Source organism: Mercenaria mercenaria, chromosome 7 (assembly GCF_021730395.1).
Source record: "Mercenaria mercenaria strain notata chromosome 7, MADL_Memer_1, whole genome shotgun sequence".
Taxonomy (NCBI): Eukaryota; Metazoa; Mollusca; class Bivalvia; order Venerida; family Veneridae; genus Mercenaria; species Mercenaria mercenaria.
The window spans coordinates 7,058,183-7,118,543 of record NC_069367.1 but is presented as its reverse complement, the minus strand read 5'-3'; the positions used below and the strand labels follow the sequence as shown (position 1 = coordinate 7,118,543).

Sequence of the window (60,361 nt, the reverse complement as noted above, 5' to 3'; positions counted from 1 at the left end):
TTAAATGATGTCAACTTGTGTTCAACTACATGAACTACGCGAAACAAAAAGAGCGAAAAAATATATATACCTACCTTGGGACTGCATGTGTTGTCTTACTCCTTAATTTTCTAATCAGTGACACATTTTCCTATTTTTCCCTTTTCAAGGCTTATAAAAATAAAGGAATTATAGGGTCACAGGATATTTTTAAAAGTCTTTTTTTTTTAAATAAGGCTTTGTGATTATAAATCATTGGAGTTCTTTGAGAAATTAAGCCGGCTAATTCGGTAATTTTGGGTCTTACGGAGTTCAAAAACACGTGACATAACCACGCAGTTGTAGAGGTAATAAAATGATTTTGCACAAGCCTATCCGGCATTATCTTCTGTACATAAACTCATATTTTTAGATTCAAGTTAAAAGAGGCAGTGACCCCGATTACTGTTCAAACTTCAAAAAGAAATTTCCATAATAATATCTAAGTCATTTATATTTTGACTCATTTTACGACAATTGCCCTTTCTAAGCAGTCACGGAAACATAAATGTTTGAATTATAAAAAAAGCAAATAATGTTCATTAACACAAAAAAAAATTATAAAGGGTAAAATAACACCATTGTTTACTGGATGAAATAAACGTTTTGAGAAAATTATGCACACTGTGGCACCGTATGAAAATGCGTACCGCCGCTAAATGTCACAGCTACCGTTTCATGTCGCAATGTTGGCGTTAAATGCCGCAACACCCCCAATCTGATTAATTAGAATAATCTCCTATTAATGCTACGCATTAAATCATCTCATGCTATATGTCGCAAGAATTTGCACCACCGCTATATGTCGCAACACCAACGCTAAATGTCGCAACACCAACGCTAAATATCGTAACGCCAACGCTAAATGTCGCAACACCAACGTTAATTCTAGCATAAAACTGCTGTTCTTGTCTCTTTTCGGGTGTGTTTTAACAGAGAGATTCCCGCGCTCACGTGCTGTTATAACACCTTTTTATATATATTCGTTCCGTGGCAAAGCGTAAACGTCATTCGTCCCCAAAACGGATAATTCAAAACAAAATGACGTCAACGTAAAAAACAACTCAGACATTCCCGCGCATTTCGTGGAAATTTAATGACGTTGAGTGACATTGTATTCATTTATCAGTTTTTGCGCGTTTTATGCTAGAATAGCGTTAGCGCATGTTCATTTCATGTTATAACATCTGCATAATCCCTCGGGATACGTTGGTACCCTCGCCCTGACGGGCTTGGGCACCAACCAAACCCTCGGGATTCTGCAGATGTTATAACATGAAGAAACATGCGTTATCCCTACAATATCGTAACACCAACGCTAAATGTCGCAACACCAATGCAAAATATTGCAACGCCAACGCCAAATCCGCAACACCAACGCTAAATGTCGCAACACAAACGCTAAAGGTCGCAACACCAACGCTAAATGTCGTGAAACAAAAAAACTAATGAAGGTTACTGCAACAGCTTTAAAACTTAGATATTACTCACAGTATTTTTACCCAAGATAATATTTAAGAATGAGCACGCGCAAGAACGTGTCTGTGTCAGTATGTGGCAGTTTCTCTTTCGTATTATGACTGGCCAATATTTGGGGGGAAAAACACTTGCTTATAGGCCTACGTTGTACATTTGTAATTTAACTTAAAGAAAAGTATGTGCCAACGTGGTTTATTACTAACAATGAAAAACACAGAGCAGGATGTTCTTAGTTATTTATTAAAAAATTTGGCGAGTTTCGAGGTTAAAAACCTCAGTCGGCGGGGTGACATTCTGGGGAGAAAATATTGTTTGGAAAGAATTCGGCGCAAAGGATAAGGCGGGGCGAAGTGGGGCGAGGCGAGGCGAGGCGAGGCGAGGCGAGGCGGGATTGGTCTTATAAGCCTATAATGTTCAACCGGTCCAATCCCAAACTTACAGGGGTGTGATAGGAACGACCGAAGAATAAAGAAGTTGACCAATTGCTGTGCTAACCTGATATTATACATTTGACTTATCAGATACAGCAACCGAGTTCAGTGTGCAACTACTGACCAAGGTCTATCAGTATTCGAGATGAATCGGGATTTGTATGAATTTTCTCCACAATGATGTAACATGAAAAAAATTTACTTGATCTTTTAGGAAGGTATAAATTGCTTAACAGGCCAGTGATGCGGTGCAGTGACACGCTAACCCTATCGAACTCGTATAAAACATGTTTAACACAATCTCACCCTTTGTGAATTAATCAACACGTTATTCCCGGGGCAATGTTTATGCTCAGGTAACTTAGCACGTGATTTTCATGACTACATATTGTTGTTGTTAGCGATAGTGTGGGTTTTCAGAGGGGCGCTTCTAAAATGGTATGTAGTTTTTTCTTCTTTGCTATCTTTTTTATATTTTGTTTCAATTTCTGTCGTTCTTTCTTTTCTCATTTCTTCAGTTAAAGTTATCGAATGATTCAATTTTTGTTTTCCACCCATCTTATTTGCGAATGCCAATTTGCTGTAAACAGGTAAACGCAATAAACTGTTGCTAGTAAAATATAGCTAAAGCCGCTGTTTTCTTTGTACTGATAATAAAGAAAGATACCAAAGAATATTCATAGCTGTAATGTATTTTTCTGGGAGTGAAAAAGTCAGTCTGTTCTAGAGGCCTTTTTTATAAACAGATTAATTCCGTATAGGGACCGATATTATAATCATGGCTGCCCACATGAAATTGTTGCTATTGCCTGAAATGAACGGTTGCTATGGTAACTATGGGAGCAATTAAATTTTGTATAGTGTTAGGTTTTTTTATACTTGATACATGTTTAAGTCCCATTTGTTTGACCGTGTCAACAACCTGGCATCCACGAAAAATTGTGCAAAAGGGGGCGCATGGTATGACTTTCAGACGTCAGGTCTACTATAACAATACAGAATAAATTTGAGAATATTGACTTCAAAAAAAGTTTGATACCTTTCTGTTACTCCTATCTCTTTACACCAAATGCTGTCAAGCCACGATAGCCAAGTAACCCCAAATTAATCTATTGAGGTTACATTTATCCTGGAATGTAGGCTTGAAAATCTTTATTGTAACTTTTACATAGGTCATAGGTCGTTGATTGTAGAAGTATCATAAAAATGATGTTTCCACGAAAAATCAGATAAAATAAGAATTGAGCCGCGCCATGGGAAAACCAACATAGTGCGTTTGCGACCAGCATGGATCTAGACCAGCCTGCGCATCCGCGCAGTCTGGTAAGGATTCATGCTGTTCGCTAACGGTTTCTCTTACTACACTATGTTGTTTTTCGCTTGGTGCGGCTCAGATTATTTAAAGTCGGTAAGATAGCAAACAAGTTCAACATAAGCTCATGTGAGCTTTTGTACCGGCTACAGAATAACTTATAGTATATATTAAAACAAATGTTTGAAAAAATTACTTTGATAGCTGAAATTGCAAGTGAGACATTTACATGGAACAAAATCTTTTTTTATTTTTGCAGTTTTCCAGGTTACATGGTGACATTTAGCGAATACCGATGACGGATGTGTTTTCATATTTGGAACATTTCTAAAGGCATATAACATAGAATATCATACATACAGAACGCTAACTGGCGTGCTTTCAGATTTGGAGCATATTGGGCGTGTATGTTTTCTTTTTCCTTTTTATCTGAAATGTCTAAAGGCAACACAATGTTGTATGTTTGTTTGTGTTTCTATATACATGTCTTTCTGTATTTTACACGCTTAACATGATAGGCATGAAAATGAACTTCTATGTTAACATTATGATAGAAATGGATGATCGACGGTCAGTAACTTCTCTGTAATAATGTTCATGGATCGCCTCTATTGATTTTGAGTCATTTGTCTCATACAAGTGATGTTGCCGTGGATTTTTCTATTTCTTGTATTTAAGTTTGTGTCATAGCGGCAACGATCAGAACCATACAATGATACTTACAGATCGTAGATAGACGTGTTTTCAGATTTGGAGCATATCAGGTGTGTATGATTTTCATTCCCCTTTTTGTCATGTTTATATAAAGACAAAATTAGTATTAATAATTGCTTGTGCTCTTACACAAGCCTGTATGCATTTTAGCTAGACTTTCGAATGATAGTGAGAGATATTCTACTCGCCCGGGCGTCGGCGTCACACCTTGGTTAAAATGTTATGTGCAAGATCATATCTCAGTAACCATTGCATGTTTTGAATTTAAACTTTACACAACGCTTTCCAGTCATCAAACCTATTGAAATGAGCGACCAAGTTAGATAACTCTTGGTTGAAGTTTATACCTGTTATGACCATTTGTATGAACCTTCACACAATTCTTAGAAATTCCCTGTCATCAAAACTGCTGCAATAACTAAGTTGGATAACTTTTGGCTGAATTAGATACAAAGTATGGCCGTTTTTTATTTAGAAATTTGGGTTGCATGCAAGTGACCCAAGCTGTATCTCAGTATTTATATTCATTTGATTGAAACTTCACACCATGCTTCTCAGTCATCAAGCCTACTGCAGTAACCAAGTTAGATTACTCTTGCTTGAAAACAATTCAAAATATCACTCTTTTTTCTACTTAGAAAATTCGGTTACGTTTTGCATGCAATTATCAAGCCGTATTTCAGTAAAAACTACATGTATTGTACTGAAACTTTACATAATGCTAGAGATATATAACTCTTGGTTGAATTGGATTTTTTGACTTAGAAAGTTTCGCGTGTCAAGCTGTATCTCAGTAACGATTCAAACTGCACGCAGACGACATCCATCTCATCATTTTTTTTCCAGAAAAAAGTGACAGAACGCTTGGTTGAAATTGATTCAAATTATGTCCCTTATTTCATTATAAATTTTGCATGAATAAAATTTTAATTTTTAATAAATTATAATGAAATGACTCAGTTATTAAAGCCTTGCAAAGTTATAACCATTGTTCGACTTCACTTGCTGAATAGTCGAGCATGCTGTCTTCTGGACAGCTCTTGTATATAGTCAATTTGATCACCATGGAAACGTAAATCTTCATCTGCTAGACGGATAACCGACGTTCAGTAGCTTGGCTGGATCGCTTGCACTGATTTTTAGTCATTAGTCTCATGCAAGTGATGTTGTCATGGAAACATGTTTTGTAAATTATTGGCAAGTGAGACATTTACGTTTAACAAAATCATGTTTTCTTCTCTCTTTTTTTCATGCATTTCAGGTTGTGTTTTAGTGGCAAAGATCAAGAACATACACACAGATCACGGACGAAAGTGTATCAGGTCTGGATCGTGTATGCAGAGTATGTGTTCATATTTTCTTTGTCTGGAATTGTTTACTTGTTCTTTCTTGTGGCAACATTTTTTGGTACATTTGTTTTTCTTTTTACACATGCCTTTCTGTGTCTGGACACTCAACAGGGTCACCATGGAAACGTACTTCTACATCTAGGCAATGGTATAAACGGATGACCGGCGTTCAGATGTACAAAGTTATAGAGCAGATTTTGGATCATATAGGGTGTGTATGTTTACTTGTTCTTTCTTGTGAAAACACTTTCTGATATATTTGTTTTTCTTTTTACACATGTTTTTATGTATCTATACACTAAACAGGGTTACCATGGAAACTTACATCTACATCTAGGCAATGGTATAATTGGATGACCGGCGTTCAGATGTACAAAGTTATAGAGCAGATTTTGGATCATATAGGGTGTGTATGTTTACTTGTTCTTTCTTGTGAAAACACTTTCTGATATATTTGTTTTTCTTTTTACACATGTTTTTATGTATCTATACACTAAACAGGGTTACCATGGAAACTTACATCTACATCTAGGCAATGGTATAATTGGATGACCGGCGTTCAGATGTACAAAGTTATAGAGCAGATTTTGGATCATATAGGGTGTGTATGTTTACTAGTTCTTTCTTGTGGCAACAATTTTTGATACATTTGTTTTTCTTTTTACACATGTTTTTATGTATCTATACACTAAACAGGGTTACCATGGAAACTTACATCTACATCTAGGCAATGGTATAAACGGATGACCGGCGTTCAGATGTACAAAGTTATAGAGCAGATTTTGGATCATATAGGGTGTGTATGTTTACTTGTTCTTTCTTGTGAAAACACTTTCTGATATATTTGTTTTTCTTTTTACACATGTTTTTATGTATCTATACACTAAACAGGGTTACCATGGAAACTTACATCTACATCTAGGCAATGGTATAATTGGATGACCGGCGTTCAGATGTACAAAGTTATAGAGCAGATTTTGGATCATATAGGGTGTGTATGTTTACTTGTTCTTTCTTGTGAAAACACTTTCTGATATATTTGTTTTTCTTTTTACACATGTTTTTATGTATCTATACACTAAACAGGGTTACCATGGAAACTTACATCTACATCTAGGCAATGGTATAATTGGATGACCGGCGTTCAGATGTACAAAGTTATAGAGCAGATTTTGGATCATATAGGGTGTGTATGTTTACTTGTTCTTTCTTGTGAAAACACTTTCTGATATATTTGTTTTTCTTTTTACACATGTTTTTATGTATCTATACACTAAACAGGGTTACCATGGAAACTTACATCTACATCTAGGCAATGGTATAATTGGATGACCGGCGTTCAGATGTACAAAGTTATAGAGCAGATTTTGGATCATATATGGTGTGTATGTTTACTAGTTCTTTCTTGTGGCAACAATTTTTGATACATTTGTTTTTCTTTTTACACATGCCTTTCTGTGTCTAGACACTCAACAGGGTTACCATGGAAACACACCTCTACATCTAGGTAATCTTTCTGTGTCTAAACACTCAACAGGGTTACCATGGAAACACACCTCTACATCCAGGCAATAACCGGCGTTTAGATGTACAAAGTTATAGAGCAGATTTTGGACCATGTAGGGTGTGTATATTTACTAGTTCTTGTGGCAACACTTTTTGATACATTTGTTTTTCTTTTTACACATGCCTTTCTGTTTCTATACACCCAACAGGCTTACAATGGAGACGTACCTCTACATCAAGGCAATGGTATAAATGGATGACAGGCGTTTAGATGTACAAAGCTATAGAGCAGATTTTGGACCATGTAGGGTGTGTATATTTACAAGTTCTTGTGGCAACACTTTTTGATACATTTGTTTTTCTTTTTACACATGCCTTTCTGTGTCTATACACCCAACAGGCTTACAATGGAGACGTACCTCTACATCAAGGCAATGGTATAAATGGATGACAGGCGTTCAGATGTACAAAGTTATAGAGCAGATTTTGGATCATGTAGGGTGTGTATATTTACTAGTTCTTGTGGCAACACTTTTTGATACATTTGTTTTTCTTTTTACATATGCCTTTCTGTGTCTATACACCCAACAGGGTTACCATGGAAACATACATCTGCATCTTGGCAGTGGTATTAATGAGCGACAGAATCGCATGCCTACAAACAGCAGTGAGAGAAATCCTGCAACCGATCGCGTTGTAAACGCTTAGCTTTAAACAGTCTAAGCCTTGCTAAGACCTGTAAATTAATTCAGGCAAAAAGTCTTGATAATATGTGCGCTTATTCAGAATCGAATCTACCTTGAATGATTTTCTTTTGTAATACTTTTTGTTCGATGTTTGATGTTTTGTTAGGGATTTGTTTTTATTGACTGGCTCTTTGGTGGAGTTTGTGGTGGTGTTTGTTGTGTCGTGTGTCTGTTGTGGTGTTTGTGGCGGTGTTTTGGTGTTTGTGATGGTGTGGTCTTTTCGGTTGTATACGACATGGTTTGTGTTGTTTTCTCAAAAAGGGTTTTTTGTTGGTGCAAATTGTTTGTCGCATTGGCTTCTTTGTCTTTCGTTCCGTTACAATGTGTTTTTCATTCTGCTATGAGCAGTATATTACTATTAGATTATTAGAATAAGTTAAATATTGCGGTGTATTTTAATAATTTTACTTGGCCCTCCAATTTTAGATAGCTGAAAAGACATAACATGAAATATGCAGACGACAGACATGAGGTACAGACGACATCTGGGTAAGCGCGCGCTATGTTCCATTTTATTTCTGCTTTTTATTCTTTTTGTTTTGTACTGCTGTATTTTTCTACGAGAATGCTAGAGTACTTTGAGTATAAAGACGCGGACGGATATGGAGATGCAGACCGTACAAAATGTGCGTTTCTCTCAATAATGAACAGGTATGTATATTGCTAATTACGTTATCCTATTTTGTATGCATTTCTCTGCAGATTTTTCCAAACTGGTGACTGATGTTGACAAAAAGAACGTGTGAGGATATCATGTTGTATGTATCACAATGGTTTAGTGGATGGTACAGCTAAGGTGCTTTGTATTGACTACAAACACACGCACGGATGTCATGTATATTTCACCATGGATTAGTGGACGGTGCAGCTGTGGCGGCAGATGTCGACTATACAAGCACGTGCAAAGATGTCATGTTGTAGATTTCAAAATGGTTTAGTCAGGTACTTTTTCTAAGGCGCAGTAAGTTATTTTTCTGTACAAATAGGTTATTCCTTTGGTTAGCTTTATATTAGGCGTGCAATTTTAAACAAGTTATGCACATTCATTTTCATTTTAATAAATTTTCTGGTTATAATGTCTTAATTCTTTTTTTATTTTAATCCCATTATTGTTAATTGTTAAATAATGACAATCAATATTCAGTCAGCAGTGCATACTTTTAAAAGGTCGATTTTTCTTCTGGGGTCATTCAATAGCTTAGAAATGCGCATACAGTTTCTGGCTTTGGTGAAAGTAAAACTTGGAAGTATCAGACGAGGAACTGAAACTATCCGACGAGGAACCCGAACTATCCGACGAGAAGCAGTTTCTTTGACCATACAAGTCCTTTCTTGTATATAATTTATAACGCACTTTGAATACAAGTCGGCAATTCAGTTTAGTTACACTATGAAGTGTCAAAGGTTTTCTCGATTGGTCTAGTTTACGTCAAGAAAACTTTATCGGGCTCACTTCAGTGGCGTGGTATAAATAAGACAGGTGTTTGCTACCATATCAGCCTGAGACATGGTTCGAATCCGCTATCATTGGTGTGTGAATTTGAGACGCGTTTTTTCAGACTGTAAAATTTTAATACGAAATTTTATTTTCTGTCAGTAAAATGTAAATAGGAATAAACGAAAGTTGAAAAACTCAGTTTTCCATACGTGACTTTGGTGTAAGTATTGGTGAGAAACCCAGGAAAAAAACAATGTGACTATTTATAATTGTATATCAACAGGAGGAAATTTTTAGTTGATGGAACTACAGTTGTCGTAGGACTGCCTTGCTGGTACCATGAAGATGCCGATAACCCGAGGTGCACTGATACCCTATCAATGCCGGTCACCAGAGACACGCTGGTACCCTGTCAGTGCCGGTCACCAGAGACGCGCTGGTACCCTATCGATGCCGGTCATCAGAAGGACCCCTTATGTCGACATTATAGTAATCAACTGTTTTCAACAAGGTAGGCTACTAAATTACTTTAGAATTTACGCGGCGCGAGTTCGAGAAAGAATTTGTATTACACTTATGGTTTCTGACTTAACCGTGTGCTTGTTGGAGAGCTAAATTCTACTGTTAGGTAATCTTGTGTCGAAATATTACAACTACATCAGAACATTGTGCACTCAAGTCCTACAATTCAAATGAAACTTGGTAAACATTATCAGCTTAAAACATGTGTATTTATTTGAAGTCGGAGTCCAATATTTTTGGTGTTTTGCCACTTTTTTTTTATTGAACATTTTCAAGAGTCATGTGTCATACAATGTTGACAACATTCTCGTCTTTCTTTCGACAATTACTGACGACTGTAATTTTACCTTTACATATTTAGACGCTTCTACTGTTTGGTTTGTTTACTTAGTTTTAAAGACATTGATACAAGTAGTCTAGAGAAATCATGCATTTGTAATTATACATCTTTTCCCCATGTCTAGAGATAAAACGCACTTTTTAGCTATTCTACTCACCCTGGCGTCGGCGTCGGCGTCACACCTTGGTTAAGTTTTTGCATACAAGTACATACAGCTATCATTTAAAGGCATATAGCTTTGAGACTTATTTTTTTCTTTTTCTAGGTCAATTACCAACCTCACTAGGTCAAGTTCCATAACTCTGACATGCATTTTGAGCAAATTATGCCCCCCTTTTGGACTTAGAAAATTCTGGTTAAATTTTAACATGTAAGTTAACTAATGCAGATATTGAATTGAAACTTCACATGTGTCTTCGGGGTTATAAAACTAGTTGATAGCAGCAAGTCCTGTAACTCTGACCTGCATTTTTGCCAAATTATGCCCCCTTTTGGACTTAGAAAATTCTGGTTAAAGTTTTGCGTGCAAGTACATACAGCTATTACTAAAAGGCATATAGATTTGAAACTTATTTTTTCTTTTTCTAGGTCAATTACCAACCTCACTGGTCAAGTTCCATAACTCTGACATGTATTTTGGGCAAATTATGCCCCCTTTTGGACTTAGAAACTTCTGGTTAAGGTTTTACATGCAAGTTACTGTCTCCAAAACTAATGCAGATATTGAATTGAAACTTCACATGTGTCTTCGGGGTTATAAAACTAGTTGATAGCAGCAAGTCCCATAACACTGATATGCATTTAGGTCAAATTATGTCCCCTTTTGAACTTAAAACTCTTTTGATATTTAACATTTTGGGTACATATTTTCCTGCTTCTGGGACAATATTTCGAATAGTCGAGCTTGGCTGTCATACGGACACCTCTTGTTTGCACAAGGCATGGGTTGGGGCCAATAATTTTATAATTCATACTTTTAAATGACCGAAACATTGCGAAAATGATATTAATTTCATGCTACACTTTACTCGGACTTTATCGCAGACACCATAAAACCTCAAACTCAAAGTATTATCAAAATAGTATTCAAATTAAACTTAAAAGTGTTTTAGTTTTTGCATCCTCTAGGACATTTGAGGTTAAAAGCTTGATTTCTAAATTACTGCAAATCACTACATGTTCATTGTAAAAACGCTTCGTTTACTTCATGTGGAAAATGACAATACTTGAAAATGCAGCTGTCTGATTCGTCAGCCTATGATTACTAGTAAGCATTTCAATTTGTATAAGCAATGTTATAACCATTAAATTTCCTGATTATTGCTAAAGTCATTAAGTTGAAATATTGGCAAAACCTTAAGTGAAAGAATTCAACGAGCTCGAGAGAGGCTTGAATCCACAGCAGGGATGTGTAAATGATTCGAAGTCTGGAGAATTACTGGAAAAAGACATGTCTGACAATCGATTGCCAATCATAAAGCAAGACCTAGCATATTTTCATTGAATTTCATGGATTTCGCTGGAATTATTGTAGCATCAGGGCTATACAGTATGATTTATTTCAGGTTTTAAAAGTCAGAAGACAGCGTTTGACATTATTGAAAAACATAGAAAAAGAATCGATTGCAGAAAACAAATACCATCATGCCGTCCTGTGTTTGTTGTTTCCGACAGCTGACAGTCCGATGCACGCCAGGTAATTCCTTACAACATTTTTGTTTGATATTTTCTCTATCTCTAAGTAATTTATGATTAATTTTGTTCCATTTTTTAGCTCGACTTTTCGAAGAAAAAGTAGAGCTTTTGTACTCGCAACGGCGTCGGCATCGCCGTTGGTTAAAGATTTTAATAAAGTCAAATACCTCTGTTACTATCAAAGCTATTGATTTGCTCAAAGCTACTGGATTGAAACTCTATAGATATTTTAACATTTAGGGTAATATTCCTTCTTCTGAGACAACAATTCGAATAGTCGAGCAATAATACAGCAACATGCATACCTTGTGCTTTCAACTCCTCCTACGCTTTCCATCTAGTTCAAATAAAACTTGGTAACCGCCATTAACATAAAATGGGCATGTGCGTTTATTATCTGGATTTTAATGTCCGATTAAAAGTTTTTGAGTCATGTCACTTTTTAGCTCGATTATTGGAAGAATAGGTAGAGCTATTGGACTCACCCGTGCGTGGGCCTCGTCGTCCGGATATGGTTAAGCTTGTATCTTAGTAACCACTTGTGGGAATAGATTGAAACTTCAAACAATCATTCACTGTGATAAACTGACTTTAATGCGCTGGTTTCAGAACTCTGTTTTGCTTTTTAACAAAATTTTGCCCCCTTTTAACTTAGCAATTTTTTGTTAAGTTTTTGCAAGTAAGTCGGTATCTCAGTACCCTCTAATGGAAATGGTTTGAAACTTCACACACTTGTTTACTGTCATGATCTGACATGGACTGCACTCGTTCCGTAACTCTACTTTGTTTTGTTTTTTACAACATTATGCCCCTTTTTTCGACTTAGAAGTTTTTGGTTAAGTTTTAAGTTTTAATACTATACGAAGTATGGAGAGCTGTGCTACTCGACCGGCGTCGTCGTCTTTCCGCCTCCGCACCTTGGTTAAAGTTTTGATGTACTTTCTCTTTAGCTCTATTATTACTTGATGGATTTGTTTCAAACTTACAATAGTTATTCCTTATCATCACCCACACCATATGGCACAAGGGACATAACTCTCGTACCAATATTTAATGAATTATCCCCTTTTTACCTAAAATTTCAGGTTAAAGTTTTGGTGCCATTTCACTCTGTTTCAATTATTACTAAATGGATTTGCTTCAAGCTTAAAATGGTTGCTCTAAATCATCACCTACATCATATGACACAAGGGAAATAAGTCTTGCACCAATACTTCATGAATTATCACCCTTTTTACTTAGAATGTTCAGGTTAAAGTTTTGGTGCACTTTCACTCTATCTTAGTTATTACAAAAACTTAAAACAGTTGTTCCACATCATCATCCGCATCATTTGACACAAGAGCCATAACTATGGCACAAATATTTTATGAATTATATCCCTTTTTAGCTCACCTGAGACAAAGGCTCAAGGTGCGCTTCTGTGACCGCTCGATGACCGTCGTGCGTCATCCGTCGTGTGTCAACAATTTGTAAAAAAATCTTCTTCAAAACCACTAGGCAGATTTACACCAAATGTCACAGGAATGATTCTTGGGTGGCTCCTTTTCAAAATTGCCCAAAGAATTGAAATCCATGCAGAACTATGGTTGCCATGGCAACCGAAATGAAAAATTTAAAAATCATCTTGTCCAAAACCTCAGGTCTTAGGGCTTTTGTATGTGGTATGTAGCATCATCTAGTGGTCCTCTACCAAGATTGTTCAAATTATCCCCCTAGGGTCAAATATGGCCTCGCCCTGGGGGGTCACATGGTTTACATAGACTTATATAGGGAAAGATTAAAAATCTTCTTGTCCAAAACCACAGGTCCTAGGACTTTGATATTTGGTATGTAGCATCATCTAGAGGTCCTCTACCAAGATTGTTCAAATTATCCCCCTTGGGTCAAGTATGGCCCCGCCCTGGGGGTCACGTGGTTTATAAAGACTTGTATAGGGGAAAATTTAAAAATCTTCTTATCTTTAACCACAAAGACCTAGGCCTTTGATATTTGGTATGTAGCATTGCCTTGTGGTCCTCTACCAAGATTGTTCAAACTTTTACTCTGGGATGAAAAGAGGCATTGCCCCAGGGGGTCCCTAGTTTTACTTAGACTTATATAGGAAAAAAACTTTAAAAATCTTCTGTTCTTAAACTGCAAGACCTAGGCTTTTGATATTTGGTATGTTGCAATGCCTAGTGGTCCTCTAACAAAATCATTCAAATTATGCCCCCCGAGTTGAAAAGAGGCCCCATCTAGGGGTTCCCTAGCTTTACATAGACTTATATAGGAAAAAACTTTAAAAATCTTCTAGCCTGACGCTGCAAGGCCTAGGCTTTTGATATTTGGTATGTTGCATCGCCAAGTGGTCTACTACAAAAATTGTTCAAATTATGCCCCTGGGGTGAAAAGAGGCCCTTCCACGGGGGTCCCAAGTTTTACATAGACTTATATAGGAAAAAACTTTAAAAATATTCATGTCTGAAAGTTCAAGGTCTAGGCCTTTGATATTTTGTATGTATCATTGCCTAGTTGATCTCTAAAAAGAATGTTCGAATTATGCCCCTTGGGTGAAAAGAGGTTCCGCCCCGGGGGTCTCTTGTTATATGAGTTATACAGGAAAAATACTTCAAACATTATCAGATCATATTTCCTAGATTGTTTAATTATAATTACCTGATGACCCCAAGTGATTAGGGGTCTCCCGACTGTGACATTGACCTACTGACCTACGTTTTTTAAGATACAGCCTTGAAATTTGGATGTCATGTACAGTTTTGCACACCGATCTTAAAACTGACTTTCCGTGACCATGAATGTGTCCTACTGACTTACTTTCTTGTTTTTTAAGACACAGCCTTGAAATTTGGATGCCATGTACAGTTTTGCACTCCGATCCTAAAACTGACTTTCAGTGACCATGAATGTGACCTACTGACCTACTTCCTTGTTTTTTAAGATACAGCCTTGAAATTTGGATGACATGTACAGTTTTGCACACAGATCTTAAAACTGACTTTCAGTGACCATAAATGTGACCTACTGACCTACTTTCTTGTTTTTTAAGATACAGCATTGAAATTTGGATGACATGTACAGTTTTGCACACCGATCTTAAAACTGACTTTCAGTGACCATAAATGTGACCTACTTTCTTAATATTTTAGCATCAGTTTGACATTTGAAACATGTAGCTCATATTACTCAGGTGAGCGATCCAGGGTCATCATGACCCTCTTGTTTTCTAAATATTTCTAGTTAAAGTTTGATGCACTTTCACTCTATCTCTATTATTACCAAATAGATTTGATTCAAACTTAAAATTATTGTTCGACATCATCATGCACATCTTATGACAAAAGAGCCATGACTTTTTACTTAGAATTCCAGTTTTATGTTGATGTTTTTTTTCACCATATCTCTGTTGTTACTAAATGTATTTGATATTCAAGCTCAAAGTGGTCGTTCCACATCATCACCCACACCATATGACACAAGGTCTAACATGCTGGCACCAATATAATATGAGTTATACCCTCTTTTTACTTAGAATTTCAGGTTCTTTTGCTCTATCTCTGTTATTATTAAATAAATTTGATTCAAACTCAAAATAGTCATTCCTCATTATCAGTCACATGATATGACACATGGTGCATTTGTAACTGTATAATTTTTATTCAAAAACATATTCCAACAAATGCAACTTAATATACATCATCAACCTGAAGTGCGCATGCGCATGATTTATAGTCTGGACTGTTATGTTCACTATTATGTTCTAGTTATTCTCCACATTGGTTTACAATATATGTATAACAACTGCATCTGTACCTTGTATATCAATTCAAATGAAACTTGGTACACGTCATCAACATGAAGCAATTATATGCATTTTGTTGGGATTTTAATGCACGCTTTTTCTTGAGTTATGTCCCGTTTTTGGACTTAATAATTTTATTCTTTCAAGCATTTTCCAGGGGCAAGTACATAATTCCTATTTCTATCAACAGCATGTGAGATAATTCCCATAACTCTGGCACCGATCTTTCATGATTTATTTCCCCGGTGAGCTATTCTCATACGCTAGACACATTATTCATGATTCTCAGTAAGCTGACATCTCTATTTTTGCTCGTCGAAACTGAATGAAACTTTACACATTCTTTTCCCATAATAGCAAGAAGTCAACGACCTAGGTTTCATAAGTCTCTTTTTGTACTTAGACATTTTTCAAGAAAATTCTGATCGCGATTGTCGGCGGATTAGTTTTCTGAGAATCTAAACATCGCAATTAAATGAAACTTCACACACTTCTTTACCACCTGAATGACATAGAGTCCATAAGTTTGACTATCATTTTGATTAGATAATTATGGCCTTTTTAGCTCGGCTATTCGGAGAATAGGTGGGGCTATTTCAGTCGCCCATTCGTCGTCGGCGTCCCTATTTGGTTATAATAAGTTTTTGTATGTAAGCTGGTATCTCAGTACCTACTAAGGGGAATGGATTAAAACTTTACACACTTGTTCGGTTCAGTAACTCTTCTTTGCATTTTTACAAAATTATGCCACAATTTAAGTTCGATTTTATATGTAAGCTGGTATCCCTGTACCCTCTAATGGAAATGGAGTGACATTTTATACACTTGTCCACTGTGACCCGGTATTCATTGAACAGGTTTCTTAACTCTTACTCCATATTTACAGAATTATGACCCTTTTTGACCTGGCAATTTTTGGTTAAGTTTTCGTATGTAAGCTGGTATCCCAGTGTCCCTAATGGGAATGGATTGAAAGTTCACACACTTGTTCACTGTGATGAGCTGACAATAACTGTACAGGTTCCATAACTCAGTTTTGCATGTGTGCAAATTCGTGGCCCTTGTTTGACTTTTCTGTTCACTCAATTAATTTTATTTAGGGACAAGGCTGTTGCTGCCCTCTATTTTTATTTTAAGATATGAGAAGGTAGTTCATAAACCATAACTCTTTGCTTGAATATTGATTAATGACAAGCACCTACAGACAGGCGTTTGGACATGTAAGTGTGTGTGTGGAGGGGGTGGGGGGCGGGGTGGTTATTCAGTGTTGAACTGGAAAATTAAACCACTGATAATGCCATGGTAGATAAAACTGTATTTGTTATATTTATTAAGCACCCCTTTCTTTATGCATTCTAAACGTCTTTTTATATTTCTTAATTCGTTGTTCCCAACCTTGTGTTGTATTTTGTAACAGACTATTTTAATATAATATCGTCCACATTTTGTAAGAAGGTCAGCAAAGACGCATGCAGTAATTACATACGTACAGGGGCTATTGAAACGTACGTAAAGGGTATTTGAAAAGTACGTAAAACGCTATTGAAACGTACGTACAGGACTATTGAAACGTACGTAAAGGGTATTTGAAAAGTACGTAAAGCGCTAATGAAGCGTACGTACAGGGCTATTGAAACACACCTGTAGTGTAGTTGTTTCGCTTACTTTTTGTCAAATTATTTCTTGTTGTTAACATGCTGCCTTTTGTCAAATATTTCCATTCCTAATTTTTACGTTTTCGCCAGCGAAGAAAGAGGAGATATATATTTTTACTGACTATTTTGAAATACTGGAAGATTTTGTTAAATCTTATTTGACCTTACATCTTGAAGTATTTCGTGCCTTAATTATTTATCCTAATTTTCAGAGTGATTTCAAATGAACAAGTGAGAAATATCTGCAGAAGGAAGAACCAAGTATTGATGGAGCCGCAACAGACCTGGTGCAAGCATATTAGCTTGACACCACTTCCGCCCTGACACTAGCATAGTTAAACAAATTAGACAGAAGCTGACTTGTATATGATTATACCCCATGTACAATGTTAAATGGGGCTCTTTTGAAGTCACGCATGTCCGCCGGTCTTTCCGTCCGTCCCACCATTGTGTCCGCCGGGAAGATTTTCATACAACTGGCATGAATTATTAACCTCATTAAGACGATATGCAGAGCAAACAAGCCAGGTCATTAGGCCCAAAGTCAAGGCTACTTTTGGAGGTCAAAGGTCAAATAGCTTAACTTCATACCCGCTTAGATATTTTAAAAGGCTTGGAAGATATTAAGCTTGACTATTCGAAGAAAAAGGAGGTTTTTTTTTACTTGCCCTGGCGTCAGCGTCGCTGTCACCGTTGCATTAAAGTTAAAATTTTATGGCAAGCTTCTCAGTGTGATTATATCTTCTTAATTATTTACCCTATTAAGATCACATAAGGGTTGTTCTTGGTAAGGGGCTGACATCTCGCCCCCAGGATTTAGGATAAATATATAAGTTAAAATGAGGAATGTTTTTGCCGGAACACTGATACAGACGGACTTCTTTTAGACGCAACAAATATTTCTAGCTTTGTTATTGGTTGTGAAATTATGTATTTTTATTTCTATCGGGTTATATTTTTTTTTAATTAAAATATTTTTATGAACACAAAATGCACATTTGACTTTGATAAATAAAAAAATCAGGGACAGTCAATATTTGAACGAAGCAACATAGAATACTGATTTGGTATCATTATTTCAAAAGCTTCTCAAAATTGTACTCCAGTATTGTAATAATTTTTGTGTATAAACTGGACAGGGATGGTTTTCAAAAACAAATATGGGTTGATTAGTTTATATACAAAAAGTCACTTTAAAAAAGGTACGGGAGATAAATATTTGTTTGCTTCATTGTAAGATCGAAATATCGAATCATTCTAGATGCAACTTGCGAAAATGTAAACACCATTTTTTGCATTTAATTTTTTTTTACTGAATAGTACACATTTTACCAGTGTAACGTCACACACAATACGCAACGTTACGCTTACTCTTATGGCAATATATTATGCTGGAAAAAGTTATATAGTTCTACGAGATTAATTTCTTTTACATTTTAATAAAAAAAATTCTAATGTGTTTTCTTTAAAAAACGATTCGATTATATGTTATTTATATTCTTTCGCGTTTAACTGATGTTGCGTGCAAGTGAACATTTTATCTGGATTTCCCACTGTCTGAAACAATGAGTTTATCAGGGTATAATGTATCGGGGTATAATGTATCGGTATATTTCAGTAAGACTTGAAACTCCATAGACTAGTAACGACAAAATGTACAAATAAAATCATAGCTCTTTTATTCAAACACACATTCTGCCGTCCTTTGTCTAGGTCGACTACGTATAGCTTTTTTAAAAGTCATTTTGGCCTCATTTTTTGTACACTGAATTTTACACTGTTTGGCATAACTATTAACACCGACACCTGACTCAGAGCATAAACATTAACCCTTGGGGCTGAAATGACTTTTAAAGCAATTTTGTCTTTCATAAATACAATGTGTTTAACTTTAAGACTGGTATATCTTTAAGAATGATTGGTAAAAAGATGCGCTGATCAAATGTTTAGTAGAATTGTGGACAAACTTTAAGATCTTTACTCCGAGTTTTTAAAGGATTACTGGAATAAAACGTTAGATTATAACATGATAAACTCATTTCAAACGGAGAGAAATCCAAATATGATTTTCACTAGTACGGAACTACACTTGAACGCGAAAGGATATGAACTGTAAGGACTGGAAAAAGACAAAGATGTATTGTAAAGGTTACAAGAACACTAAAATACATGCAAAACCATTAAAATGTAAAACAAACATAAACATTTCGTAGACATATTGGACTTTTATTTCCAACATAAACATTATGACGTCATGAAATATAGAGAGACATTACGCATGGCGCATGTCTCTGCGTGTTTAATGAATAAGATAAGAGGAGATTTTATTTTAACTCGAGTACAAGACCAAACTACAAGATAACCTCGGAATGAACGTTAAAACCTACAGATGTATGTGTAAAATTTGGTTAAAATTGTTAGAAAGATAAGAATTAAAATGTAATACTGAATTATACACTAGATTTAAGATTACTCTATGAAAGATATTTCGATCTTATACTGAAACAAACAAATTGTCTTTTTTTCTACATCGTTTTACTACCGTAGTAGGTAACTAGCATCAATATCTTGAGGAAAAACGGCTAAAAAATAAGGTGACACAACTTAGAACCTAAATGACTGAAAGAATCCTTTGAAATGACTGTAAAAAATTTATTGTCAGTATAACTGTTGCTAGATGATTTTTTTGTTGATAATCTTAGGTAGAGTGCATTTTCACGTTTAAAAATTCACTGTTTCCCTCATAAGTATCTTACCTATCAGTCATGTCTGTCTTACAGATATATTTCATACTTTGTATTATAGTGTATATATTTTTATCTGTTAGCTGATTGTTTCTAAATGACAGTCAGAACATAAAATATATTTGTAAGCATACCTTTTTTTCTCAAGAAATTTTGCTGTTTGAGGTGAGAGCATAGTCCTTTTCAATAAAGTTTTCTACATATGTTAAATTTTGATTTTTTTCTTCAGAACTATATAAATAATATAATTATACTTTACATGTTACTTGTGACTATCTGTGCTTGAAAAATGAATAAAACGCCATACAGTTGTGTTTGCTATTTCTTTTAAAATAAATGGTCATACAATAGCATTTGACTATTCAATTCGGATGTTTCGGAAATCTAACTGAACTTCCCTAAAGTAAGCAAACTTCTTTGACACCAACTGCAAAATTAAGGGGATGTTACTCTAACCGTCTTTCCATCCAAAGTTACTTCCCCTACCACCTTGACGCCATTTGAAAAATAAAGGGGAGGTTACTTAACCGACCTTCTTTCAATCTAAATTTACTTCTCCTACTCCCCTTGACGCTGTTGGGGTTACTCTAACCGACCTTCTTTTCATCCAGAGTTACTTCCCTGATACCCCTTGACGTCATTTGCAATATAAAGGGGAGGTTACTCTAACCGACCTTCCTTTCCCCCATCCAGAATTACTTCCCCTACTCCCCTTGACGCCATTTGCAATATGAAGGGGAGGTTACTCTTACCGACTTTCCCTTCCCAATCCAGAGTTACATCCACTATTCCCCTTGACGCCATTTGCAAAATAAATGGAGGTTACTCTAACCGACCTTCCCTTCCCCCATCCAGATTTATTTCCCCTACTCTCCTTGACGCCATTTGCAGTAAGAAGGGGAGGTTACTCTAACCGACCTTCCCTCCCCAATCCAGAGTTACATCCACTACTCCCCTTGACGCCATTTGCAATATAAAGGTAGGTTGCTCTAACCGACGTTCCCTCCCCATCCAGAGTTACTTCCCCTACTCCCCTTGACGTCATTTGCAATATAAAGGGGAGGTTTCTCTAACCGACCTTCCCCCATTCAGAGTTACTTCCCCTACGCCCCTTGACGCCATTTGCAATATAAAGGGGAGGTTACTCTAACCGACATTACCTCGCCTATTCAGAGTTACTTCCCCTACTGCCCTTGACGCCATTTGCAATATAAAGGGGAGATTACTCTAACCGACCTTCCCTCTCCTATACAGAGTTACTTCCCCTACTCCCCTTGACGCCATTTACAATATGAAGGGGAGGTCACTTACCAAACTTCCCCCATCCAAAGTTACTTCCCCTACTGCCCTTGACGCCATTTGCAATATAACGGGGAGGTTACTCTAACCGACCTTACCTCCCCATCCAGAGTTATATTTCCCTACTCCCCTTGACGCCATTTGCAATATGAAGGGGAGGTTACTCTTAATCGACATTCCCTCCTCCATCCAGAGTTATTTCCCCTACTCTCCTTGACGCCATTTGCAATATAAAGGGGAGGTTACACTAACCGACCTTTCCCCATCCAGAGTTACTTCCCCTACTCCCCTTGACGCCCTTTGCAATGTAAAGGGGAGATTACTCTAACTGACCTTCCCTCCTATCCAGAGTTACTTCCCATACTCCCCTTGACGCCATTTGCAATGTAAAGGGGAGATTACTCTAACCGACCTTACCTTTCCTATCAAGAGTTACTTCCCCTACTCCCCTTGACGCCATTTGCAATATAAAGGGGAGGTTACTCTAACCGACCTTCCCCATCCAGAGTTACTTCCCTTTGTCCCTTGACGTCATTTGCAATATAAAGGGGAGATTACTATAACTGACCTTTCCCAATCCAGAGTTACTTCCCCTACGCCCCTTGACGCCATTTGCAATATAAAGGGGAGGTTACTCTAACCGATATTACCTCACCTATTCAGACTTACTTCCCGTACTGCCCTTGACGCCATTTGCAATATAAAGGGGAAATTACTCTAACCGACCTTCCCTCTCCTATCCAGAGTTACTTCCCCTACTCCCCTTGACGTCATTTGCAATATAAAGGGGAGGTTACTCTAGCCGACATTACCTCACCCATTCAGAGTTACTTCCCCTACTGCCCTTGACGCCATTTACAATATAAAGGGGAGGTTACTCTAACTGACCTTTCCTCTCCTATCCAGAGTTACTTCCCCTACTGCCCTTGACGCCATTTGCAATATAAAGGGGAGATTACTCTAACCGACCTTCCCTCTCCTATCCAGAGTTACTTCCCCTACTTCCCTTGACGCCATTTGCAATATGAAGGGGAGGTTACTCTCACCAAACTTCCCCATCCAGAGTTACTTCCCCTACTGCCCTTGACGCCATTTGCAATATAAAGGGGAGGTAACTCTAACCGACCTTCCTTCTCCTATCCAGAGTTACTTCCCCTACTCTCCTTGACGCCATTTGCAATATGAAGGGGAGGTTACTCTAGCTGAACTTCCCCATCCAGAGTTACTTCCCATACTCCCCTTGACGCCATTTGCAATATAAAGGGTAGATTACTCTAACCGACCTCTTTTTTTCCATCCAGAGTTATTTCTCCTACTCCCCTTGACATCATTTGCAATATAAAGGGTAGGCTACTTTAACCGACTTTACCCCATCCAGAGTTACTTACCCTACTCTCTTTGACGCCGTTTGCAAAATAAAGGGGAGGTTACTCTAACCGACCTTTTTTTTCCATCCAGAGTTACTTCCCCTACTCCTCTTGACGCCATTTGCAATATAAAGGGAAGGCTAGCTACTCTAACCGACCTTCCTCCATCCAGAGTTACTTACCCTTCTCTGACGCCGTTTGCAAAATAAAGTGGGGGTTACTCTAAACGACCTCTTTTTTCCATCCAGAGTTACTTCCCCTACTCCCCTTGACGCCATTTGCAAAATAAAGATGGATACTCTAACCGACCTTCTTTCCATCCAAAGTTACTTTCTGTACCAGCCCTCCCGCTTAGCTCATTTGGGAGAGCGCAGATCTACGGATCGCGGGGTCGCGAGTTCGAGCCTTGGGCGAGGCGTATGTTCTCCGTGACGATTGTGTCCCAAATCATTCGTCCTCCACCGCTGATTCATGTGGAGAAGTTGGCAGTTACTTGCCGAGAACAGGTTTGTACTGATACAGAATCCAGTAACACTGGTTAGGTTAACTGCCCGCCGTTGCATAACTGAAATACTGTTGAAAGTCGGCGTTAACCAAAACAAACAAACAAACAAACTTTCCGTACCCGCTTGGCGTCATTTGTAAAATAACCGACTATCTTTCCTTCAAGACTACTTCCCCTTCCCTCATAGACGCCATTTTCAAGACAAAGGGGATGTTACAATTACCGACCTCTTTTTATTTCCATCCAAAGTTACTTCCCCTACCCCTTGACGTCATTTGCAAAGTAGAGGAGAGGTTACCTTAACCGACCTTTTTCAATCTGAAGTTTCCTGCCTTACACCTCCCCGCCCCGCTCACTCACACCTTTTGATGCCATTCGCAAACCTAACCGTTCTCTTGGCGTCAAGTTTATTTCACAAATTAAAAAAAACATAAACAAATGACAAGAAAACAACAACAATGAACTGTTAGTTCTGAATAGGCAGTGACACAGACATTTGACATTTGACATTAGGGTTGCGGCATACAACAGTGGTACAAATTCTTGCGACATATAGTGTAAAGGTGCGACATATAGCGGCAGACGGTTTTGCGACATTTAGCGGTTTGTTGCGACATTTAACGTCAGCCATGTGGTTGTCATCCTACACGCACATGCGGTCACTGTCAGGAAGCTCTTAATATACTCCTGGTTTGATGTAGAAAATACATCTTGCATTTGAAAATAACACAAGTTGTGATATCCCGCAATAAATACTTGTCAAGCAAAACTGATGTGGATTTTATTTTTCCATTCAGTATGTATCCCACTTTAGAATAAAAATGCAAATGTTTTAGATATTTCCTGTTTACCATAAAATGTGACCGAATAACCTAAATAAATGCAATAAAATATATTTTCTACTTTGTGTTTTGCGACGTTTTCTTGGTTGAAGTGTTGAGGTTCTGGAGGATAGCTACCTTTAATTGTAAGTAATAGTTTTGACCCCTTTAGATATCCAATGGCCATCGTTCACTAAAATATTTTATCTTTCGGTATTTACTTTAAATGCTGAAAATCCTCATCAGATTTACTAAAAATATAAGTTACTTGTATGTTATAAATAAATGTCATGCAGTAACAGCCCATTGTTTAAAAAAAAATCCAGTTTCATAGTGGCTTTACACATTTACTGTGTTTAGCTATACGTGTATATTGTGTGTGTACTATTTTAAACGTAATGTACTATTAATACACATAGATTTGTTAATTCTATATTTATATAAACCATATGTAGTAAGTGTTCAGGTTTTCATCTAATACACATAAAGAAAGTACTGGAATTAAATCTTGATTGTAATATGATATGATGATATGATATAATGATATGATATAATGATATGATATAATATGATATTATATGATGATATAATAATATAATATAATAATATGATATAATAATAGGATAAAATATGATATAATAATATGATGATATAATAAAATGTTATAATGATATGACATATTATTACATACTCATTTAAAAATTTTACCATATTGACGTTCAAATTTCATATCGAGTGTGTGACGTCATTTGTGACGTTAATTTCATGTATGCCGTCGCGTTTAAAAGTTCTTTAACGACAATATTTTCAATTTCACTCAGGCTTTATAACAAATTTAAATCATTTATATAATAATTTTAAGTGTAGATACGTATGTAATAAAAAGATAATTAGATTGGCATCGAAAAATATGCCCTCGTTCTTCCGCGAATGATATTGCGCTCCTAAAGCCGCGCAATATTTCCGCTGCAGAACTCATGCATATTTCTCGATACAAATCTAATAACCTATAAATATCATGACATAATAATATGATGCAATATCATGAGCTAATAAAATGCAATATCATGAGCTAAAACTTTTCATATTTTGTAATGTAGTCTACCGGGTTGTAAATAATGTTGATATTGGGTTACATATACGGAAAATTCTAATACGACCCTATTTGTTTTCCTATATGAACAAAAAAGGCCAAAACAGTGAATTATTATACAGGAAAATCACTGTTTGAACATCACGGTTATTACATCGTAACGTTAAACGTCACAGCGGCGCTCTGGAAAAGAAAACCACACAAAATAGACAAATATTTGGTGGATGTTGTCAAATATGTACATAATGAGTAGTTCAGAGGCGTATTACTATCACTCAGCCTCGTGATATAATTCCTTCGCATCTGAACTCCAAACAATTATTTTAGTAAACGACAAATCACTGTATGGGCTATATCATTTCTTAAGTCACAGCAACTTGTGCATTCAGTTCAGCGTCAGACGATACACTTATTTTCTCACATGTGCAACATACCATGTCCGAGTAAAGGTTGATGGAGTGACTTGGTCCTCAATGTGGGGTTTGAGTATCTGCTACAAAATGTAGAATTGTGTCATGTAATGAGGCTATCCAGCTGGTACCTAGTATTGAAGGTGCTCAGGCCCCTTTTCCGTGGTAGTTTTAATAATGACGCGGGCATCAATGGTAGTTTGCTAGCAAGAGGGTCATGTTCGCTCACCCGAGTTTAGCTGCTTGCTTGAATAGTTCTGGTAGATGATTTGACAAATGTCTGTGAAATTACTTTATAAATAAGGTACTGTGTATGGCTGATGGGTGGGGGGGGGGGCGGGCTTGGAATGTTGGGTAAGACGCTGGGGAATGATGTGATATGATAATATCAAACAAGAAGATTTTTAAAGTTTCCACTACAAACGTATACGGTAAAGTGACCAGATCCCCTGGTTTCCATGTTTTTGATGAAACAAAGTAATTTTTATAATCCTAAAGGACCACCAAAAAAAAAATTGTATAAATTTATTTTAAAATTGGGGCTCCTGTTTCTGACAAGAATATTTGTAAAGTCTCCAATATATACGTATAGGGAAAAGTGAACCTAACCTCCTTGGCGGCCATGTTTTCTGACGAATCGAAATAATTTGAACAGTCTGAGTAGAAGGTAACACAAGGACCATTTTTGTGAAATTATTTTAAAATGCGCCTGCAGTTTCATACAAGAAATATTTCAAAATTTCCACTATATACATGTACATATAGGGAAAAGTGACCACGCCCTCTGGCGGCCATGTTTTTTTGACGAATCAAAATAGTTTTAACAATTTTGGTAGAAAGTGATACAATTATGGTAATTGTTTAGATTTCAAGGTAAAAGACTTTGAACGTCATAGTAAAACTATAACAGTTTCGTTTTCCTTTAACATTTATTGATAACACACACACACAAATATAAAACAATAACATGATTCTGCAAAAACCGCTGACTATATGACGCATGTTGACACAGAATTTTGTAAATAAACTGGTATGAGCATTGCAAATTTGAGCATTATGAATCATCAGTATACAACAGCGGTACATGGAAACAAGTGGAAAACTCATTAAAATGTCGTTGTCATCGTAATTCAATACTAGATTCATGGAGCATTTTTTCACGTGCCTTAAGATGGCATACGCGGAAATTCCAATACATAAATCCAGTCACATTCCTTTGGCCACTCAGAATACTGTGTTCTAAAATTTTTAAAGTTATCTTCTAATTTGTTGTCAAAGGAAACCATAGTACACTGTTTCGTTCTGGTATTCTGTGCTACTGAGAGTGGATATCCATAGTTGGTAGAAACCAAGACCTGTTTTCCATTGTCGTAAATATTTTTCACGTGATTGTGCAATCTGCACCAAATTTTATCTAGAACAGTCCGCACACGTTTTGAACATTCCAGAGCACTACTCTCTTTCACTCTATTGACGTAGAGTGTGTGCAGAATGTTCGGAATAGTCAATGGGATATGTCTTAGATCATACGAAGTCAGTAGTTGTAAATTTTCTACTGTAAATATTTTTTGGTTTTGCGTTTGACTGTTGCCACGGGAAGTAATACCACTGGTACGAAAATATATAGTAAAGACAGCTTTAAACACTACAGTCGAGATTGTACTGTCATCATGCTTTCACTGACTACCGTTAACGAAATAATTATAATAAAATAATAAGAATAATAAATTTTGAAACCAATGGTTTTTTTCCCTAGATTTTTTAAACATTGGGTCATTAATAAGTAAGAAGTCATAAATGTAATTTCAAACGTCTGCCAGCAAAGACCAACATAATAATAATAATAATAAAGGGCACTTAATTCTACAAAAGGAATAACGTGTATGGTGTTGGAAAGTTTTTAAGTGTCGTATGACCTGTTGATTTGCCTATTCAACATGATAATTTATGAATGAACGATCAAAAAGAGAACTAATAACAATAATAAAAATAATACGTGAGCTAATGTTAGATGATGAAAATACCGTAATACAAATACTGATGCAACACTTTGTTGTACCCGGATGTTGAGGTCATTTCCGAGGCTGAGTGTAGAAAATTTATAACCAATGTGGTTGGAACAAGCATTTTATACAATAAACGCTTTTGTACAGTCCTCAGCCAATCATTTTTGATAAATACCACTAAACCGTATATCATTTGGATGGATAAATACCCTCTAACCATAACATTGCGTGTATCAGGAATGTCTTTACTTCTGCTATTAGAAATAAGTTGTCTTTTATTTAATGTAGTCTATAGGTTATTTTGTAGAAAATTCCCCAAGGTTCTACCAAAGTCCTTTGCACTTGGTCTTATTTCCGGATCGAAAGCCCATCCCCTTTTTAACAGATCAATTATTGCATCCGGGGGACGCTTTGAGGAGCTTAATGGCGGCCTCCAACCCTCTGATTTTGCTATATTAGATTTGAGCGCATCCATTGCATTACCATGGAAACCGTATCCAAGACAACTTTTGTTGATTTCGTCTGCTACATCTTTTCCGAACCACATTTCCCAGAACATGAGTGAAAAACTGTATATATCAATTTTGTTTGTCTGGATTTTGCTAGAAAGAAGCACTTCCGGTGCCATATAAGCCGGGGATCCATTCGCTGTGCGCACAAGCATCTGCGTCACTTTGGCCACGCCCACATCGGTTATCTTGATGACATTATCTTCTGCCAGCTGTGAATAGATAGTGTATAATTTACACGATAGTTTCCCAAAATATAAGTCTTGGGCAGCATTCGATTTATCAATTTTTGAATATGGTATGTTAATATATATGTTAATTTGTGAAAGCAGGGGCCTCCGCAGCCGGCCAAGAGGTTGGAATCCCTGGGATGGACTCTCTTGCCCTTCACCTATGTGGGTCAAAACCCACTCTAGGGATGTATAATGTCATCCAACAGGCTTAAGAAAGGTTGGTGGTTCTATCCAGGTGCCCGTCTATGCCCCATGCGTAATACGATGCCGGGAGAGGCACCTGGGGGTCTTTCTCCATCATAAAAAAGCTGAAAAAGATGCCATATGAAATTACGATATTGTTATTTATGTGCACATTTTTGTAGTTTCATCTGCTTGTTGTAAACATAGTAAAATAGAAGAACACACTTTAGCTTCCTACCAGAACGTTTTCTAGTTTCATATCTCTATGTGTGTATCCTTTCTCGTGTATATAACCCAGACCAAGACAGATTTGGAAGGCGTGGTCAAGCATACTTCTTGCCGCTTCTGTGTAACGTGGGTGGTCCTTGTCCAGCGAACCAGGAATGTTACGGTCCACCTTTTCACTTCCTACAATTAATAAGAACGTTCAGACAGTATGTAGTAGATTAAGGTTTTCTTAAATACACGCCAAATTTGGTTTCTATCCTGTTTCAGTTTTATGGATTGTTTTGTTTCGACGACATGGTCAGAGAAAAGATTTATGAAAAAATAAGCGGCTTCCAGTGAGGTACACTGTTTATAAAATACTAGAAGAAAATTCAATATAATTCTGCATCATTCCATTTATATAACTTTTTATCACATTACTCCTTATTCAAATCGCCGATCTATAGTTTGTACAAAACTTAGACAAAAATTATCAAAAATATTTTGGATGTCATGCAGATCTAACAAACATTTGTTGTCTTGCCAGTCAGTAGTCAGAACTGTTTACCCACCGTCCTTTAGACTACTGACGACCAGCAAGTGTATCCATAATTCAACACGACATCAGAAATTCTGACAAATCATAGAAATGCATTTTCTAGTACATGCCAGTTTTCACTTGAATAAAAGAGGCATTTTATAATGAACATGTAGCGACTGTGGAAATAAACACCACACTGTCTCAAAAAATAATTTCAGTCTTTTTTTCTTATCATACATGCCTTAGAGGATGATAAACTTGAAGTTCCATTTAATACTTTTGTTTTGATTTAAAGTTTGAGATTTTTAAACATTGAGTCTGTGATAAGGCCAAAGTAAAATGTAACCGCAGTGTATCAGACATGATGCCAATGATAAAGTCCGAGTATAACAGTGGAACTGACATCATTTCACGATGTTTCGGACACGATAATTATAAATACGATCATTTGACGTTGTCATCTTATTTATAATGAGAACTGTGTTTAATGATAAGGTGTATGTTTAAGCGTGGCCTTCTGTTATGTTTGTGAGTTTCGACCATGTACTTTCAAAAGTACAAAAGTACAAGATGTATACTTTATTTATTGGGGTCATGAAATTCATCCTGCGTTTATATGTTAATGTCGTCAAGTATTCTCTTAGAAAATTGCAAATAATTACCTGTATATATGTGTTTGAGAGTTGTCTTGCACAGTTCCATCACCATTATCCATTGCAGTCCTTTCGAAGTTTTCACATATGACGCACCGTAATATCGTACGACATTCTCATGCCGTAAATCCCTGGAGCAGACAATTCTTATATTGAAGGTCAAAGTTCAAATGGCATTGTTTTACTGTAATCATTTTATTTGTTAAAATGTACATAACTACGCTGCAGTACTGTCTTTTCATGTTCATATAGTGTCTTATATTCAATCTGCATCGTTTTTTTTTTTCATTATTCGTTTTTAACCACTTTATTAAATTATCTGTTCATTTTATTATTATGCTTTATTAAGAAATGATACGAGACATAAGTCTTGTCAATTAATATGATCTTACCTCATTGTTCTGTCCTCTGTCAATATATCTGTAACATTGGACTGATTGACCTCATCAGTGGATACCTATGGTGGTAGATAGTTAATAAAGTGTGTTTTATTTTCTTTGTTAATTTTTATTACTTGTTTAAGGTCACCTCAGTGAGGAAATATAAGCTGGCAGTCATCTTAAGATTTTCAGTCGTAAAAATAAAACCGCATAGCATTATAATGACATATATTCCCAAATGCCTGTATTGGGATTCGAACCCGGGTTGCTCGGGTGCTAGTTCAGTGCTAAAGCTACCGAGCCAAGGTGTTGACTCCCTTACAAAGTTGTCGGAGATAGGCTTTAAACATGTAAACTATGCGTTTAAGCGAACTTAAAAGTACTCTTTCCTCGGCATTTTTCAGGTAATGCTCGTATGAAATGTTAGCAGCCCGAGAAATACTGACATTGCATTAGGGAAAACGTAATCGCTTGTAAACGGCCAGAAGAGATTCCGGATGAATTTCTTTCACTAGTTTATCTAAGATTTGTTTAAATCCTCCATATGAAATTAGAATAGTCCATGCCATGGAAGCTACTTCACTGACGCTCAATGTTTTCATAAAAGTTGACAAGGAGAGAATAAGCAGTACATTCAGTATATCAATTATTTTAAAGAGGCGTAGCTAAGAATATGCATACCTTTATTGCGACTGGTCTGTCATTCTTCTTTATAGTGGTCTTGTAAACCTGTGCAAAGCTTCCACTTCCAAGTACTTTTTTATCTTTCCATTCCATTTCTGACAGCTCATAGTCAAACTTCATGATTTCATTAATATAGAAGATGTCTAGCTTTCCAAGAAGATCTGCGGTTTCACCGACGAGCTCTGGAAGCTTCTCTTTCAGCCGATCGTCTTCTTCTATACTGTGACGTAAAGTTTCTATCAGTTGCTCGTCGGCCTAGATATTGGAGACAGTTTAGACATGCAGTAATCGGTATAGACTTTACAGCTAACGGTTAAGACTACTTGCAGTAAACCGTCAATACGAGATAATGAAAACGGTTTAAACGTAAACCTATATGTAAAGAAAACATAACAAAAAATACACACGTGTACTCAATGCCTTTAAAGAAAACATAGCAAGCAAAACGTTTCCCGATTAAACAGATAAGCAATCAAATATCAAAGAAGTTCTGTTAACTTGGACTTTGAGACTATCTATTTTGAAGTCTAATGACACTGAACGTATTAAAAGAGTATAAAATTTATTCGTTTAAACTAAAACAATAATTACCTTCAGAAATCCCGGGATTCTTTTTGCAGCTTCATCAATGTCTTTGAAGAAACGGTCAAAGAATTTCCTAAGTTTTACACCAAAATCCTTGTGTCCGAGAATTGAGTCCAGAAACAGTAAAGTCGCCTCTGTCATTTTCTTTGCCTTGTTTGAGTTGTTATAGTCCTTCCTGAAACCAGTCATGTTTTTACTGAGAAACTGATCTGATTGTAAGCCATCTTTACGCTCAAATGCATAATCCATTTAGTGAAGAAGTAAATGTACTATATCTCATGCGAATCATTGCCTTGTTTCTGTTTGAAGCTTCAGAACTTCCAAGTACTAATTTATTAAAATGTTCTCAAGCACTGTCATGTATACATTTGCACAAATTTTGAAAGGGAAGTTGTGTACAAAACGTGTATGATAACTTCGGAGTGACGTCACGTTTGTTTATGTTTTCTGGACTTATAAAACTAACAAAATAGGTAAAGCAGCTTACATAAACAATAATATTAGGTATATTTTATTGCAATACGTCTGTCAGTCCCGGTAGCTCAGTGGTTAAGCATCAGTCTTTGAAATATCGAATATTGCGGGCCGTAGGTTCGAATCGAGGAGAATACATTCTCCTTGAATATATGTTATTTACTGATAGAAACTGATCTGATTGAAGCATCTTACGCTCATGCCATAATCCATTCAGTGAAGAATAAATGTACTATTATCTCATGAATCATATGTTCGTTTGAAAGCCTCAGAACTTCAAGTACTAAGTTTAAAATGTTCTAGCACTGTCTGTATACATTGCACAAATTTGAAGGTAAGTGTGTACAACTTATGTAACTCGAGTGCGTCCAGTTGTTTATTTTTCTGCTAAAAAACTAACAAATATAGTTAAAAGCTGCTTAACATACACAAAATATTATTAGTAAATTTTATTGCAATACGTCTGTCAGTCCCGGTCAGTCCGATTGTATATCTATCGTAGTGCTGTATTACTGCATTTTGAATATTTTCAATTGTCTTTGAAAAAAAATGTGATTAAAACATAGATAAAAAGCAAGGATTTAAAAAAAGAGTATAAATCACGGTTGGATTCGAACCAACGCGACAATGGAAATATAAAAGAATCGCACTTGTAAGACTAACGCTCTACGACCGGTACTAATCTTCTACTTCAAAGTAAGCGTTCCAGTTAGAAGTATAATATAAAAGTGTTTACTTAGATAAATGATGATTATCGATTACCCTCCTGACTTGGACAAGTCCAAATACGTCACTCCGAAGTTATCAGACACGGACTGTGCTGCCAGAATGATTTGTATTATTATGCTCAATATTGATAGCTATTCGTCAACTTAGGGTTAAGTTTAATATCGTCAGCAATGGCCTCTCCCTTACTGTGGAAAAAAACTGCCACCACACACAAATATAGCTTTCGTTATTTTATTGTTAGATATTATATCTTAAAATAGCTTCACCTGTTTGTCAGACTTTTAAGGCTAATGCAGATGATAAAAAAGAATCGTCTATAACAAAACTCTCATTTTCTTTTACAAGGTCATGTGATGTTCATTGTCACGTGTATGTACCAATCTGACTGAAGTACTTGATCTTCTAAACGAAGATCTGAGAACGACCTATTCACACACGTCTTCTGTATATTTTGGATTTCCAGTATTGCTATTTTTATTTTAACCAATCAGACGACTTGTTCGAATGTCAAAGAGTAAGAAAAATGTGCAGACAATCCAGGGCTCGAACCGCGGACCCTTCGCTTACAAAGCAAGTGGCCTACCGACTGAGCTAACCGGCCATCTGACATATCACAACATAAGAATTGTAAATATCAAAAGTCAATGCTACAGGTAGAGATTTGCAAAATATTGTAAGTTAAGCTCTGATTGGCTAGCGAAAGGGTCGTCAGAACGAGGCTATGAATAGGTCGTTCTCAGATCCTATGCGTAGCGTAATAGGAGATGTACTTTAGTCAGATTGGTGTATGTACTACGCAAGCGTTAAGTAAAATAATTATAGCTGCTGACAGTTTGAGGTGAACTGCCCTTCATGCTAAGCAAGGGTCCTCTAACCTTCCGCATTACTAAAAAGAGCTATAAAGCAGCTGCTTTACGAATGTTTATACGTTTATGGATCGACAGTAACAACTGTTACCCGTGACCTACTGCCCTCTGGCAACAGTTCTAAAGTTAATCCCGCTATCAAGGGGAAACTATAGTAAATTGTGATAGAAATTTTATGATTACATTACGTTTTAGTATTTTAAAACAACAATACAGCATATGAAGAATGTTTTTATGTATCTGTTTGTATTTCTGTTTTATTTAATGAAACAGGTTTGTTTCATCAGTACGATAAGGTGCATCATGACTTACCTAAATATCCTTCGAACAACCTTCTTGTCAGTGTCCAGCATTCCCACACAGCTGACAGCGCCACCCAACGTTGAGTAGGTTCTCTCTATTTTTTTCTTTTTCTTTGCGAACAAAGCTTTCACTGGCACAACGCGCATAGTCTTACACATGCTACCTTTACGGCTACTTGACAAATACTCTAGATAATCAAAGAAATCAAGTTAAACATGTACTGTTCTCATCTTTTACTAAAAATAGTTTATTGCTATGTCACGAAATATAGTACCAATATAGCACATGAGCAGCATGATGCATCTGATCTTAGTGTAAATGCGAGCTAGTGTACCAGGTATCGATATCTGACACACTTTCTGCGATATATCAGGCACGCTTCATATTGAAAATCCATTACCATTTACGTTCAAGTTGGCTTAAAAACTGCAATCTGAATGTAAAGACGCAGATATAATCATAAGGTAACACTGAATCGTTTAAACATTCAGTTTTGTTGCACTACTTATTCAAACTGTGATGATTTATATATACAATTATCAGCATGTTATGTTCAAAACCGAACGCACTTTACTGTTTACTACAGTAACATGTTAATTCTACGTAAACACGAAAGGAACTTTTTTCGAGAATAAACTTTGGGCATAATATATCTTTAAGAACAATCAGGCTTTACGAAACTTACGTTGACGTAACGACGCTCATGTACTAAACGTAATACGTAACGTTTATCGTTTTTTTTTAGTCTGTAATAAGAGTGTTAATTTTCGGGGATTTCGGCATCCAAAGCAATTCATTATGATTTACTTTTGTATAAAGCAAGTAAAATATGTAAAATCTAGTCATTTGCTTTTGTTATTGTGGCTTCCGTGAAAAAAAAAAAGAGATGGGAGACATCCTGTTAACATGTGCTCTCCTAGGAGACTGTTGAACAACAATTAAGCTTCAAATTATGTGCAATACATATTTCGAAAAAAAAAAAAAACGTAATATCTGTCGCAACCTAAATGAGCAAAATATCTTGCTAATCTAGAGACAGACCCTAAAATTTTCTATGACAGAAATACATTAAATATTGTCTAGAAATTAAATTGACTTCCAAGTCCTTGAAATAACCAAAAATGATTTCACAAATGTGACACTTATGATAGTTTTGTTAATATCAATAACTAAGTTGTGATCCGCGACGAATTGGGCCATACTTTTTTGCACAACAAGAGCATGTAGGATTTATTCATATATATGTGTTTGATTAACGCCTCGAAACCTGCTTCCTATCATTTTGTCAACTTACTTATGGCAAAAAAATAACTTTTAACAAGCTGATAATAAAATGAAATACCAGTAAGTATTTTATAGTGCAGATTATACAATTTTGCTAGTATCAAAATGTCACAATAGATGCACTTTTGTGATACAGAACACCTGGTAGGATTAGTAAAGGTGAGATTATATTGATCTCTATTTCCTAAGCCTATCTTATCTTAAAATTTAGTAGTAAACTGATTATTAATTGACGTAACCTTGAACATTATATATATACGTGTTACGCAAACCGTATATTACCGTTTGCTATTTATCAAGCAGTTCTGTAATAAGACAGTTCAGGAATCTTAACATCTGCTCATTACCTTCAAGTTCTTTTATTTGATCGTCCATAAGCCCGAGTTCTTTACTGAACACTCCAATAATGTCCTTGTCTATTGTATAAAGCAACTGATTTTGTCTCTGCCAGCCGTCCAGTTCACGTGAAATTCGTTCAGAAATTTTCATAGCTGCAACATCTACTGTGCTCTTCCATTTTCTCTCTGGCTTTGGACATTCGTTAGTATCTTCCCAGTTACAAATCCTAAACAGTAATTTTGACAATTCAACGTTAGAAGAAATAAGTTCATTGTTTTCTGCATTAAGCCAGGGTAATAAATGTTTAGACATTGTTGCACACTTACAAAAACAAGACTGCAATATCTAAGCTATTTTTTTTGAGAATTTGTCTCAATGACAAACCAAATCGATTTTCCGAAACTGCTCCAAGATACATTTGTATGTTCTTGCAATAAGACAATGTATTGTACAGTAGCAACAATATCATTAGCAATACCATGGATATTGCCGATATATACATATTTTAGGAGATAAAACAAGAGCGAAACGATTGCATTTGAGATATAACTAAACTATCTGTCAAAATAATTTTTGTCTTTTGACTTACAAACTGTATCAACATAATACGAAATAAGTAGACAATTATAGGTGAAAAATAAAAATGTTTAAGTACACCAACAAAACACGTTTATGTCACTGTTGAAGTCTTTTGTCCTTCGAGTTTCACAGCTAAAGAAAGTTTTCATAATTCGTTCTATGTATTAACCAAATAAAAAAGAACAACACAGAAATAAAAATACAGAACAAGAGGGCCAAGATGGCCCTAGGTCGCTCACCTGAGAAACACACCATAACACACCATAGCAGTGTTGTAAACATGTTTGACCTAGTGATTTCATAGAAAAAAAATATTCTGACCAATTATCATTAAAACTGGAGCAAAAATCTTGAGTATAAATAAGTATTTTCTTTGATTCGACCTGTGACTTAATTTTTGACCCCAGAGTACGAGACCCATATTCGAATTTAGAACCTAGATTTCATCAAGACTATCGTTCTGACCAAATTTCATGAAAATCAATTGAAAAATATAGCCTCTATCGAATACACAAGGTTTTTTTTTATTTGACCTGGTGACCTATTTTTTGATCCAAGATGATCCATTTTCAAACTCGGCCTAGATTTCATAGGTTATCATTATGGACTTAATTTCAGGAAGATCAATTGAAAAATACAGCCTCTATCGAATATACAAGCTTTTCCTTTGATATGACCTTGTGACCTAGTTTTTGACCCCAGAGGACCCATATTCGAACTTGACCTAAATTTCATCAAGGCAATCATTCTGACCAAAATTCATGAAGATTAATTGAAAAATACAGCCTCTATCGCATACACAAGGTTTTTCTTTAATTTGATCCAGTGACCTAGTTTTTGACCCCAGATAACCTGTTTTCGTACTCGGCCTAGATATTATCAAGGTTATCATTCTGACCAAAATTCATGAAGATTAATGGAAAAATACAGTCTCTATCGCATACACAAGGTTTTTCTTTGATTTAACCTAGTGACCTAGTTTTTGACCCCAGATAACCCATTTTCAAACACAACATAGATTTTATCATGATAATCATTCTGACCCAAATTCATGAAAATTAATGGAAACATACAGCCTCTATCGCATACACAAGGTTTTTCTTTGATTTGACCTAGTGACCTAGTTTTTGACCCCAGATGACCCATTTTCAAACTCGGCCTAGATGTCGTCAAGTTAATCATTCTCACCAAAATTCATGAAGATTAATTAAAAAATACAGCCTCTATCGCATACACAATATTTTTCTTTGATTTAACCTAGTGACCTAGTTTTTGACCCTAGATAATCCACTTTCAAATTCAGCCTAGATTTCATCAAGGTTATCATTCTGACCAAATTTCGTAAAGATCAGTTGAAAAAAAAAACAGTCTCTATCGCATACACAAGGTTTTTCTTTGATTTGACCTAGTGACCTAGTTTTTGATCCCAGATAATCTGTTTTCGAACTCGGCCTAGATTTCATCAAGGTAATCATTCTGACCAGTTTTCATGAAGATCAGTTGAAAAATACTGCCTCTATCGCATACACAAGCTAAATGTTGACAGACAGACGACAGACGACGGACGCCGGACATCGAGCGATCAGAAAAACTCACTTGAGCTATAAATGTAGCGTCTGCAAATGATGTACTATAAACCAAGTAAGCACCTAGCAGTTCGTCTAATTCTCTACAGTTTGTGTCCGAAAACAAGTAATATTTACCTGTTAACAAAAGTTTTGTCTCTAAGTACATTTTGAATCATCTCTGTAATTTTTTTGATTTCAAATTCCACTTTTAGTCGGAGACGTCCGATGGTCTCGTCAGTATTTTTCTGAAGTTTCAAGTAGGTAAAAAAATATAAACATTTACATAAAAATTACAACAAGAGGGTCATGGTGAATAGAGGTACCCTAGGCAATGCATTTTACCAGATATCTAAGGTCTAGGCCTTGAACTTTCAGACCAAGAAGAATTCTTTTCCTTTAAAAGTCTATGTTAAACTTGAGACCCCTGGGGCAGGGTCATTTATCACCCCAGGGTCATAATTTGAACAATGCTGGCAGATGACCACCACAAGGGAATCTTACAAACCAAATATCAAAGACCTAGAGCTTTTAAACAACTATCACCTGTAGATCTTCCATGTGCTTGCGAAGGCCTTCAAACTGTCTTTCTAGTTCCTCACGTGTCATTGCATGCTGGACGCTCGTCACGCGCAAAAGATATGATGATCGCGCCAAAAAGGAAGACAGCCACCTGTATCAAAATATTTAACCATATTAAAACATATCTCCAACAACCTAATTAACTTCCTGAAATATTACATATCATATCCAATTAAGAAACTTTCTTTGTTATATCATATGACATTCATACATTTACTTTAAAAAGTCTGATGCATATAATCGAATATTAAGTCTTTTACAGGGACTGGCCTCAAGATCGTTCGAAAACAATAACAACAACAAATATACCCTTTTAGATATCTTTCAAAAAAATGCTATATCTCGAAGGTTGATCTTGATTACTGACAAACTATATATTTCAAAAACACGTGTGAGTTTTCTGTTTTTTACTACTTTTTACGAAAAAAAAAAATCGAAAAGCGTTTATAACGCCTTACTCCAGGAAAACTGCCTCGATATTTCGAAGCCATACTAATCCACTATAGCGCTATTGGTTACGATGACGAAAAATTGTCTTTAATTGCCGCAGCGGTCCCGGGTTCAGTTCCCAACGCAGTCATCCTTTTTTGCGTTTTATTTGTAATATTTAAATTAAAACAAAAACTCATAATATGACCAAATTTCAATTTGAAAAAAAAAAATTAGCCAAGCCTTTCAAGTAGTTTTGCAAGTACTGGCCAAGTCTTTTTTCACGAAACATAAGCGCGTTAAAATGAATAAGTAAGATTTTGGCTTTCACGATAATTATCATTGCCAATCAGTTATCATAGCCCGGCTTATAAGTCATTCGATCATGCACTTTTTAGTAGAGACAAGCCATGAACATAAAATGATTGAAGGTTATGTCAAACAGAAATCTGGATATGGAACACTGACTTTTTGCACCTTCTCTTGTCAGGGGCAGACAACTCATATAAAGGATATTTTCAGCAGATTTCTTTTTAAATCGTCATATTTCGCTCAATTTTTAATAAAACTTTAAGATTTTTGGGATTTAAGTGTTTTGTGTTAATATCTTTCTATTTATAGTATTAAAAGCAGGTTTACTTTCAAGTTTATTCATGCGCAACGACTTCCGTTATTTTGATAAAAATGCTCTTAGTAGTTATATTTTTTAATGAATCATGACAAAATTGTTATATAATTTATCTTTATAGGAATGCAAAATTGAAATAATGTAAATAAATAATATTTTTCAAAAAAAGACAAAAATATTCATTGTGGTTTATAAATAGCTATCGGTCCTTCTTCTTTTATCAAAATTACTGTAAAATGTTTGTAATATAATATTCATTTTTCAATTCAAAACCCTTAAAACAACACTTATTACACTTTTGTGACATTATCCGCGATCGAATATATCATTTTCCTGAAAAAAAAATCAGTTAACGCAATTAAAAGGGAGGTAATCGGTAAATGGAAATAGATTTTGCATATTTGTCGCATTACCGTGATTAATGTGTTATAATATTGGTTAGTTACAAGTATCCAGGCACTTATGTATTTAGATTAAAAGGTTCGTGGTCTCAAAAAGAATACTTGAGTGGAATTATTCATGGTGATATACCATTAAATAAATTGCACATTCTGACATAGCTGGATTTGGTTGCAAGTTAAACAAAGAAGTTAGTAGTCAATCTCTGTATATTTAAGAAATCAGGATTAATATCACGGGGGCGTAGCTCGAGTGATATAATAATACGCATCAGAACGACAAACAATGAATAGCAAATCACTAAATTAGATATATTATTTCGATTCTAACACGTTACGAAGGACTTTAAAGTACATCCTTGACGACATCCATCAAATGCTAGTATTTGCCTATTTTCTATTTTGTGTTGATTTCTTTTCCTGCGCGACTGACGTAATAATTGTGACGTCAGGAAAATGTATTGATATATAAAAATACACAATAATCAGCTAGGAAAATGAATTCGGATGTGTTAGAATTTGCGATAAACAACGGTTGACGCGCGGACCGGTAAGACATCATTATGAAGTCCATTATGACGTCAAATGCTGGCATGACGTCCGGTTTATTACTACTTGGATCAATGAAGCCCAGCAAAAAAAAAATTATCATCAAATTTCAATGACCAGGTAAGAATAAAAATAAAGAAAGCCGTCGAGTGGTTTTTCACCAGATTTATCACGGTTCAGAGCTCAGATGCGCAGGAATTGAACCAAAATGTTTTAATATTTCTAATAAAAATGCGATATTTTTAACAACGTGATTTATATAAAAGCATGGGTGTGATATTTTAAGTGAAATGTTTCTATAAATCTAACAAAGCTGTTTTACTCTTTGTAACGGCATGATGTGTGTATCATTCTGTATATTTTTGCAAACTAACGTAATAAAAGATATACTCAAATGAACAGTACTACGTCGTGATTTATTTCTTACGTTAATCAAACTGTATTTATATCTGACATATGAATATTTTTAGATTGTAAGAAAATTGACATCAGAACATAATTTAATCACACAGAACATGAAAAAGTCTTACAGAGTTATTATTGACCTATCATCCTAAAGGTCTATGGCCATAGTGTAAAATAAAAATCAGCTAAATGTATTCGTGTTTTAAATGTTAAGGGGTGCGTATTTCAAACGCATCAATGTAGTACATACCAAAATGGAAACTGCTAATTTGCTATTTAGATCATATAAGTACATTTTAATTTGTCCTTCTTTAACATTGTTTACACTGATTCAGTTTTGCATTACTTTAACTGATTTTATAGATAAACTTTTCAACTTACGGCATATATTTATACTAGCATGCATCATCATGAAAGTGTCTTATGACTAATGTCCAGTGTAATCACAAAAGAATGACCACGCGACGTCTGTAAGCAATCGTACATCCAAATTAGTTATAAGTTATACTTCTAGGAAACCCTACAGCAAATGTATTAATGTGGTGTCACAATGCAGTTTTCCCATTGGTCACATCCGGTAACATACACATACATTTACCATACCGCAATTGTTCCACCTTTACGTAAAGTCGTAGTAATGGTACATACGTATATCGTATTTTATTTTTTAACATATACTAATGAGGTAGCCTGTCCAAATTGTAATGTATTTTGTTGACTTAGAAACATATGTAAAAGTACATTTATAAATATTTTGTCTACAGTCATAAGACAGACTAGCACAGTATAGCCTATCATCTCACTGGTGAAATGCAGTTTGATATAAGTATGTTAGATCAAAGTCGCCACACTATAAGAAAACATTAAGCAATCATACATTTTTTTCTCATAAATTATATAATAGAATAATGTATCTCTGACAGGTAAAAACACCCCAAAAATGAAATTTAGTAAGGAAATCGTTTCAAACATGCGCAAATTTTCAGTTTTATTCATCAGTTAAAAAGTATATTCGGATGAGTACTTCATTATGTTATATCAAGTAATATATCAATGCAAAAGAATAGAAAAATATTTAAATCGAATTAAGATCTACGTATGAATTGATTATTACATAAATACGAGTTTCAGTTCGTATCTACAAGAAAGAAATATACAACATTTAGAATGAGCAAAATATGAGGCATTTCTCCCGTATGTGTGTACAAGTTTAAAATGACCCGAAAAGGCATTTATAGTCAGAAGAATTCTAAAGCGATATAATCTAATTATGAACACATGTTTCCTCTTTTTTATAACACTATTTTATAAAAAATTTGTCTTTGTTTGGAAACAGGATGTAAAGTTTACGAAATGTGATACGTCGTTTTAGATAATTTATCCCTGTTCATACAAAGTATTCAAAAAGTAACCTTTCTTTGATATTTATTAAAATAATGTAACTTTGAGCAGCTCTACATAGCCCAATTGTTTTGTCACCAGATTATTAGAAATTTCGAAAAGGGCGATAAAATTCTATACGTTGCTGAACATGATCAAATTATTTTTACGAATTCAATAGTCCTAATGATGACGTCATAAAACAGTTTGCCCAGGCTTTCATGGGTGACTGATTCGAGTGTTCCATATCCAGAATTTATCTTCTGGTATTGTTCTTTAAGAAATGTAATATCTTATGTCTCTACTAAAATGTGCAAGGTTCGACCATATTTTAGGATTTATAAGCCGGGCTATCAGTCTATAAGCACAAAAGTTTTCATTCAAGATAGTCAGCCCGTAATGACGCTCGACTCTTTCCATGATATTACATAATTCTTGTGTCTTAATTCGAATTTCTTCGGTCGTTATAGTTACTCAAGCACGTGACTTTCCGGGTTAGCCGGAGAATGCCGAGATCGCATACGAAAAAATACGTAATCAAACGAAACTTTTCGATCGCCATTACAGATCCAATTCCTTCAGGAACATGACCACTATGCCAATAGTTAACAAGATCTATAAAAGCTATCACTCTAACAACGTAAGGTACGTTCATGATAGTGGGTCCACTTTATTAAATTCAGGTGAAAAGTTGAAAAGGAAAGTCGAGAAAAAACAAGATAAACTATTACCAGTAATGGGATGACATTCCTTGTCTCAAACTGCTCGGAACAAGTTGAGCCACTTTATTCAACAGAATCATGTGTTCTCCTTGCTTCGTTTTGTATTTAAGCAGAATTTTCGACGACTAAAATGTAAATTTTTGTATAGTCATTCATTTTAATTATGTCTTCTCAATTTTATTTTTCACCAATCTTTTCAAATCTATAGGCATATGAAATAGTCTTGTACATTGACTTCTGACCAAATCATGAATTAAATTAAATGTCTGGAATGCAGAAAGAAAACGCAATATGTGGCTGATAAAGTAAGGTTTACAGACATATAATGTATCTATCTGATAACATTTTATTGACTGAGATATAGTTTATGTTGCTGGTGACAACGCACCTTACTTACAGACATATAAAGTGAGATTGGTACCTTCTACACAATACATAATGTGTGTGAATGATAACAAATACATAATGTATGTAGGTGATAACCTAACATAGATACCTCCTTTACAGACATGTAGTGTATCTGGTTTGGTCTGATCCCCGGATACACTTGATTCAGTTTGTAGAAAATGTCTCTCTGAACGTCGACTCGGTCTTTCTCTGGCACGTGCTCCCATTTGTTGCCGATGAAAAGAGATGCTTCCGGGCTGAAGTCCTCACTGTCGTTGACCACTGTCTTGAGTAGATGCCCGAGCTGTAAATTGAAAATGAATATGTTAACCTGGTAAAAGCGTTTTTATACTAATTGGGCCATCTTATCCTTCTTAAACTCAGTGCTTTATTTATGACTCCGTTTTGTACGAACATAATCGATGAAATTAAATAAGGATTAAACTTTTATAAAGTAGACAGATGAAAAAAGATTATATATTTTTTTAAATCATTTATTTTAATTATATTACACAAGTTTCTTCCCCACTGGAGAAATATCTCGATATTTCACTGAAAACAATAAATTTATCGCGAACAATAAAAGCTTTTCACGAAAACATAAAAGATTTCCACAAAAATAACTGAAAATATTAGGTGAAAAAATATTGTGTTGGTGACGACATCTTTTATAAAAATCCAAATAGGTTTCATAAAAATTGGTAAATTTTCGCGAAAGCATTACATTTTCACGAAAACTTTACCGTTTTTTTTTTTTCATTAAACTTTGGTCCATTTTCGTGAAACCTATCTGGCTTTCTAATGCAGAAGTTGGCACTAACGCAAATTTTCCCAAACAATGTATTGTATCTTTTCGTGAAAAGCTTTTTTTGTTTCAACAAAAACTTTTGTTTGGCGTGAAAACTTGGTACATTTTCGCCAAACGTATCTGCCACCACATGAAACCTTAGGAACATACCCTGCTATGTTGAACACCACCAGCAGTGTTCGTGTTGATGACGTAGATGAACCCAAAAGCTCTTGACAGATATGTCTGTAACCTCTTATCCACATTGCTTCCGCCTTCTATACCGGGTGTATCCACTATCACCACTCCTTTCTGCAATAAGTCATGAAAAATTGAAAAGTAAGATCACAAAGGCATTGCATCTGTCAATTAGAATAAAATCTCACTGACCAATCGATCAAAAATTATATTTCAGCAATTGCATTAATTTCATTATCACTTTATATGCGCTTTTATATAAGTGCTCTCCGGCCTGTTTTATAAACATTTCAAGTGTACGATGCTGCACTGCATTCGGACACTTAGGGTTTCATTTTTCACCTACAATATATTAAATATGTGAAATATATTATATTTAAGTTCTGTATCAAAATCACTTACACTTAGTGTTTTGAAGGGATAGAAAACCTCACATCTGTCATAGGGATTGTCGTCTGATTGGTCGTACTCTGCCACACAATCCTTGAACTCCTGGATCCCGTTTAAGCTATCTTAAATATGTACAAATTAAGTTTCATAAAAATATTTCAGTTCGATAAGTTTTCTAGGTTAAGGTTTTGTAGGTAAGTTGGTATCTAAGCTGCCACTTCTGGGAATGGATTGAAACTTCACACACTTATTTCTTCTGATAAACTGACTTACACTTCACAGGTCCAAAAACTCCATTTTGCTTTTTAACAACGTTTTGCATGTAAGCTAGCATCTTAGTAACCACTTGTGGGAACGAATTGAAACTTCGCAAAATTATTCACTGTAACTTTTTACTTTGCATTTTCACAAAATTATACTCCTTTTCCGTCTTAGCATTTTCTGGTTAAAATTTTGTATGTAAGCTGGTATCACAGTACTCAATAATGGGAAAGGATTGAAACTTCACACACTTGTCCACTCTCATGACTTGATAAGAACTGTGCTGGTTCCGTAACACTGTTTTGCATTTTTATAAAAATATTCCCCTTTGCATTCATTCTATTGACAAGGTTGTTGAATAGTCGGACGTTGCAGCCCTCCGACAGCTCTTGTTAATAGACTGGACTGAGCTTTGATTAATATTGAATTTTGTTAAATGTTTGCTTTTACTTATATTCAAGTATCAGTACCAAGTAACATTGCCGTGTTTTGTTTTTAACATCTGTAGGGAAAACCGTAACTATGGCAGCCATGTCTGACCTTCTTTATACTATCTTAGACTCGCATGCGCCTTAAAAAATGTTTTTTCCTACTTCAACCTTTACACTTTTAATGAAAATATCAAGAGTTTGAATATAATCTCTTCTCATGATGACAGAATGCTAAAAGCTCTTCAAAATACAAAATGAAGCTTTACTGTTTGGTCTATTTAATTCGTTTTGAAGAGAACGCTTAAAACTCTCTAAATGTATATCTAGTTGCATAAGGGAAACTTCCTGCATGTAAATAAAGTAATCATTGAAGTCTTTCCGAAGTGGTGTTAATACATCCTTTCGTTTCCGGCATAACACAACGAGAGTGTTGCAATACCTTACAAGGTTAATTTTTACGGAAGCGTAAGCGATTTGGCTATCATGCAAACATTCAACTTAGAAAAATCTTTGAAGCACATATACTGGTATTCAATTAATTGAAACAACTTGCATTTAAAAGTCTCTGGCTTGAATAGCTGGTTCTCAGTCATTGAATGTATTTGCAATTTCTCGCACAGAAAGCAAGGCAAAAGAAATTTCAGTAGAATTGGAAAGCTTCAGTCTTTAAGTTATTTTCAAGCAAGAATGTTAATGTAATAAAATTTTACTCAGACTAATGATTTTCGGCGGTATATTCCGCTCTCTCTCGCCGCTGTCAGACAGCTGTGGCTTATAATAGAAAATGGCGTCCTTCTTGTCACTGCACCGTATCTCAACAATAGTGTTCGTACATTTTAGAGAATCTGATGGAAATATCTGAGTTTCAAGAAGCAGGTTGAGTAGACTCGTCTTTCCTGCACCAACTTCCCCCGCTATGACAATGGTACATTCCCCAGATTTTAAAGATTCTTTTCTATCTCTGAAAGTTCGTTTGACGTCTGAAACAAAGTTTCAATTGTTTATATGAAAATTAAGTATAACCTATAGGAACTTAAGATGAAGACCCGCCTTTCACTGTTCTTGAAGTCATTTTATACGTATGAATATGATACGAAATATATGCACGGATGTAAGTTATATGGAAAAACTTAAGCATACATTCGGAATAACCAAAGATCAAAATAATCATTGAAAAACTTCTAACGGCTTAGTGTCAGAAGATAGGTTCTCAATTTTACGAATAAACCTGACTAGCTACCAGGTACTCCTTTAAAAAAAATCAAAAAATCTTTTAATTCAGTATTCGTTTCGGAAAGAATCTGGGCATTATTATGCAAAATTTGAACAGCCTTGGCAGATATCTCCTAAAAACATAGGTTCTGAATACAGTCTTACTATGATTACAAATAAATAAAACAAAATATGTTGGTCTGTTTGGAGTGACAGTATTTCTTATATATATAATAGATATTATTCTTCTTGTCACGAGCAGTAGCGCCAGTTGATATTTTCTTTTATGTTGTTTTATATGAGAATAGGCTTATGTATAATGTGATCTAGATTACCTTGGTGGGATTGTTCCAAGTTTGATTTTATTTTCTGTGTTAAACTTTCATACAAATGCCCTGCTTTCTTATATCTATCATACAGAGACGTTCGGGTCTTCTGATGTTCTTCGAAAGCTCCAGCAAGGTCTGGTGGCTCGGGCTGAAAAAAAAACCAACGTCTTCACTAATATATATACATTCTAAATTGCAAATTGCAAGATCTGCACCGAAGCATGGTAAAATATACTTTCTTGTGTGAAGGATCAAGACAAATAAAAAAAAACCCTGAATACTCCCCGACAGAAAAATGATTCGATATATCTAAAAGTTACTGTTTTGTACCTAAGCGTTTAATTATTTGTGCCGACCATGAGGAAATCAACATAGTGCATTTGCGACACGTCAGCATTGATCCAGACCAGCCTGCGCATCCGCGAGGTCTGGTCAGGATCCATGCTGCCCGTTTTCAAAGACTATATTAATTAGAGACACAATTAGCGATCAGCATAGATCCTGACCAGGCTGGTCTGGATCTATGCTGGTCGCAAATGCACCATGTCGGTTTTCTCATGGCAAGGTTCATTTGTCTACTTTATTTGTTTAAGGTTGCTGGAGCTGGAAGCACCCCGATGGTGTTTAAACCTACATGCATTCACGTGTGATGTAAGAAACGAAACAAGAACAAAGTTCAAGGGATATTGTTGACATCGTTATAAGTTATGTGTTCGTGAAAATACCACCAACATACGGAGGCACAGACGACACAAATGTGCATTAGTGTGTTAGGATATCTTTTCCACGATTTAACTCGACTGTGCAGATTCTAACTCGAGACCACGACTGGACGACGGGAACGAGATTGTATCAAATGGCTTCAAGATAACTTAACCCGCACGTACAAGGTGCTATCTCATGGCCACGAAGTAAGATCAAACGCGCATTTATCACACCGGAGCTTCGGTATTAACATAAAAGCAACTGTCAGTTCATATGTAGTGACTGTGTATGGTGTGTTTAAGTAAAATCTTCTTCTTCTTCTCGTTCGCGACTGCACTGTCAGACCAGTAGCCTCGATGAAACTTGTGGTTTGCCGCAGATCCTCAGTGCCTTCATACAGTGTCTGGTGGATTGAGATATCTACCGACCAAGTCGCAGCTCGCTCCTGGTCATGCCTTTTACATCTCTAAAGTATATGCTCCGCAGTCTGATCTTCTTCACCACATGGACAAGTTGGCGATGCTGTCAGTCTGTATTTCGTATAGCATGAGTCCATGATTCTGAAAGATAGTCTTTATTGATCATAGCAAGTGTGAGGCTCCTCCGATTAGGAATAAAAAGGTGTTAAAAGATAACAATAGACTCTGTTTGATATTTTGGTTGACAAAGCTAATCATGTCACACTTTAATTGTTATTATGAATTTGGGCTTTGAAGCTGTTCCAGATATAAATGTATAGTTCAATGCATTAATTTGCATTAGATACACTGTGAATGTTATTGAAAATTTAATTGGTTAAAAAGAAATGGTGCTAGTGTTTTAAGTAAAATTGTATGTTCAAAAATGTTTCATAACTAGATATCCCATATATGATTTAAATTTTATCAGTATTTAGGCAGAATATTGTGCATACCTGAACATTTGTATTGTGATTATGTCCTTCAGATTGAGGTTTGTGGTATATCTCTGGATCTGATCTGCTTACAGACAATAATGCCTAAGTAATGCTAAGCATTAGCATTACTAACTTTGGCATTAAATTAGCATTATTTTTAATGCTATAATTGTGGCATTAATCATTACTTGGCATTATTTGAAAAAAATAATGCATTATTAATGCATTATTAAATTCTGGTTAAGGTTTTACATGCAAGTTACTATCTCCAAAACTAATGCAGACATTGAATTGAAACTTCACATGTGTCTTCGGGGTAATAAAACTAGTTGATAGCAGCAAATCCCATAACTCTCACCTTCATTCTGGCTAAATTATGCTCCCCTTTGGACTTAGAAAATTCTGGTTAAAGTTCTGCGTGTAAGTACAGCTATTACTAAAAGGCATATAGAATTGAAGCTTATTCTTTTCTTTTTCTAGGTCAATAACCAATCTCACTGGGTCAAGTCCCATAACTCTGACCTTCATTTTGGCCAAATAATGCCCCCTATGGGACTTAGAAATTTCTGGTTAAGGTTTTATATGCAAGTTACTATTTCGAAAACTAATGCAGATATTTAATTGAAACTTCACATGTGTCTTCGGGGTTATAAAATTATTTGATAGCAGAAAGTCCCATAACTCTGACATTCATTTTGGCCAACTTATGCGCCCTTTTGGACTTAAAAAAAATTGGTGAAAGTTTTGCGTGCAAGTACATACAGTTATTACTCAAAGGCATATAGATTTCAAGCTTATTTGTTTCCTTTTCTATGTCAATTACCAACCTCAATGAGTCAAGTCCCATACCTCTGACATGTATTTTGGGCAAATTATGCCCACTTTTGGATTTAGTAGCGTGCATGTAAAACCAGTAAGTTACTGTCTCCAAATCTAATGCAGGTATTGATTTGAAACTTCACGTGTGTCTTCGGGGTTGTAAAACTAGTTGATAGCAGCAAGTTCCATAACTCTGATATGCATTTTGGTCAAATTATGTCCCCTTCTGAACTTAAAACTTTTGTTAGCTCCACTTTCGGAGAACGAGGGGGGGGGGGGGGGGCGGGGGGAGGGGTTGTTCTACTAACCCCGGAGTTTTGGTACTTTAAAAAGATAATGACTTGAAATTAAAAATGTTTCTTTATAATCATCATCAGCATGTATGGTTATGTGCAATCCCCATAACTTATTTATTTTGACAGTGACAGAATTATGCCCCTTTCGTACTTAATGTTTTTTCGCAATCTTCTCTTTCTGGATATAACTTAGTAAAATATAAGATAAGATTTGAAACTATCTTTATCATCATCATCTGCATGTGTGGTAACAATCCCCATAACACTTTATTTATGTATTTTTGACAAAATTATGCCTCATTCATTCTTAATGTTTTGACAAACTTCGTTTTCTGGACATTACTTCGGTACTATGTAAGATAATGACTTGAAACACAAAATGTGTTTTTACCATCATTCTATGCGTTTGGGTAAATCCAAATAACTCTTATTTGTGTTCTCTACGGAATTAAGCCATTTGGTGTTCACTTTTGCACAGAAATGGCCTAAATGGCCCAAAAATCAAAAGTCTCTAAATTTAGTAAAGAACATGTTTTCTTTCATCAAATTGTATTGTTTTTTCAAACTGCACAAAATATTCAGTTACAATATATTCATTATAGACTAAAATATCGGACATAACTGAAAACAATTTTAACCTTCAGTTTTTAATCGAATTTTTAAACATATCTGAAATTTTCGTTATGAGCACAACTGTCGACCACAAACAAAAAAATTGCTTGAAGTAGATAAACATTTTGGTAGTAAACAATATAAACAATATATAGTGGGTTTTTTTTTTTGTTTTTGTTTTAAATTATAGCCGCTTTGAAAATTTTCAAAATTTTATAGGCCATATAAGGCATAATTGAAATTTTGTAGTTCTCCAAAATTAGTGTAATATAATATCACCAAATATCGACATTAACCTCCCTTAGAGTATACCCGTATACATATAATTACGTTTTAAGGTATTTTACACTCCTTTTCAATATGAGAAAAATCGTGTGAAAATCTGTATTCTTATTAATATTACGGCCATTTTAAAACGATTTAGTGGTAATGTTGGTGGTCATAACCCATCTCAATATAGATCCGCTGTAATTCTTATCTAAACTCTTTAATCATGATTAGGAAATACACTGAAAAAGGACTTTATGATTACAAAGTAAAACAATTAACTAATAACAATACCAAGAAGATCACCTTAACCTCTCTCTCTCTTCCCCCCCCCCCCCCCCCCCCCTCCGCTCCCGCACACGTACACACACGCACGCTCGCACGCACGCACACACACGCATACGCACGCGCACACACATACACACACGCACGCACAACCACACGCAAACGCGCATGCGCACGCACACGCACACACACGCACGCACGCGCACACGCACACGCACACACACACACAAATACTGTCTACCTCTGTATGAGTTTAATTACTAAAAAAAAAGATTGCACGCAATATAGAATATCATTTTAAGTTTATTACTTAAATACTTCAATTTTTAAGACAACCACAAAGTATGACAGAACAAAACAAAAAATCAAATACGGATCAATGCGTGGACTTCAAGGAGTATTGTCATTAAAGTCACAGCTTTTGAAATCCATATTTAGACCATGTGTAATTAGACACCACTTGCTGAATAGTTGAAAAAAACACACAATAATTTACATCAATAACACAATTTGCCTTGCGTTCCATTGTATTTAAAAGAATAGATACATTAATCAGAAGTCTTTAGTGCTATGATTATATAAGAATTTGGATTTTAAATTAAAAAATATATCAATGAAATTATTAACAACGTGGACTTCCACATGTAACAGAAAAACCGAAAAAAAAAGTATAAAATATCCAAATTTCATGCTCTTTTATGCATAATATCCTTGAAGGTAAGGCATTTCAAACATGAATAAAAAAAATCTTGATGGTCCGTACAAATATACAAATGCACAAACACGAAATCATCTAATTACGCGTTGCTATTGAATTTACCCTGGTGACAAGGTATACGGTGAAAGCAAAAGCAGTATATTTGCTTTTTTTACACGAAGTGCCCTTAGTCGCTTCAATTTTTCTTTTTCAAAAAGGTATTTTGTCACAAATTCTGTAATGTAAGCCCCACAGACGCTTACCGAAAACCAAATATAATGAGATAGCTAAAGTAGGAAAAGACACTTTTTCTCGCTTCTCAATTAATATACATTGTATTTGGTATTTCAGCTTATAAAGTCAATAAACATTCCAACGAAAGGGTAAATGTATTTTATTAGTATAAAATGTTTTATGGACGAGATGGTTCCATATAATCCCGTACGGCCGTTGGCCGTATACTTAAGCAGCAGCAAACTGTTTCACACGTGATAATCTGAAAATAGATGCGCATGCGCACAAACGACTTTCTCGTTAAACAAAGAAGACAGCTTTCTTATTTCTTTCGCAGAATATTTACATGTTTTACTTGTTAGAATTTGTTTAATTTAATTATAGTTATTTGCATACGGTGACATTTGCATTTGCTCACCTTACGGAGATCCTTACACTTCGGATTTATTGCGGATTTCTGCATTATTTGGACATATATAGTGTTGTGCTGAATTTTCTTTGTTTGGTTTTCTTTATTTGGCGGACTTACGCTAAACTAAATATAGTCTTTATAGATCTACATGTAAACATAGTGTATGGTTTTCATATTTATCACTTTTTTGACAAACGTTTAAAAACATTCGTGCAGACTTGAGTTATTAGCTAAATTTTGCCTGCACAGTCTCGGCGCAATACTTGGCGGGTAAACGACCTGCCGAACAATCTGGACATTTTACTGGACTTTCATTCAGCCAGACTTTTTCAACGTGATCATTCGGCACGAACGATCTGTGTAACGAAGAAAAACAGCAAAAAAAAATAAAAAAATCGGAAATCTAGTGGATATTTTATTATATATTCTTCAAGTGCCAGACGTTGTTGTGTGTATCCTGACCGACTGAATACCATTTTGACATTGAGAGTTTTAGTAACAAAGTCCATGAATTAAACAGAAGACTGGTTCATTATTGGAAAGAAATTTCGTCGATCCTCTGGCGTTTAAAGGATTTGCCCTGGTTGTTACGCTTAACAGACGTCAGAAGTCCTTTGTTTCAAATTAAAGCAGTTGAGTATAGCTTGCTTATTTTAATTAGTACGAGTATATATGTTTACTCTCTGCATGGGCTTCTGAACTGAAGTCTACAGGTTCCCTGATAATTTTAAAGCATCTGAAGAAGCTTAGAAGTTTATATAGTATTCAGTAAGCATGTCAAGCTTATTAATGTTGTCATGTTGGAAAATATATCCGGGCATGAACCCGAGTTTTCTGCCAGTTTTGAAACTTGCATCCTAAATATATAGAGACTGGCACCAGAGATTTTATGTTTTATGAATTGTGTGTTTATTGTGTTTGTATATATCAGGGCTAGTGCCCCCCGATTTGTCTTCCGGGCAAGTTCCTGAGTTTTTTCCAGGCAGGTACCCGAGATTTTTCCGGGCTGATACTCGAGACTTTTCCGGGCTGGTACCCGAGATTTTATTTCCGGGCTTGTACCCGAGATCACATATTTTCAAGATATTTTATTGTTTATGGTATTTGAGATTTTCCGGGCTAGTACCCGAGGCTGCTCTAGTACCTGAGATTTTCCGGGCTAGTACCCGAGGCTGCTCTAGCTCTTGTACATATCTAGTATATTTTAATTTTGTCTAGTACCCAGGCTGTGACTTCAACATTTACGTCAAATTATTTGTTATTGTTTGTATATAAGGGCCAGGGTGTTACATGATCTTGAATATTTGTTATTCGGACTGGTTTAATTTAATTCAATCATTCATTTGAAATTTCTTATTCCAGGTATGCCTGGGAAGCGCAAAGCAGCAACGGCGACCAAATCAAAATGTACATCGCCATGCTGTCCTCCACCAGCCGCGGACAGCGATGCACTTAAAATGACAAATATGCAGTCGAAGAAAATGAAAAGGTGTAAAGGAGCGGCAAAAGCTCCTAATAAACCAGTCATAGACACTGACACTGGAAGAGATTATGCGGCAACAGATCAGCCACAACAGGCTAAAGGCAAAAGTGGCCATAATACGGTTAATAAGAAACGATTAAATAACTCTTCTAAACGCCGGAAAAGGTCACCATCTCCAATAGCACCCAGCAGCTCTTCTGACACAGACATTACAGATGAGCAGACCGAGGTTCAAAGCATTTCGTCGGACAGCGAGGACAGTTTACTCGACAGTGTGTTGGCAAATCATAAGAACTCCATAACAGGTAACAAGGGACAGTCATTTTCCCCCTTAGATGCCCCAATCTGTACCCAAATCAATGAAAAAATTCAGAAGAAAATTTGGAAGCACAAATATGTAGATTTTGGAGACTTATTACCTATCAATTTTTGTCATGACCGAGATAATTCCTCCTTTCAACTACTAATCAATCAGGGCAGGGGGAATCCAAATATCAACATCCTTCCCACGAACAAAAAACAAAAAATACACAATATTCATCAATGGACAACAGCCTTCATGAGGTTTGTTGCCATTTACTCTATGAAATATCCGTCAGAAACTCCTGCTCTAATGAAGTAGTGAGAACTGGTTCGGGATCTGGAATCCAAGAATCATAGCAATGCCTGGTCACTCTATGACTTTCAGTTCCGCACACTAAGGGCACAGATCCAGATCCCTTGGGATCGGATGCATTCTGAATTTTGGATTCGGGCCACAACCACCTCCGTCACATCTCAGCCCTTTCGTCAGTATCGCCGTTCCGGCGGCTCAAACACCAATTTCTCCCGTTACAGTTCCCACAGAAATAAATCATACAATAACGGAGAGTTCCTCCCCAACACATGCTGGCCCTTCAATAGAAGAGGGTTCTGCTCCGCTGTCAAATGTTTCCCACACATTTGCGGCTATTGTCGGGGTAACCACTCGGCAAAATCATGCCCCATCGGTTACAGACAATACACTTTGCCCAGTCATCCACCCCAACAATCACAGTCAGGTTCAACACATGCTAAGCCAACACAAAAAACTAAATAGCCAGGAAGTGTCTAAGGCAATTACTCCGATTAAGATAAGCCCCCTTTCTTTCTGGATTAAAGGCTATAAACTGGCAGATTATCTATTGGAAGGTTTTAAGAATGGTTTCCGTTTAGGTTTTGTTGGCGATAGATGCTCCTATACAACGAAAAATCTAAAATCTTGCTATGAGTTACCGGAAGTTGTGTCGGCAAAATTAGAAAAAGAAATAGCGTTAAAAAGGATAGCGGGACCTTTCAGTAGCCCCCCTTTCCAACCTTTTAGGGTAAGTCCTATAGGAGTAGTCCCTAAAAAGGAGCCAAACTCTTATAGGTTAATTCATCATTTAAGCTATCCACTTGGTAATTCTGTAAATGATTTTATCGATCCAAACCTCGCCACAGTCCAGTACTCTACTTTTGACCAAGCAGTTACCATGGTTAGGAATTTAGGTCAGGGCTGTCTGATGGCTAAAACAGACATAGGCTCGGCATACCGTATCATACCCATTCATCCAACTGACTATTCACTTCTAGGTTTTAAATTCAATGACTCATACTTTTATGACCGTTCGCTCCCCATGGGTGCTAGCTCTTCTTGCGCAATCTTCGATCGCTTCAGTTCAGGTTTGAAGTGGATAGCTCAATGTAAGCTTTCAATTCCTCACATCCTGCATATTCTAGATGATTTCCTTATTATGGGCCCCAAAGATTCTAACAAATGTGAAACTGATTTGAGGGTATTTCTCGATTTATGCAGAGCTATTGGAGTTCCTATAAAACACGAGAAAACTGTCACAGCGACAACTGTGATCACATTCATGGGTCTGGAACTTGATTCTATTAAAATGGAAGCTAGGCTACCTAAAGACAAACTTGTCAAACTTTACCATTTACTGGTGTCTTACAAATCACGTAGGAAAATTAAATTACGGGACTTACAATCCCTTTTAGGTCTTTTAAATTTTTGCTGCAAAGTAGTGCTACCAGGTAGGGCTTTCCACAGACGATTAATTGATCTCACCAAAGGTGTGTGCAAACCCCACCATAGGATAACTATAAGTAAAGAAGGGAGGCGTGATTTAGAAGCATGGTACTATTTCATCGAACATTTCAATGGGAAACACATTTTACTGGATCAAAAAATGGTTAACTAACCAGCTTTACATCTGTTTACAGATGCCTCAGGTTCAATTGGGTACGGAGCTATTTTAATAACTCAGTGGTTTTACGGACTTGGCCTGTAACTTTGGCTGATTCACATATCACATACAAGGAATTTTTTCCTATAACGTTGGCTCTTGAATTATGGGGCTCTCAACTGGCAAACAAATGCATTGTCTTACATTCTGACAATAATGCTGTAGTACACATCATAAACAAACAGTCCTGTAAGGATTCTCAAATCATGTGTCTAGTAAGGCGTATGGTACTTGCCTGTATGAAACACAATATCCTCGTACGCTCAGAGCATGTGCCAGGCAAACAGAACACTTTAGCAGATATGCTTTCTCGTTTACAGATAGAAGAATTCCTGAGGAACGCCCCTTACGCAGACAGGGTAGCCACGCGTATTCCAGAGGCCTTGCTCAAACACCATTGAAACGAATTGTCAGCTCTTTATTAGATGGATCTTTGGCTAAAAGCACAAGACATTCTTATCGAACGGCTTTTAAACACTTCCGTTCTTTCCACATTAGTTATTACGGTACCCAACCAAAGGCAATAATTTCAAACAATAAATTAACAAGTTACATAGCTTATTGCCATTCCATAGGCATGAAATACACCAGCATATGCTCTAGAGTTTCAGCCCTTAACTATATAAATAAATTACAAGGTGCAAACACTACAGGTCGCTCTTACAGTTTCTTAGTGAAACGTGTCCTTTTGGGATGTAAACATTTTTCAACAAGTTCGGACAAAAGGCTGCCAATTACAATAGGAATTTTGAGGAAATTGATTTCTGTTCTACCTAAATTATTCAACACGGCCTACAACATTTCTCTAGTGAAAGCTATGTTCACACTCGCATTTTTTGCACTTCTACGGGTAGGTGAAATAACCACGTCAAGTATGGCGAACCACACTGTCTCGGTCACAGACATCTCAGTTAAGACGAAAAAGGGCAAACCTGTTAATTTATGTGTTTCGCTTAGTCATTTCAAACACTCTTCTTCGCCTTTCACTATCACTTTAAAGCCACATAAGCGCACAAAGTTATGTCCTGTTCTTGCGGTACACTCTTTCATGAACAGGCGTCCTAAACAAAGTGGGCCATTTTTTCTTAACGAATCAGGAATACCGGTCACAACCAAACAATTTAGTCGCATTTTAAAGGAATGCATTGCGAAGATAGGCTTAGACCCAAGATTATACACATCTCATAGTTTTCGCATTGGGGGTGCGACACTAGCCCATTCATACAACTTCACAGATTCTCAAATACGTAAATTGGGAAGATGGAACTCAAATGCCTTTCAGTCATATTTGCGGCCTGATTGTGTTCAGTTCTAAGAGGCTTTTGACTGTCCCTTGTTGCTGGGTTTATTGTACATATGTATATATACATTTGTACTTTAATAAGTAACATTTTGATTTCAACAGTTTTGAAAACGGAACAGGCAAAACTTGTCGTTAATGCCATTGAGTAGGATACACTACACACTTTTTGGTACTGTTAAAACGCGTAACGCTGTATTAGTATCGTAGTAGTGACAAACAATTTCATTGACTGACTCAGGCGGCAATGATTATTGAGTTATTTAAAAAGGACATTTTGGCCAGCTGTTGATGTTATGTGTTTTAAGTTTACATTAAAGAAGTGTTCTGAGCCAAAAGAATTAATATTTGAAGTCATTATAACTGGCTTAAGCGGCTTTTTTGACTCTAAGTATAAGAACTGAACTTTTTGACACTTTTGATACTGTCATTTTAACTATTATTGGCTATGTTATTTTTATCTTTTTGGACGACATTTTGACTGTCTTAGGCAGCAATTTGTGCTTTGATTCTACATTGATGAAGTGTTCCGAGCTAAATAATTTGATTTTATTTGCGATGTCATTATGACTGACTTAAGCGGCATCTTGAACTAGCGGTATAGATGTGAGTTCTAACACTTCCTACTGTCATTTTTACATTTTATTTTTATTATTGTTTTGTCATGTTTACTATCTTAGGCAGCAATTTGTCTTAAAACATTCAGGTGTTACCTCCATACAGCTTCTTCCTGATTCAGTTGACTGTTTAAGGCAGCAATAGGAATAGGAAAGGCTTATGTAGTTGTTTACATTACATAAATGTTGTTTACATTAAATAAATATTGTTTACATTACATAAACAATGTTATCAGTTGAGATATAGAAATCCATTTTATATTATATACATTTCTTGAAGGTTCTAGATTTGCTTGTCTGGGCGGCCATAAAGACCTGGTCTGAGTGAGGTCTTTATGTTGTGGCGGAATTTTATTTCCCAGATAAAACAAAATTGATATGATCTATGTTTTAACAATTCTAGTCAACAAACTAAATGTGTTTTGATATTTTGTATTTCATGTTTTTGATACCGGCTTAAATAAAAGCCCATTTACAACTTACATATCTCTTGTTTTTAATTTTGTCTTACAAGCTACGCAAACTCTCGAACCTTCCCTAAGAACCACTTGATGGCCATAAAAGAGTAAATATACATACGGGCGGATTTGAGTTATGCTGGAGCCAGTGTTTAATCACCCTCTCTAGCATCTCGTCTTTAGAATTACACCCGTGCAAGTCGACACCCCATGCTTTCGCGAGGGATTTCAGTTGTGGAAGTTGTAAATGCGTGATATCTTCGACATATTGTATGTGACGTATTTCCTCCGAATTCAGTCCCCCTGCCCTAGCCATGTCTTCTTTCTTTCTAAAAATAGAATAAAAAATGTGTTTCTCGCTCAAAGAATTTAAGGTTTAAACTTTACGTAAGCTTAGCGGTAACATTTGAATACTTTTAAATTTTATTTTGTGGTCAAGAGACAACTCAAATAAAGATTTTTTTTTAAACAAAAATAAATAAGAACAGTAAATCTTCCATTTCGTTTTAAGTGTCTTGCAAACATTTATCTTGTGGCCGCGACAAATATTGTCCAAACATTTTTAATCAGTTAATTTTAGGGAAGAAGTCTTCTTGAAAATAGAAATCTTACAGTCTATTCCTCGACCGCGAGATATAATAAGATTCAATGCCCACTCAATGTTTACGCCGAAAGTGGCTATTAGTGAGTTTTTACTTGTATTTCATACCTTTTTTCTGTAATAAAAGGTATATTTGTTTCACCGCAATAATGCCGATTAAACAGGCACTAGATTAGTAGTTTCCTTATATGCCTGCAAAACTGGAAAAATATAAAAACAACGAAATATTTGAAGCCTGGTCCACGAACTGATAAAGTTCTGCACGCAGTATAATGAATTTCTGCTCGCAAATAAAACACTAGTTTTAGTTTCATCGCACTCTTATGAATACATGTGTACCAAATTATCTGACTGCGTTCCTGTAGAACAATGGATGGCATTGTCTTAAAAAAAACAAAAAAAAAAACAACAACAAAAAAACATAACGATATTTTGTTTCATGATAATAATACTGTATTCAATAATTTTTGATGCGTGCAAGAACTATTTTAATGATTGAAATGCATTTAAGCGTTAATAAAATGTAAATTTGATAAAATATCATTTTATTTTGCAAAAATTTATCCGACATTGTATCACAGAAAAAAGAATAAATACGTACAACAGTTTACTTTATATACAAAACATACCCGCTTTAATATCAACTCCAAATAATAATACTTCAGTTTAAGGTTCACATCCGTCCTTTTAAGAGGACAAGAAGAGTTCAAATGTCCTGGGAAACACTCCGTTCCAAAAGAAGTTCAACACTGAAATGGAATAATTACTTCCTGCTCCGTTACACAATGCTTCGTTTCATTGGTTAATCTTGACAAGGGTATTTTAAAAAAAAAGAACAAATCAAATTTTTCATCTCGGGTCCTTGGTATAATCATATATAAGAGAAGCGTGAAGTCACGTTTTAATACGCACCTTGCAAAACGTTAACAATTTTTGAAACTGAATAGCCATTATCTACATAAAGACATATTTGAATGTAATATATACCGATACTCAAAAGGAGACTTAAGTTCTTAAATCTCTTTGGTTCATTAGAAAGACAAAAATATGTATTAAAACAAATACGGGTATTTTTGAAAAGCCTAATATTCGTATCAGTTCATGTGTTTTCTATTTGGTGAATTGAATGAATTATTGGCAAGGAAAAAATCGAACGTGACTGTCACATTACGAAATATTTCTGCCAATTTAAAGGCTCAGTGCATGTCTGTGGCAACGTTAAATGTCGCAACGCCGCTAAATGTCGCAACTACCGTTAAATGTCGCAAGGTTGACGTTAAATGTCGCAACCACCGCTAAATGTCGCAAAATCGTCTGCCGCTAAATGTCGCACCTTTAACGTTTAATGTCGCAAAAATTTGCCCATCGTTATATGTCGCAACACCAACGCTAAGTGTCGCACAGCAAAATAAGGTAAGTTAAACAGTCTTTACAACTTAGAGATAAGACTGGGTAATGCATGCTTGATTTGGGGAAGGCTGAATTGACCTTTCACTCTAATCTGCACGTTTGCTTTTCAGTGGTTCCGCACCATACATACGTTATATAATTCATATCTAAAGGTTTGAGCACTAACGTAGTACTCGTCGCAGTACTAGATTTATTTCAGGTCTGAACTATGTAATTCTATGGAGTCCTGTTTAGCTCATGAGACATTAAGCTCGCGCTCCGTATTGTCGCGCGTTGTATCGCATGTCTTTAGTCGACCTGAATTTCGTTACATAACAGGTCGGGGGCCAGAAATTGTTGATGGAGGATGGGAGGTAGGGAGGGGGGGGGGGGGGGGGGGGGGGGGGCACCAGTATAAAACAAAAGCGTCACCGGCGACGTGCGGTAGGGTACCTCTGTCCGTATTTGTGGGAAAGTTTTTTATATACCGGTATGAAATGTTGGCCTGTGGTGCATTTTGTCTATTTTTAGGTACGTATTAGAGGGGCACTTCCCTTATTTTAGGTGGTTAGGGTCTTT

General features: G+C 35.9%; 1 protein-coding gene and 1 long non-coding RNA gene across 3 annotated transcripts; one reads left to right on the top strand and one right to left on the bottom strand.

The window, feature by feature from the left end:
- The first annotated feature begins 5,332 nt into the window (after positions 1-5,332).
- On the top strand, positions 5,333-9,500 carry LOC123555638 (uncharacterized). The gene is made up of 4 exons (XR_008371589.1): positions 5,333-7,309; positions 7,982-8,044; positions 8,258-8,497; positions 9,277-9,500. It is a non-coding gene; the product is annotated as an uncharacterized LOC123555638 (long non-coding RNA).
- A 16,637-nt stretch (positions 9,501-26,137) lies between these two features.
- LOC123556064 (uncharacterized) lies at positions 26,138-59,253 on the bottom strand. Of its 2 annotated transcripts, none has more exons than XM_053547484.1 (18): positions 58,502-58,571; positions 57,914-58,121; positions 46,461-46,602; positions 45,624-45,893; positions 44,234-44,343; positions 43,805-43,945; positions 42,956-43,150; positions 42,469-42,584; positions 37,913-38,039; positions 37,505-37,614; positions 35,231-35,448; positions 33,609-33,786; positions 31,234-31,402; positions 30,640-30,897; positions 29,971-30,035; positions 29,588-29,709; positions 28,416-28,585; positions 26,138-27,973 (listed from the first exon to the last, which is right to left on the bottom strand). In XM_053547484.1, the coding sequence occupies exons 2-18, from the start codon at positions 58,106-58,108 to the stop codon at positions 27,542-27,544; spliced, it is 3,018 nt and encodes a 1,005-aa protein (XP_053403459.1). In that variant the 5' UTR covers positions 58,109-58,121; positions 58,502-58,571; the 3' UTR covers positions 26,138-27,541. The 2 variants fall into 2 exon arrangements, with proteins under 2 accessions (XP_053403459.1, XP_053403458.1); XM_053547483.1 differs by lacking the exon at positions 58,502-58,571 and adding an exon at positions 59,023-59,253 and having other exon boundaries at positions 26,139-27,973.
- Positions 59,254-60,361: the final 1,108 nt, after the last annotated feature.

Excerpts from the sequence above, each read along its gene's own strand:
- LOC123556064 (XM_053547483.1), bottom strand. The coding sequence starts at position 58,108 with ATGGCTAGGGCAGGGGGACTGAATTCGGAGGAAATACGTCACATACAA. Across the intron at positions 45,894-46,460 it reads CTTGGAACAATCCCACCAAG|ACGTCAAACGAACTTTCAGA; the intron begins GTAATCTAGATC and ends ACTTTGTTTCAG. Across the intron at positions 43,151-43,804 it reads GTGGTGTTCAACATAGCAGG|CTCGGGCATCTACTCAAGAC; the intron begins GTATGTTCCTAA and ends TTCAATTTACAG.